At 43.4% G+C, this 65,334-nt stretch overlaps 1 protein-coding gene across 5 annotated transcripts; it reads right to left on the bottom strand.

The window, feature by feature from the left end:
- Nucleotides 1-12,914: 12,914 nt before the first annotated feature.
- On the bottom strand, nt 12,915-60,417 carry LOC119660936 (protein Gawky). Of its 5 annotated transcripts, none has more exons than XM_038069933.1 (11): nt 60,009-60,417; nt 34,937-34,986; nt 27,895-29,835; nt 27,528-27,836; nt 27,189-27,461; nt 26,875-27,065; nt 26,647-26,800; nt 26,360-26,565; nt 25,790-26,192; nt 25,277-25,730; nt 12,915-15,252 (listed from the first exon to the last, which is right to left on the bottom strand). In XM_038069933.1, exons 2-11 carry the CDS (start codon nt 34,949-34,951, stop codon nt 15,110-15,112), a joined length of 4,089 nt encoding a protein of 1,362 aa, XP_037925861.1. In that variant the 5' UTR covers nt 34,952-34,986; nt 60,009-60,417; the 3' UTR covers nt 12,915-15,109. The 5 variants fall into 5 exon arrangements, with proteins under 5 accessions (XP_037925861.1, XP_037925859.1, XP_037925860.1 ...); XM_038069932.1 differs by lacking the exon at nt 60,009-60,417 and adding an exon at nt 35,099-36,200 and having other exon boundaries at nt 12,917-15,252; XM_038069935.1 differs by lacking the exon at nt 60,009-60,417 and adding an exon at nt 35,099-36,200 and having other exon boundaries at nt 12,917-15,252; nt 34,655-34,986.
- Between the last annotated feature and the right edge of the window lie 4,917 nt (nt 60,418-65,334).

The raw sequence follows: 65,334 nt of genomic DNA on the forward strand, positions 1-65,334 counted from the left end.
CCTCGAAGCCTGCCCCCAGTAAGATATCAAAATCATACTTGGAAATTTGAACAGCCAAGTGAAAACGGAGTCCGTATATAGGCGATACGTTGGCTCCCATAGCTTACATAAAACTACGAATGATAACGGACTGCGGATTATTCAGGTAACAATGTTGCACGAAGTGGTTGTTGGAAGTACCTGGTTTGCGCGAAAAGGGGTCTACAAACTTATGTCGGCCTCTCCCGACGGCACCACTTTCAACCAAACTGACCACCTCCTAACAGAACCCCGTCACATCTCAACCTTGAAGAATACTAGAACAATGCTAATGGGAGTTCTTTCTTAATGGAAAAACTGCAAACGGAGAAGGATGAAGTTGAAAATTACGCAACTACGAAAGGAGGCTCGGACTGGACTGACAACACAATGACCGTATGGGCATATTGGAACGATGGGCTGAGTTTGTTGTGAACTGCTTAAACCTCTACTACATGAATTATGATTTGTAAAGAAAAAACATACAAAGTAAATATCCTTCATATTTTTTTTGGTTTATTATGATAAGTAACATATTTTAATAAAACAAAACAAAAACACATCCACCCAATGCCAAAAAAATTCGCGAGCCTCTTATAAACCGATTTTTAAGATTTGTGTGAAACAAAACCTTATTAAAATCGATTCGATGTCTTTCTGTCACACCCGATTTACACGGAAACGACTGAACCAATTGTCACGAAATTTAGTGAGAAGGTGCATTCTGTAAACCTCTTTACAAATGGCAAGTGGCGTCATCTTGTGTTGAGCTTGAAGGTAGGCTCCCCATACCTGCGAAAGGGGGGACTAAAATTTTTAGTGACAGAATATGTTCTAGTGGGGAATCAAATGACTCGATTAGTAATTTTCGAAACTGATCTTGTTTCTAATATTGGTTGAATCACAGAGGAGTGAGGACTTAAAATATGTGCCCCAAAAAGTGAAACAGATCTCATTCTCAGAGCATATCTACCCGAAAAATCTGTAAAAATTACAAGGGTGCACCTATACGAAATTTAGCCCTCAAAAGCATCAAGTTAATGATAGCATACTACTGCATTTTAGAAATTTACCGGAAAACCTCCTTAATCTCATCCTAGAAGTAAAAGATTTTCCATTGGTATAAGGCATAACTTTGGGAAGTTTGAATGAAATCCAAGAATTATTAAGAAAGTTTTTGGCATTGAAACTTTGGCATTCCACGAAAATCTGTTGCACTCTAAGAGGTGTCTGACGTCATCATCATATAAAGTGAAGTTATATGAACGTCGGAGTCCATGGGGCCATTTTAGTTTTCCTTTTTTAGCTTTCTTTTAGTTATTTGTATATCAGTATCAATTACTCGAAACAACTAATTATATACGACGAGAAAGCTATGCATAGGGAGATTCTCTCATAACATGAACACAAAACCTTTTACCCAAAGCGCCCAACTTGCGGTATCCCGACTTATTCTAGTTTCTTTCAACTTTTTTCCACTTCAGGTAAAGCTAACCAACGAAACTATTGTTTAAAGGATATTTGATATTTCCTATATTAAATACCGTGGATTCGAGTAAGTCGGTTGCTTTCGAGTGAATGTTGAGGAAAGTTAAGTGCAAAAGAGAAGACGAGAATTGTAGTTTGGAAGGAAGACCTGCGCAAGAGGTAGGAAACAGATTAAAGAAAAATGCGTCGACTGTGTGATCTTTTCTTAAGCTTTATGTATAGACAGGAAATTTAGACAAGAACAAGTCGGGAAACCATAAGCACCAAATCTCGTAACAATCGATATAGCCGTTTCCGAGAAAAGTGTGTGTGACTGACAGACAGACATCGAACCGATTTGAATAAGGTTTTGCTTGGAAAACAAAGGATGTTTTGTTTGGAAAAGGATGCGGCAGAATAAATCGTGATTGTAGGAAAATTAGTCGGATCAACCTCCGAAATTGATTTAAAACAGCTCCACAAATTAAAAGGGAGCTGGAGGAATCGACCTCATGCAAGATGGACCTGCAAACGATGCAGCGTCGCCTGAATGAGCTTGGACTTCTTTCCCGAAAGTCTGTCCAAAAGTCTCGTGTGACAAAAGTCATTAAGAACAGGAGACTCGACTCGGCAAAAGAGAGACCAAACTGGATCATGGACGACTGGAAAACAGTCATTTTTTCTGATGGGTCCAAATTTAATTTGATTGGACCAAATGGTACAGCCCTAGTTCGCCGGAGAAAAGGAAAGCAGTATAGCGATGAATGCATGTTAATAATAATAATAATCGTTGGCGCAACAATCCATGTTGGATCAGGGCCTTGAAGTGTGTTAGAGCACTTCATTCAAGACCGTAACGGTACCCTAGGAGGCAATGTAGTCAGCATTGCGCTCGCCCGAGATTATTACCCTGATTTGACTCAGGTACTCATTCACAGCTGAGTCGACTGGTATCCGACGTCAAATCACGATACAAATTCCACTGCCACCAGTGAGATTTGAACCGCAACCTTCCGTACGACAGCCTTGCACTCAAGTCACATAACAAACCAAAAAGATGAAATTTTAAAAATAAGGATGCATCTGTTTTTGGGAATGCGAGGAGAGGTAACGTTAATTCGTGCCAAACAAGGCATAATTTTTGTGAATTCTTTTCGACAACACGGTCAAAATCTATTTATTAAAATCAATGGCACATTAAGGTATGACATTCGAAGCATATTGTATAAAATTTTCAGGAAGAAATATTGAATATTGCAATGGTAACAATTATTCAGAAACGTCTCCACAAGAAGTAGGATTGGGATGCCCCTCATAACTCGCTTGGTCGCTACTGATTTCCATGCCTTGCATAAAGATTAGTAAAGCAAAGAACATTCATTGAAGATACAGGCTGCCATATAAGCTGCAATCTCAATGATAACAAGAGGTTCTACTTAAGTGCTTTGTTGAAATTTTCCAAATATGCTGGTTCGAACTCTCATTGTTGTTCTACGTAAAACCTCCGACAAATATCCCAGGAGTGTATCTTTGCTCAGATCTTCATAGATAGGGTTGATGGCATCCAAAACATCCTTGGGAAGAGCACTATACATGTGTTTGGACGAATCGAATCCATTAGCAGCTGCAACTTTTTGCCATACGAACCATGAGTCCGCGCTGAGGCTTGTATGAGGCGTGGTTGCTTAAGCAGCTGTATCTTCCTTGCTTTTGCTCCGGTTCATCTCACATTTTCTCACAATATTCTTGAAAGGCTGTTACGACGACATAATTTTCCTTGCCGCTTTCGAGGCCTGGATATTCCAATTTGAAATTTGAGTCTTCAAGCTTCGACGACAGAAGGGAAATTTAGCACTCTCCTTTGCCGCGCTACAGGGCTGGGGAATTGGATTCTGAAAAAGAAGAAGAAGAGTGGAGGAGGATCGAGTGTTGGGAAGTGTTGTTGGCGCATGATCGAAATTTTCAAAGTGCAGTGTGGCACAAATTGATATTTCTCGCGAAAAAGGAAACTACAAGATCTGGTGCGGCGAAGTCGTCGAACGGTCGGCGTCCCGCGGAGCTGGGAAAATATGAAGTTTATGAATGCCTCGGGCAACGTTTACTCGTGTCCCGTCCCAGACTGCAAATCAATTGTTACATGGGTCACTACATTCAGACAAACCGCAAGTGCGACAAAAGGAAGAACTGGAGTCCCTCGGCCCGTTAGATCACCTGAGAACATTGAAGCAGTGAGAGCGTCAATGTTGCAATCGCCACGGCGTTCTGCGCGCAAACACGCATCTGCCATTGGACTATCCGATCGTTCTGTGAGAAGAATTCTTCGTGATGATCTTCATTTTCATCCCTATAAGATGGCGATAGTGCAGGAACTTTCAGAACGTGACTTCAATTCTCGGATGAACGCGTGTGAGCTTCTTCTTGATGTTCCCGAGGGTGCTATTGTTTTTTTTAGCGATGAAGCCCATTTTCATTTGTGTGGGTCGGTTAACAAACAATACATGCATTACTGGGCTGACACCAACCCTCGAGAATGGCATCAAAAGCCTTTGCATTCACCCAAAGTCACAGTGTGGTGTGCAATTTCTTCAGCTGGAATTATTGGTCCCTGGTTTTTTGAGGAAAATGAGGTTACAGTGACAGTGAATTCGGACCGGTATGTAAACATGCTACAGAATTTTTTTATCCCACGGCTAGAAAATTTGGATTTGGGGGACACTTGGTTCCAACAAGACGGTGCAACAGCACACACTTCAAGAGCATCGATGGCTGTTTTGAGGGAACATTTTCCTTATCTCAATTAGAGGCGATTTGAAATGGCCGGCACGCTCTCCCGATCTGTCCCCTTGTGATTTTTTTCTATGGGGTTTTTTTTTTAAATCCCGTGTTTATGTGAACCGTCCAAGAACCCTACAAGATTTGAAGACCAACATCCAAGAAGAAATTGCCAACATAACACCTGCTATGCTAACAAGAGTCATGACAAACGCCAGAAATCGGTTTACGCAATGTATGGAGAATGGGGGACGCCACCTAACAGATTTGATCTTCAAAACAATGTAAATAAAAACTTTTGATCTTCAAAACAATGTAAATAAAAACTTTAGACATGTTTTTATTGAGTGTTGATACCACTCGGTTATGATTCCAAAAATTCTGGATATTGGTACTTTTACGGAACACGATTGTATAGGGAGGATATAAAACCGGTTGGCAAAAGTGCAGTTTGGCAAGTTATCTATTTTACCGAGGAAAATTTGGCAGCAAAATTTCAAAATTCCATAAACCCAAAACAATAGAATTTTAACAAAAAAATTCATACCGAAATTGCCACAATTGTTCTAATTTGTATCTTATTGCATTCCCATGTTTTCACTTAGTTATAATGTAATAATAGACGAGCGAGATTGTTTTCGAACTTGATAGTTTTAACATGTTTGTTCCACCAACCGAATTTATAATGAATCTCACTTACAAATGGGACGCTAAGGTTTAACTATACAACAGTAGTTCATAATTATTTGAACAAACTATTCAATTAACTTTTACGGACATCTACAAAGCATTTAATAATAAAATAATACAGCCTTTAATATATCCAAAGAAAGATAAAGCAAGTGTGCCCCAATATGATAACAACTTAGTTTTTAGTCTAATTGCAATTTGAAAGATTTTATTTTGGATTTATATTTTCTTCTAAAGTAATTTAAGATTATACAATTAGTTATGAATAAATTGAGTTGGTTTTGCTCTAACCTCCCCAGGATCATCAGGAGCATCAGTCCTTCCGATTTTAGGGTCGCCTCCATTATATTGGAAGCTGCAAAGGTTTAAGTTGGGGTGGGTTGCCGCAGGAACACCATATTTTCTGGCCCCCCATGGAGAGAAAAGAAAGAGTGGTCCCCTCTTCGCGTAGATGTTAGGACCGGCTCATAGCTGATCCTTCCCCATCCATCCCGCGCGGATTAAATTTTTGTGATTTAATCCTTTCCCTTATTAGGTTTGGCAGTTTAGCTCCTTTGGGATTGAAATCTTCGGTTGTATGAACCTGCCTCGGGACTTCATGTCTCTATTAGAGGAGTTTACCCCAGGTAGCTTTGGTGATTCCTGAGTTCAGACACGTGATAAAATCTCTGTATCCAAACAAGGAGGTAATATTTGGGAACCAAGAACCTCGGCCCTCATCTCGCCGAACTTCTAGCATTCGAATTAGCTCCAGCACGTGCCGTTTGATTCCCCATATTATCACGCTCAGTTGGTGTTCACGACTGGCAAAGCTCTTAGGGGAGTTTGGTTGCCTGACGTTGTTGGTGCCAAGGTGATGTAACGCTGGACTCTCATCATAACTGAGTTAATGCCCAAAGTGGGGCACAACTGTTGCGTACTTAACAAGGTTCTCCATTCAGCAAATCAAATTAAAAAATTATTTGAAAAGATCATAAATCAATAACTATTGGAAATGTCATTTTAATCTTTGCACACAAACAGAGGCATTTAAAGTTTTTTTTTAATTACTGTTCGAGAACAATATCTTCAAGATGACCTCCATTCTGGTCAATGCATTGAGAAAGTTGAAATCGAAAGTTTTATTCCACTTTGTCTAGTGTGGTCAAAGGGTAGTATAGGTCCCAGGCCGAAACGTGGATTGGTACCCACGATGGAGCATAAAACCTGGGAAATGCCTGCTGAACTAACACCAACAGCTCTACTACCAAACCCTATCTCCACCTCCACGTGGTGACCGCTGGGAGCTCTTTCTTAACAAAAAGCTGCAGACGGAGAAGGATGAAGGCGAGTCTCCCGCGCCTTGAAACGGAACAAATTGTACCAACTGGTCCTCCAGGTTGGGGGTTGGGTAGAGCTGACAACCCTACACGGAAAACAACTCGTTACGAAGCCACAACAGGAAATATCCAGGCAAATCAGCAACAGATCAGATTTTCTCTCTGCGGCAAGCGATGGAAAAGCTGTTGGAATATGGACAACAGTTGCACCATATGTTCATCGACTTTAAAGCCGCCTATGATAGCTTAGCCAGGGTAAAACTGTACACGGCCATGAGAGAATTCGGTATCCCGACGAAATTAATAAGACTGACTAGGCTGACCCTGACCAATGTGCGAGGCCAGATAAAAGCAACAGGATCACTCTCAAGACCATTCGACATCAACAACGGTCTACGACAAGGGAATGCCCAATCATGCGTCATCTTTAACCTAACCCTCGAGAAAGTGATCCGTGATGCTGAGGTAAATGCAAGAGGTACGATCCTCTTCAAGTCCACCCAACTAGTGGCCTATGCTGACGATATCGACATCATGGGAAGAACCACCCGAGACGTACAAACTGCCATCAATGAAGGCAAGACAAAATATATGGTGGCAACGTCAGCACCGAAGACGAATCAGCCAACAACATCAAACCGCACCGGTCAAACACGAAGAAGAATAAGGATAGGAGAATACAACTTTTAGACCGTTGACAATTTCTCCTATCTAGGGTCGAAAATCACAACCGATAACAACTACGATGATGAAATCCGCGCACGGTTGTTGTCAGCCAACAGAGCCTATTTCAGCTTACAAAGACTGTTCTGCTCGAAACGTCTCGCCATAGGGTCAAAGCTCTTACTGTACAAGACTATGATCTTGCCAGTCCTCATGTATTCCTCGGAGACTTGGGTTCTCAGCAAGAAAAATTGCGAACTCTTGGCCGCGTTCGAGAGAAGAATCCTCCGAAGAATTTTTGGCTCCCTACATGAGGATGGACGATTCCGTAGCCTACACAATGAAGAAATCTATGAGCGATACCATGACCGTCCGGTTGTGGATAAAATCCGGCTCAATAGGTTACGGTGGGCGGGTCACTTAATCCGTATGGATGAGGATGATCCCACCCGGAAAGTCTATAAGGGCTATATCTATGGTAGAAAAAGAAGACGAGGCAGACCCTGCCTAAGATGGAGCGATGGCGTGGGTCAGGACGCCAGACAGCTTTCAGGGATATCGAATTGGTGGACCTCGGCGCAAAACCGGGATGTCTGGAGTTCCTTATTAAGGCAGGCCTAGACCGGATACCGGTTATTGCGCCGTTGATGATGATGATGATTTGTCTAGTGTGCCCAGCAGCACGAATATTAGTCTTCAGCATACCCAAGGTCTTTGGAGGAGTAGTATACACAAAGGATTTGGGATATCCTCATAAAAAAATGACAGCGTGCTAAGTCTGGCGAGCGTGTTGGCCAATCAAGATCATCCCTCAAAGAGATAAGACGTTCAGGAAGATGTTCGCGCAAGGCGAGCCATTGATATTCGTGCCGTGTGAGCTGTGGCGCCATCTTGTTGGAACCACACATCCCTCAGATTCATCCCCTTAAGTTTGGGAAGCAAAAAACCCTCAATCATTCAGATATAATGGTCAGAAATAACTATAATTTCCATGTCGTTCTCTTAAAAAAACCAAGGTCAAAAAATAACAGCTCTCGATAATTCACCTCAAACAATCTTAAGTTCTTCATCTAGGGTTGTTCGTTAAGTTCTCGGTTGTTCGTGCCACGCCAATATTGGATATTTTGTATATTACCGCATCCTGACGGACGAAACTGCGCCTCATCGCTGATGAACACACACCAGGGGGCAAGTTTTCGACAAAGGCTTCGCAAGCCCTTGCTCGTGAATCGAAATCGCATGTAGCAAGTTTCAGCACCACTGCCAGTTTGTATGGATGAAATTTTAGGTCTTCATGAAGAATTCATCTTATTATGCGATTAAAAATCCTAAGAGCAACTGAATTTTGCGTGCAGATTGCTCGCATTCCGTACTTTCTCGACATTGTCTGGAGTCCTGGTGGTTTTTGAGGGTCCGGGACTTTTTTTACACTCACTGCTCGAACAATCGATTTCCGTGTGTAACTAAAAAGACCCTTACAAAAAATCAATCCTACCGGGGTATCCGCAGAATGGAACTTCAATTAAATAAAGCCATAAGGTTCAACGTATATATATAGTTAGAAAGCCCACGAGCCCTCGTCCCGCCCAACCAGACCGGAAGCGGCCAACCTTAGAATTCGCTGAAGGCAAAATCCGAAGGTCCGCATCAGGTCCGATGTTGGGTTTCAACCGACCATACCATACGAATATGTACTGCTGCGACCATAGGTATCCCAAACACGCGAACGGTGGCTTTAATCTGCAGAGACTGCAGATTTTAAATGGAAGACAGTATGAATTAAGACTGAAGCCCAGTTGGCCAGGTTATTACCGGAATTCTTCAGACTTGTAACACAGGTTACATCTCCATGTATAATCCATCCGTAATATCCAACGTTACAGCGCTTTATGTAAATTTTCCGGGACTGGCTTAAATTAATATTTAACCCAAGGTTTTGATGGAGAATCTTGCAGACGGAGTTACGACGATTGGTGTATTCGATACTGCTCAACATCCTGCATGCAGATGATATGTGCTGAATGATCTCCTCTTAAAGTTGCATCACCTGCAACTGGCGATCGAGGAGTCATGATGGATGTAACGTTTGTATTTTTTGTTAAGAGGGAGGCTTCGGTCTTATAGAATAGAACAGCGTTAGCCAATCCTTTTGTCGGTGGCTTCGATGTGAATGCCTGGTAACAACAAATTTGTCATATGACCTCCGTGAATGGGTTTCTCCTCCCACATGTCGATCTTGTGTTAGACTGAAGTAACATCCCCTTCCCATTCTCTGTTTTTCAAGTTCAAAGGAGAAAACTTATGCCATGACGGCAGTCCGATGTAGTTTTTTCAAAGAAAAACCCACGGAAATAATGCCGAGGTATTTATAGAATTCGTCTGAATCCATACCTCAATTTGGATATTATTGTGGCAGTTCCCTGATTGTCGGGAGTGTTTTTCCCCAACAATTGTTTTCATGTGGTATTTCTCCAAACCCAACTGCATGCCCATATCCCTGCTGAACTGGATGGTGATTTCCAGCAAGGAGGGAAGCTGGTTTTCGTCTTTGACATACAGTTTGATGTCATCAATATACATTTAATGATTTAATGTTGATTTCGACAATATGCCGTGTTAAACTTGAAACCCGTATTTGGTTTCATATAGAAGGATTGCGCCGAAAGCCAAACAAAACCACAGCGGGTTTGGAGAGCTGCCTTCGAAAATGTCACGGCTGATTGATATCCCTCCTGATGTTTGTAAGGTACCTGTTCTCAGGAGAAGAATCACATTCGAGTTGATTTTGTACAAGCGTAATTCTTGTAGTTAATACGAATGTGATATGAAGTCAAAGGCTGATTTTTAATCGACAGGCAGTCGAGATATTTCGTTCCTGATGGACAGCCTGCTTTGCAATTACCTGTCGATTATAAGCTGTTCTTTACAGCTTCGAGAGTCTTTTGCCTTTTGCATCCCTTTGCTGCTCAGCTATAAATTTATAAACATCAAGATGTTTTGAGATAGGATAGGAAGACAAGTAATTGGTCGACATTTCGATAGGCAAGGTATCCCCAACCAATATAGATATCAGGTATCTTGACAATTATCCCGAAAAACAAAATAAAGAGCATTTTGAGGACTATCAACGTAACACACCGAAAGATAGCATTTGTGCAAAAGATGGAAGAAAACATCAAACTACCGTTTTTATTTCATTCGACAGCTGCCGGAAACCGGCGAACACGCAACAAACTATCCCTAGCAACACTTTCCATAATGACTAAGAAATGCGATGATCTATCGACTCGTGACTATGCCCTTCTCAATACATTAATAACGACAAATGCAAAGTGAGAACCAAAAAAGCGCGGAAGTAAAACTTATTCCCTTCTGATGCATAAACTGCGACGAATCTTCAAAAAATTTTGCATTCTTATCACTTGATCTAGCAGGCCATTCTAAGTAAAAACAAACCTCTCACATGAGAAAGATTCAAAACAAATTCCGGAAAAAAAGCGAAATATACAAGGTATCTTGCTCTGAATGTGGAACAAACTAAAACATTTTGGAACACAAGATTCACAGAACACCTAAGGCAAACTGAAACAACGAGAAAAAATAATACTAAGGCTACTAAACCCATGGTGGCCAAACATATGTTTAGGGGAAGGAAACCATATAGATATTAACAACGTGGAAGTGCTTAAGCAGGTACAGAAGTGCTCTCTATTCCTCATCCGCCGTATTTTAGCAATTTGGACCTAGCAGGCTATTATTCTTTCCCCAGATTGAGGATGCATATGTGAAACACGAGTTTCAAGTTGAATGCAGCAAGGATCATGTCATGAAAAAATGAAATAAGATTTGACGAAAGAAGCCGCCGCAACGTTTTCTCGCCTCGGTCGAATTATCAAACTTGCCTGGTTTTTAGTCACTTTTCTCCTACACATATTGACAAATTCAATTCAATGGTCCGTATTCTCTCCGCGCTACTCTTGGCTCTATTTTCTTTTTCGTCTATCCACTTTGAGCATATTGTTCGTACTGGTTTCTTATACTTCTCATTAGGACCCGATGTTACTACGGAACTATTAGGTTGTTGCAAATGAAATGTCGGATTTTTCAATGAAGTGAAGTTAGTTATGATTTTAATGTTTAAAATTGCCGCAAGGTGACTCTGGTGGTATGGGATAATTGAGTATAAATAGTCGTTCGTTCGATCAAGGAGTCATTTCAATTTCAATCGTCATTGAAGTTCCAAGTAAAACTCAAAGAAAAAAGCATGGAAGGGAGTCTAAAAACGTCTACTTTTTCTATATGAATTTAAACTTGGTCACAACGCAGCGGAGGCAACCAGAAACATTTGCAGAGCATTTGGAGCTGACGCAGCAAACGAACGAACGACACAGCGGTGGTTCGAAAAATTCCGATCAGGCGACATGACCCTCCAAAGTGAACCTCGTGGACACCCAGGACCATCGATCGACAACGACGAGTTGCGTTTGATAGTGGAATCTGATCCCCGATCATCGATTCGTGACATTGCAGAGAAAATAGGCGTACACTATTCGACACTATCTCGGCACTTTCAACAGCTTGGAAAGGTGAAGAAGCTTGATAAGTGGGTTCCGCATGAACTCAACGAGCAAAACATGGCGCTGCGAATGGAAATATCCAGTTCTCTACTCAACCGCAACAGGAACAATCCCTTTTTGCGCAGAATAGTGACATGCGATGAAAAGTGGATATTGTACGACAACCGTCGCAGATCAGCGCAATGGCTAGATGCCGATCAGCCTCCACAACACATGCCAAAACCGAGCCTTCACCCGAAGAAGGTAATGGTAACTGTTTGGTGGTCTGCATCTGGAATTATTCATTATTCGTTTTTGGAGCGTGGTGAAACAATTAATGCAGAGAAATATTGTGCTAAACTTGATGAAATGCACGAGAAATTACGTGTTCAGCGGCCTAGATTGGTCAACAGAGATGGAGTGATACTGCTCCATGATAACGCCCGACCTCATGTTTCCAGAATGACGGTCCAAAAATTAAATGAATTACGATATGAGACTCTTCCTCATCCACCATATTCACCCGACCTCTCGCCAACCGACTACCACTTTTTTAAGCATTTAGATCACTTTTTGGCGGGGAAACAATTCACCAATGAAGTAGCTGTCAAAAATGCCTTTGAAGAATTTCTTAGCTCTAGAAACCCAGACTTTTACGAAACTGGAATAAATGCCCTTGTATCTCGTTGGGAGAAGTGCATTGAAGCTGCTGGTTCTTATTTTGACTAATAAAATTAATTTTCATAAAAGTTATAGTTTTTTGAAATTTTACTCAAATATCCGACATTTCATTTGCAACAACCTAATAAATGCCAGGAGTAACCATAGTAGAAGGACTGTTTTCACCAGTAGAAAAGGAGCTGCACTGTCAATATCTGCCAAAGCAAAGTGGAACAGGATGAATTTGAGCTAGAAATACAAAAGAATACGGTGAGAGAAAACTACTCCGCGCTTCGTTTTTCATACAGATATGATATTACACTATTTCGCGGTCAATTGGTTCTTGGAGACCATCTCACTAGAGATTCGATCCGCAGCCATGATAATCCCGGAATTCAGTGTCGTGTGACTTTTCGCTACTACAAATACTCAAGGGACCGGTAGGAACACCGTTTAGACTCAAAAAAGACAAGTTGAACTGAAGGAAGCATTAAAGACCACTGCAAAAGGTGGCCGACCCGTGTAACTTTCCAAAGGATTCGGATAAATGTGTATTTTGTCTGAGAAAGATTCAATTAGGGGCAAGCAAGTAGAATTGGAAGAATAAGGAATTTAAAGAGACTTCAAAATAAGTCGTTATTTCTTAGGCACAGTAGTATAAGCTCAAACGTTGAGTTTTCAAACTAAGCTCAAGGCCAAATCAATTCTAATTACTGAATTGATCTCCTTCCAGTTCCGTGGATGACATAACTAGCGACAAAAAAATATGCGTGTATGTGTAATATATATTTTTTCACTTACTTACGACCTAAAAACAAAAATAAAAAATAATTGACCTTACATACAAAAAATACAAGGGTACATACGATTATTATGTTTTATCTCTCACAGTTAAGTTTTCAAGTTTTTATATTTGTTTCTTTGAGTGGTTGATTTTTTTTCATTTTTCAGGTTTGTTGGATTTTCATGATAGTTGTTTCAACACTTTCGCGTTTTCATTTTGGGTCGGCATTCCCTTAGAGCAATAATTAAAAAAAAAAAATAAAGGAAGTCGTCCATAGTTAGCTTTTCAACTTCATCCCCCTTACAATTAGATGTTGACTTCACATGTATTTCGTTTTCCTCTACGAATTCAGCTTCTTATGCTTCCAGAAAGAAACAAAAGAAAAACACTCCCTAAAATCTAATATCTACAATTTTTTTTGCGATTTACTGTTTTAATTTAACCAATTGTCCTACTTCCTTCTTTTTATTTTTTTTTTTGTTTGTTCGTATCTCCGTTTCGCTGACGTTCATATGATGTGCATCTAAATTATAAAGAGAAGGAAAGCTCAGAGAAAGAAAACTGATAGGACTGGCGAGTTGGAAATCACGATTAAGCATGAGACACGATCACCATTCACATTATACAACCAAACATCATGACGACGCTGCAATTACAGTAGTGGCTGCGGCAACGAGTTGCTCTTTATTGGCTTGCAGTTTTAATGTTAATTTATTATGTTTAGAGTTTTATCTAGCGCTAATGATTTTCTTTTTTTTTTCTTCTAAAATTCACTAAAGAATTTTTGTTGTGTGTGTGTTGATGATTTTTGGTTTATCTATTATTCATTTGCTTTACTAGTTTTTGATTTTCAATACCGAGCGAAAATACACACACCACGTATAAGACGATTTAGCCTAGCTTGTTTTTAATTTCATGAGAATTTTGTTATATTATGTACGTGTATTGATTATTAGGTTCTTGTTTCGTTCGTATTTAGGTTTCGTTTTTGTGTATGTTTTGCAGTTTTTTTTTGATAAAAGAAGGAGTTTTTAGTTTTCCTGTTTTTTTATATTTTTTCTTTTTTTGGTTCAATTTTTACTAGAGATGTGTGTGTGTGCATACATATGCATGTCATAAACCTATAATATAAATATACAGTTAGTTCATTTATTTCAATATGTATATATATACATATATATATATATAGATTTTCGTATTCATTCTTTTGTTTAGATTGCATCTTTCAGATAATAAGTCGTTTGTTTTTCATCTTATAAGTGTTGTTTTGGTTTTTTTTTTTACTTTTTTTTTTATTGTATACTCTTTCGATCACCCCGAACTTAAAACTTTATTTTCAACTTACAATCTATACATAATATAAACTTTGAATACACAGTAGCAAGGTTTCCCGAATATGGATTTTGTTGTTGCAGTTACAATTATTATTTATTCGCTTAAAGATCACACACTACTACGACGACGTGTTGTAGTTGTAAAATTTCTAATAGCCTAAAGATGACTATCATCAATAATATATATTCTTATATATATTACATGCATAATTATTTTTCTTCTTTCACTTTATATCTGATTTGTAAACATTGAATCTTTGTATTCCTAGAAAAAAACCTTGTTGCATTCGCCTTATCTAATTAGTTAACTTAAATAAAAATATATATTTAATTTCTCTCATGCATAGATACTTATATATCTATAGGTGTGTACTCTTAGATAGTCACATATACACATCCGGATGCATATATAAATACATATGCATGAATCGTACCTTTTGCAGCGTTTTGTGAAATTACAAGTTACATCTCTTGTGTTGTAAGTTTTCATGTTTAAAGTCTTAGGATTTTCTAATCATGTCCTGAACTTTCCGCAACATCTACTTTAATATATACACCAAGTTTGCACATATAAATAGATATATGTACAGCTAATGCTCACGGATATAAGAAATTCACTTAAGACCTACTACCTTATTTCTGTTAAATTTCAATCATGATTTGTTGTGTTTCGCTTCTTTGTCATTTAGTTTTTTAGCAATTACACTTAAAATTGGTAATATATAATTTCAGTATTGTGTTTTATCGTAATACCACGCTATTATTATCTAATTACTCATTCTTCATTTGTAGCTTTGTTTTTTTTATCTTCTCATATAAACTAAATAAAATTTTTTCTTCCATCTATTAATTTAATTCAAGTAGGTTTTCTGGTAAGAATGACTTTAAATTCGATGGAGTACCCCGCTCGGTTGCGCCATCAAGTGGTGAGGTCCATAAGTTGGCTGTTGTATTTGGGCTAGGCCATACCGACCCACCACCCCACGTATCTGAAATAAACCGAAGGGATCACATAAGTTCATTTTATTTGTAGGGGTACACTATTGCGGCTCTATTTCAGCCTAATCCGCATGGTGCGAGTTGCTAATCTACCTTTTTCAGTCCTTAGTTTTCTTCTTTACTACCATTTTTCTTTTCCTATTTAATTCTCCATTATTTAATGCTGTTGAAGCTGAACAACCACAAAAACCAAAACAAATAACATTGACACAATCCGGGACATGAGATCCCTGAACCAACTCGACCATTTTTAAAGCTTCAGCTATAGAAAAACTAACTGTTACCAATTGGGAGGGGTCAAGCAGTGTACTGCAGGATAGACTGATGCGGAACATAGCTCCCTGAGGCCAACCTATCTATCTCTAAGGATGAGTTGTCTCTCCTCTGGGACGGTGTGTGCCTTTTCAGGGGCCAAGCCTCTCGTCTACCAAGACCGTTAGTGAGTGGTGATAGCCACACCCTGTACGAGGTGACCCTACTATTAACAAAACGCTACGGATCTAAACTGGGGAGTCGAAAAACACCTCCCCCAATCCAGGGTGTCATGCGAACCGTGCCCATTGGATAGTTTGCAGTCGGGGGTAACTGACTGTATTCGAACGGAGCCTCACTGATACCTGGTCGCCTCAGTGAGTAAGTTAGATCTTACCGTGCTACGGGGGGCTATGGCACGGCGGACCTCTTAACCCCCATACTCGTGGGAATCAAATGAGTACAAAACTGGAAAAAAAAAAACAAAAACCAAAAAAGCGGGGCCCCGTACCGCACCAAAACTGGTTAATCAGGCGGAGGCACGTCTCCGAATTACTGAAAGCCAGGTGACTACACCCAAGAAGGAAGAAGTTGGGACGTCAAGCAGTGGATCCAAGGTGAGCATTGGTATACTGCATGGACTACAGCCAACGAACATCACTGCTTAAAGAGCAGGGACCAGCAAAAGCACGTCTGAGATAAATATAACAGACGTCAGGAAGGAGACAGGTCTCCGTGGCGCCGGGGTTAAATGGTACCTGCGCTATTTGAAGGAAGGCCTGAAACCAGAAGAGGCCCTTAAGAAAGCTCAGGACAGACCTAAGCCATCTCTACCGGAGCCGAGAAAGCGGGGAGCAGCAGAGATCAGCCCGCATGAAGGGAATGCTCCCAAAAAACCCAGACCTGAACCCACGGGAAGAGAAAACCCGGGCAGGTCAGGAGTGAAGGCAGGACCCAGGAAGCCCGGCATTAGCTATGCTAGTGCGGTCAAGGGCATTCGACTGGCCATACTGCCAAAAATGTTTCCCGAGCAAATACTCACTCGGGAGGAACAGGAAATCATTGAAGAACTTGTCGTCAAGCAGATGATCAAGGGTTGGACGTCGAAACTGGTGTTCACCGGGATACGCTTTCGACCAGGCCTTATACTGGTGGACTGCGCGACGGAAGGTACCGCAGAATGGGTCAGAACCATAATTCCTAGATTGCCAGGCTCGGAAGGGGTGGAACTGTCAACATGTGCTGGAGATGATATACCAGGAGCCCACATGGTGACAGTTTTTCTTCCAAAGGCCGCGGCAATAGTAACAGAAGACCTCATGAGACTCCGAATTGCTCAGAACGAAGATCTCCATACTCGACTATGGAGAGTCTTCAGAAGCAAGGTGGAGGGAAAGGGTAAACTCCTCACGATCGGGGTAGATGACCGATCCCTAGAGGCAATTAAACGTCGGAGTTGTCATATCAACTACCGATTTGGCAACATACCCGTGCATGTGCACAAGGAAAAGCCAAGGAAAGAGACCTCGGAGGAGGCATCGGGTGGAAAACTTACCGAGGTCCCTGAAGAAGTCGCGGAAGCCATAGAGGCGGAAAGAACGGGATCAACCGGGGAAATAGACCTGCTGCCCAGTGAAGAGCAGAAGCTGGACGACCTAGACCTAGGACTGCTAGGGCTCGGGGTGGACAGCGACGCGCAGGAAAGCGCCATGTCGGAGGAGGAGGGTGACACTCCGACAGTGGAGAAGAGCTCCAAACAATAACGGAGTCAATGGCCAGCACTAGGATAGCCCAGATAAACCTCCACCATGCGAGAGCTGCATCTGCAGTGATTGCAAGGGCAAATTCCAAGGAGAACATTGGAATAGTGCTGGCTCAGGAGCCCTGGGTGTACCGGGGGCAGATTCGCGGTCTGCAAGGAGGAGACATGCAGGTAATTTGGGACTCCTCTTGTGAAAAACCAAGAGCTTGCATAATTCTCAAACCTAGTTTAAAATACATATGTCTTTCAGAGTTCTTAACCGGGGACCTTGTGGCTATCCAAGTCTCATTGGAAGCCGGGAGGAGCACTCGAAAGGTAGTGGTAGCATCGGGATACTTCCCAGGAGACGAGAGCCGGGCTCCACCGGAACAAGTCGCAAAGCTGACGGAGTATTGCGAGGAGAGGGCGTTACCACTTCTTCTCGGCTGCGATGCCAACGCCCACCACGAAGTGTGGGGAAGCAGTGACACTAATCGTAGAGGTGAGTACCTTCTCGAATTTATTCTTAGTAATAAGTTAGAAATATACAACGTAGGGAACACTAAAACATTTGTGACCAGCACCAGACAAGAGGTACTAGATATAACTCTAGGAAATACCCTAATTAACGGGATGGTCAGGAATTGGAGGGTGTCGGATGAACCCTCAATGTCTGATCACAGGATAATCAGATTCGACATTGAGGGTAACTCCGAAATAAAAAGAATAATAAGGAATCCCAAGAGAACGGATTGGGAATCCTACGCAACGCACCTGAGCAACAACATTGCCCACCTTCAAGGGAGCGGTGACATCAGGAGCGAATTAGAATTAGAAACGGTGGTGGAAGACCTCAACACAATCGTCATTGACGCATATGAGGCCAGCTGTCCGGCCAAGACAGTCAAGTCATCAAGGGATGTACCATGGTGGAACAGAAACTTAGCCAGAATGAGAACGGAGGTACGAAAACTCTTTAACCGGGCAAAACGAACCGGGGACTGGCGGAGGTATAAAAATGCACTGACTGCGTATAGCAACGCCATCAGGGAAGCGAAACGGAACAGCTTTAGGGAGTTCTGTGAAGGGATTGAACAGATCACAGAAGCAACTAGGCTGTACAAGGAGAAGTCGTTAACGTTCTTCACAGGACCATCGACATATTTGCGACTACATGCAAGTTCTTTCGCATGCGTGTATGTGTTTGAAGTGGGGAAGAGGCAAATTCAAACAGACCCTCGTGATTCATTGTACTCCATTCCCCCGGGAAATATCCAGGATTCCTCAGGATTTCTATTAGTGGATGTGATGATATCCCCTGCACTTGAATACATCAACTCCAAAAAGGTGATGCCTAATGCGTCCATAGGCGGAGCACGCACATAGAAAATATTAAATAAATTCTGTCAGGAAAAGCTTGGTATGCTTAGCAGCATTAAACCTCTGCGTCCTGTCATTATGGGAAGCTTGTTCCCCGTTTGTGATAGTAGCATTAGCTAATGCTACTGGCACCCCAATTGCTGGTTCGCTCCGGTCCGGGTATAACGGAAATTGAACCCTCTTCTTGCTAAAACATTCGAGATTTTATTTCCCTCTACCCCACAATGACCGGATACCCAGAGTTCAATCGGTTTCCACATTCCTGAACGATTTTTGACGTAATCAAAGCACTGCCCATTTCAACTTGATTATCGCTACAGATAACGATGGACCTGCCCTTAAACCACTCGTCCATTATCCAGGTTGGCGGCCTTAGGATCGCATACACTTTTGCTTGAAAGACCGTTGCTTACTATCCCAAGGGAAAAGCTCAGTCCTCGCTTTTCTTCTAGACATAGACTTCTGCTCCATCATCGGTGTAGAAGACGCCAGTATATCTTGACACGCATTCTTCTGGTTCGTCGAAGTTTCTTCTTCATTTCAAGATAACTTCATACCTTCTACCAAACAGATGTATGGGGATCCGAGAATCAAAAGGTATGCGGAAACTAGATTCAGTTCTCCCAATAATTCCCCAATGCTCTGTGCCCGAACATCCAATGTTTCCCCATATATCTAATGAAATTAGTCTACGAGCTGCGCTCATCGCAATGCTCTGAATAAACAAATCTGCGATGAGATCCACCACGAATCCTTTCGCAAGAGCTCAAAGCTTGAAAAGCACCTTACCCCTAAGAAGTCGAGATTCATCGCGAGACTAAGAAACCAACTTGGATAGTGCCGGGATTGACATAACTACTGATGCTATAAAAAAAGAGCGTGTAAGGCAACCAGAATTCTGTGATTTTATCAAGAAGAAGTGAAATATCCACAAAAATATCAGGGTCCTGATACCGGGTATTAAGTTGTCCTATATTAGGGCGGTGGAGGAGAAAAACATCCTAGCATCATGTGGCAAAGTCATGGGGGAGACACAGGTGACCTCTCCTCCACAAGGTAGATGAGAACGCGGAAAAATGAAGTAAGGATGATATACATAAACCCCGTTTATGCCCAACAAGCGGCCAAGAAAAAAAGCAAAGCCTCTTCGCCGAAAGTAGAAGCTCGTAAGCCTGAACAACGAACGAAGGTGGGCGACAAGAAGCGGCAGAAGAGGAAAAAGATCCAGAAATAATCATTACTTCCAAGAAAGGAGATCTATCTTACACCGATATCCTTTGGAAAGTCAAATGTTTGACACTGATGCTAAACAAATCTAGCGAGAAGACAGCGGATAGTTTTCGCGACCAAGTGGAAAAGATACTAGGCGACCAAGCTGAAGTGAAATCTCGAAAGCAACAAATAATAATCGAGGACAAAGACCTCGACGAGATTTACGAGACGGTTGAATCACGGATGCTTCAAATGCCTCGATTTCGGTCACTTTTAAGCAGCATGTACTAGTAAGCACCATAGATCCAGAAGGTGCAGGAAGGACGTGGCGGGAATTTGTGAATCTTACCCAAATTACGCTAGTGCTATGTGGGTGAAAGACTGATCTGGAAACGCGGCGATGTGGGCATGCGGAGAAAGAGACATTCCTGGCGGCTTCAGAAGGAGATCACGACCCGAAGAGAATGACTCTGAAAAAAGTGGGCTAGTTGTGTCATCAGGTAACTGAGGCATGCGGCTCTACAATGCCGCGACAGAAGTTCCACTACAGTAGGAAACTAAACTACTGTTGAGAACGTCATGTCTACGAGCGAGCAGGCTTTGCTAAAGGACAAGAGGGAAGTCAGAACATCGGCATCCGAAGAAAGAATACCCCGATCTTCAAAGTAGCCTTAAAAAGACTATACGGGAAAGTACATGGAATTGCTACAAGCAGATGTGCCTTGAGACAAATATGGACCCCTGAGGCGCTGCTTACAAAGTTGTAATCATCAAGATTCGTGGACAAAAATCACCACAAGTCAAATACCCGAGGCTCTTACTCAAAATAATCGCAATCCTTTTCCCCCCAACAGGAAGAAAATCAACGCTCCAACAGGACATCTTCACAATCCCCGGGGTGACCGAGAAGGAGCTACGAGAGATTTGTAGACGAATTGGTAATAATATCCCTTCGTACAAAAAAACCTGAAATTGGCCGCTGGTAAGTGCTGCGCGATTGTGACGCTGGATATCAGGAATGCTTCTAACCCGGCCAACTGGGGTTGCATCAAGGGCACCCTATCTAAACTGGGTTAATTAGCTCGAATAATTGAGAGTTACCTCTCGGAGAGACTTCTTTGATACGAGACGGACAACGCGTCAAGGAATACCGCTCTGTCCTCGGGAAACAGGACAAACCTCTTCAAAAATGAAACAAAAAATGTGCGATTAAGTTGCTAATTGACCTTCCATCGTCAAAGGGGCCCTTAATCGTCTAGAGAACTTCTTGTTGACAAGAAGTTCCCTGAACTTTGTCCAATCCGTTTTCCTAGGATTTCACCTTTGTATTACAGACTGTTCGTCTACAATAGTCAGACTAAATTCTAAGTAACGGTGATCTGAGTTTGGAACTTTATCTAACAGATTATTAGGTCAATTAATTCACTCCTGCTTGGCCCCAAGTCCTTTGGTAATGCGGTATATACAATTGAAATCATTGCGTTCTGCGGCATCTTCCGCTTCCCTGGTCAGCGTAATAGCAAATTCCCTTTTGTCACGCCACACACTACGTTGAACTTCCCAAGAGTTCGCTCGGTATCGGAGTTCGAGTATGTCACGACCGCCATCATACGCAGAGAGCCTTCAAACGGTTCCGGTCTTCCACTTCAATAATTCCCAAGTCAACCAGATCTAATGACCCCTCCCTTCGGGAGGTGACCGACGACCTGCGTAGCACCGGAGAAAAGAGCATGTTTGAGATGGCGGCCCAATACTCATCGATATTCTCAAGCGGGTTACTCAGTGTATCTTCGCGACAGTAGGTAGCATGCAGATACCCCTCCTCACTTAAAACGGGTGCTCTTCTTTGAAATATTAACGATCATCCCCTCTTTCCACTCTCTAGGACAGCGGATTTACAGGAAATGCAGGTGCAGCAATAAATTACTCTGCGGGGAAACCGTCGAAGTTCAGCGGCTTTACCCGGTTGAATGCATTTATGGCTGAAATGGTTTCTATTCTGCCTGGAGGAACCGTCCTTATCCGCATGTTATGGTGACTGTCCAATTCATACGCCAAAGGCAGAAATTCACCCTATGTGATACAGTTAAATCCGTGATGAAGTGGTCCTTCTATCTCTTCAGCTACTCGTCATCGTAGATGAGAAGTCGACTGTTAGAGACCTTCACAAGGCCATCGAAAATTAGGAGGCCTCCCCTAAACTGCGGGTAACTGCTCGTAGAAAGCATCCTTCTCCACTATATCGGAAGTCTCCGATGATGCATAGCAATATACACTTGTGGTGCTCCTTAACCTAGAACCGAACCTTTATAAATTGAGTACACATAAAGGCATCTTAGGAGTGTTGTAACGAAACAGGTTTTATGTTAAGAAAGGATGTTAGATTTGTAATCCATGCTAAGTAAAAATTTCGGAGCGAATTTATCTCAGATTTTGAGAACTTTCATTCATCATTTGTCCTTACTTCTATTCTGCAACAATATGGGCAAGTAGACCTCTTTTAGTTTTTATCAAAACGGTTTCAGGTCTTCTTATTTAGGAATCATGTCACCAATAAGAAAATAATTTGGCAGCGGTTCAACCTCTAAGTTTGAATATGCCGCGTCATGGAAGCAGCATGAAGTTGATAAGGACGTTGGTGATTTGCTTAGTGAAATCAAGAAAGAGTAATATAATTATATTCCGGCAAAAATCCCAAAACACAAGATTGGTAGTACATACGATGTAACTTCTTTTCCATTTCAAATGAATATAATCAGAAGTTAGCGCCGAAGGTGGACATCCAGAGTAGGCAGTTGGACGAGCTAAAGAACATCGTTTTTGAGCACATGCTGCTTGAGCAGAGGGATGCAACATGTAATTTTAAGGTTGCAGTGGACAAAGTCTGTTCGAAAATGTTTCCTCAAGAACCTCAGCCCTAGCTCTTCCTCATTAAGTCTGTTAAAGATTTGGAATATGTGGAGGAAAGTATCATCATCATCAACGGCGCAACAACCGGTATCCTGTCTAGGCCTGCCTTAATAAGGAACTCCAGACATCCCGGTTTTGCGCCGAGGTCCACCAATTCGATATTCCTAAGTAGAGGAAAGTATACTCCAAATTATTAAGGCGGAATTGGTAAGCGATAGACGTATTTTATGTTTAACTTCCTCACTTTAACACAATTTGCATCTCACAGAGATTGTATACATTAGACAAATTGTAAGAAACAGGACATCGGAAAATGCTTACCGTTGGTTTTTTCCGACGATTTTTTGATGGCAGCTAGTTGGGACGACCAGCGAAATAAAGCTGTAATTAAAAATTCTAGGTTTTTCAGCAAGCATGTCTTCGGTACAATTCATTAAAATATCGTGGTAGCCATGCTAAATTATCGAATGCGTTGCGTTTCAGCATAGGATATGTGTTTACCATGGCGCCGACCATATATTTTCCCAAATTTTTTCATTTGAATTAGTTTATATTAAAATGAATTATTTTACAAATGCTATTAATTCCAAGCATTTCAAATATTTACAGTTCGAAGCAGCCGTGAGGAAGTTTCCGGACTGCGAAAAATAAAATATATAAAAAGAAGTTGTAAGCGAAATCAATTCAATAATAAACAACAACTCGCAATTTTCAGTTGTAAAACTTCGTCACTCAATCCGGATATACGAATTTAAGATTAAACTAATTTTTTTTGCCTTCCCCCCCCCACGCCGCAACCAGCAAATCTAAAAGAAAAACGCGAAGAAAAAAAATCGATTGACTGAAAGCTTAAGTTCACACAAAAAATATAAACATATAAACCAGACAGTTCTGCATTTTTGGTCGCGATTGTTAACAAGCGCGAAAAGCAGCCAAATGCTTACCAAAGAAGCATTCCAATAGCACTCCCAAAATAGCATAAAAGGAACGCTTCCCGGCAATAACACGCAATGATAAAAAGTATATCGAGTAGGAGCGCAAAAGAAGTCCCCGTGCTGCGTTTTGGTACTTCTAGTTGCTCTTCTTTTCCTATTAGGATTCTACCAAGATCCAATGTGGGCAATTATGTATTCTACGGGGGCCGAACATATCCGATGATTTGAGGAATTAACCTTAAGGGCGTTCAGCAAAACCTGAAATTTACCCAAAATGACTTATATCGGTCTTGACGGAGGTTTTCCAAGTAAGATTCAAAAACCTGGCCACCCCACCAAAATTCCTTGATCCGAATAACCCCGCTCATGGGCAGCAACTCTCTTCTCAAGGCAAGTATTCGCTGGCCACTTTAAAGCTTTCTTTTTTTCTCCCACTTTTTTCAGAGGCCAATTTCGCTGTTATACCAGGCATCAATTTTGCGAATGTTCCGATGAGGAGGTTTGATGAGTCCCAAACAGCTCGAAATACTGGAGGGGCACTGGATACTAGAAATTCATGAGAATGCACGGTCGATTAGCATATGATATAGATCAGATTGGGCCAGGATATATTTTCACCCGTTTTCAACACGGGGATTATCTACCTTGTCCCCTAAAAAGGCATGATTCAGAACCCCAAGAGACAAAATTGATTACCTGCCAGCCCTTCAAAATGTGTCCATTATTATTGCGCACCTCGAGTTCGATTGAAAGTTTGCAAACTGCAACTCATTATCAACTAAGTAGTTGTAGGACAGACAGGAAAAAAATGTTTAATTGCTACATCGATTACGCCCAGACGTTTGATAGAGGCATTTTTCAAGGGGATTCATTCTGATTTTGTATGGCAACGAACCACTTGGATCATGCCAGAGCGTATGGTTATGCAATCGAACATGACGTGGGAGCATATTTCATGTTATGGAAATGATAAAAATAAACGTGGCTAAAAGTATTCTTACCTCAGCATTGAATTCAATCATATATGGAATCGTCGAAACTAATATAAGTGATATCAATAATAACCACTTGCCCCTTAAAAACCAATCCATACAATTACATGAATTCAAGAGGCAGCTGCCGAAAACAATACCTTGCTAAACTTCGCCGACGTGAAATGTTCATTGTATATTAGAGTCTCAAGCGAGTAGTAGTGGAGAGCGCAAAGCAAAACGCAAGTTTGCAACGGTGGAAATAAATCGGTTAATAGATAAGGGGTAGCTTGCTACCTGCTCCCCTAACCCCTTCATCAGTATAAAGCTAGGTAGCAACGTCAACAAAGGGTTGCTTCCTCCAAACTACAATTTTTGGTTTTGAACGTAAATAGATATTTCGGCAGCGACTTACCACCCCCTTCATCAATATTTAAAAACAGTCCAAACAGTTTAAATTTTTTCTTTGTTTTTCTAGAGCACGGATAGACACCATATCCAGCAGTTATCACTCACTACGGTGTTTTTCTCATATAAATCCGAATAAGTTTTTTCCAATACATCACAAAGGCAATGTCTATTAACAATAAGAAAATAATACAAACTCACTTACCTGACGGTCTTGATTGTATAGTTTGATTTTGTGGACGCCATGATGATTGACCTCCAGCGCCTCCAGATACATTAACTGCTGATGGGACACCTAATCCACCACCGCTAACATTTCCACCAACGCCGCCAGAAGATGAACCGCCACTTCCCCCACTACCGCTACTTCCACCACCACCGCCGGCATTATTATTGCCAACCGAACCACCTGACTGAGATTGTCCGCCGCCACCGACAGCTGGTAAATGTTGTAAAATATTTTGAACTTCACTTTCGTTAGGCGATTCAGCGCAGATCGTTGTATTGCCCAAAACGCAATTGTTGAGAGCCATTTGTGCTTTATTAGCTTCCTCGCGGGTCGAGTATTTACATAAAGCAATTCCTTGATTCAGATATAAGTGGAAATTTTGTAGGGGCCCGTGTTGCATGCACAGGGTACGTAGAGTTGAACCGTCGATCTGAATTAAACAGTCAATTTTTATATAGCAAATGAGTTGATAATGGACAAAATTACTACCTGAGTCGTTAGATTCTTCAACAGGAGCCACGTTGAATGCCAGTTTGAGTTAGCCGTGGACCAGTTCGCGTTGCCCGATGCACCCGAACCGCCAGGAACTCCGCCAGTTGCCGAATTTGGTACCCGACCGCCTACACTACTACCAATCCAACCATTAGAACTAACCGACGGATTTGATACACCACCGACACCAGCAGACGAACCAACAACCGAACCGTTGCCACTAACACCACAACCTTGACTGACGCCACTTAATCCAACGCCACCGCCTCCTTGGCCAACTAAACCTACATTTGATTTATTCGAGCCCAGGCCAGGTGGTGGTCCGCGGGAAGTCTTATTCATTGGTGTACCCCAAAGTTCAGACGTTGTGGCACTGGATTGTGGAATATTATCGGACCAACTGCAAATTGAACAAAACAAAACACAACCAGCTTAGACGAGACAGGAATATAAAAAGGCAGGATTTTCTGATATCCTCTAACCAAAAATCATAAAATCGAAACCCGATTCATACGATTTGCGCAAAACTTAGAAATGATATCGAATGATATAGAACAAAACACTTACCCTGAGAAATTTGGTTGATTTCCAGACGGATTAAAGCTCCATGTTGTCGATGATAAACTTAATGGCGGTAAATCAGTCGGTGAAGTTTTACTACTATTTGCAAAGAGATCAACGTCTTTTGCCGTTGGATTTATTGATAGTGGACTTCTAGCTACGCTACCCGGTGTTATACTAGGATCATCTTCAATAGTTTTTATTTGGTTACCCTGCAATGAGGACACCACAGAAACAAATGAATGACTCGGATATGATGAGAAATGAAAGCGAAAGAAGAATGGAAACCTTACCTTCCAAGGTTTGCCAGGCTCAAATTCCGGAACTAGATCAGTAAATGCAGTTGCAGGTGATGGCTGTGCAGCTGGCCAGTCTTTATTCTCATTTTCATTATTTGCATCGGACGGCCAACCGTCAGTGAGATTACGTGCGGAAGACCATGTACTACTGTAAACGACAGTCATAACAAAAGAAAATAAATCATTTATATTCCACTAAAGAATAGCTTCAAAGATACTTACACATCGCCTTGTAGGCCTAGTGTGCCTATATTATTATTGGCATTTGTTGCTGTCGATAATGTCGATTTAACCGTTGGACCAGGTGCTCGGGAAAAATCAGTACTATCGGAAGTAGCTTCCTTCTCTAATACTGGAAGCTTCCATTGGTTCAGTCTCGATTGTGGATTTGGTGCACCTTGAAATGCTCCAGTCTGCAAGAATGACAGTTCAAAAGAAACCAAATTATTAAAGACTCGAAGAACTAGTACATTCCAAATTCCTTTCCGCACTTGCAGTAAGGACTGTGAAAATACTTTAAAGAAAAATGAACTCACCTTATTTAGAGATATCTCAGAAAAGTTTGATTGAAGAGCACTTATGGCATCGTGTTGTCCTCTCAAATATTCACTATTTGCACTACCAACATGAGATGTGGCCGCGGCAGCAGCCGCAGCCTGTTGCTGTTGCTGCTTAACATACATCGTTTGTTGTGCATTAATTTGATTTTGTAAATTGGCTATCTGTTGCTTATACTTAGCGATAGACAAAGGTATTTGCATACTATTCATAGGATTACGTTGCATACTGGTTTGTGCCCCTTGTAAATGCTGAAAAGAGCAAATGAACTTTATTAGAAACACACTTACCACCGCGAAGTATCTAAAACTACTCACTTTAATGTTGCTAAGCAACTGATTAAGTAAAATAAGTGTAGCTGGTGCTAATGGTTGATTTAGAATTTGTCCGCTTAGATATCCACCCTGTACAGCCATTTGAATTTGTTGAACGAGCATGCGCAAGTGTTGCGTAGAAGGCTGACCTGAATTATGAGAACCAGCCCCAACACCACCAGCGCTAACGCCTCCTTGGCTACCTGCACCCCCGGCTCCTTGACCAACACCGCCTTGGCCACCACCGCCAAATCCGCCCGACAGATTTGGCGCCCCCGAAACATGCGAACCCTGATTTAAATATTTTTGTACCTGTCACGAACAATATTAGCCAATACAAGTCAAATTATGTACAAAAGCAACAACTTACCGGTGGGAATTGCATTGCTGGCTGCGGACCTGTGCCAGGGAATCGCCCTGCAAAAGCATTTGAATGATCAAAAGCTCCTCCCGTCCCTCCGCCACTGCCAACAACAAATGGAGGGTCATCACTGCGTCGCCACGAGTCCAAACTACCTCCAGTAACACTTTGGCGGGAACTCAACAGTTCATGAGCCTCGTCCACATTCAAGTTGGTCGCGCGCAACGTCAACTCAACGTCCTCCTTCTTGTAGCCCATATCCACAAGTAAGCGATACTGTTTGCTATTTCTGATCAACTCGCTACTCATGCCACCTAATTTAGATTGAGGCGGCTTGTTGATGCCGCCGCCAACCCCGTGAGGCCCTCCCCATTCGTTTGATAAATCGGAGTCAGGCCAAATCTGCGATTTGTTTTGGTTCTTCCACGCATTCGAAGCAGAAGCGTCATTCCATCCAACGCCGCCCACGTTGACTCCAACTCCCCCTCCGCCGATGTTACCCATGGCCGCCGCAGCAGCGGCAGCAGCTGCTGCAGACTTCTCTTCCCAATTCGATCCAGTTCCACCACCACCACCGACACCGTGTTGATCGTCACCCCAAGATCCGTTGTTCCGACTGGCTTGCCCAGCATGGCTCCACATACTTGTTTCAGGCTTAATTTGGCTATTGGGACCACTATTCCCATGTCGCCCACCCCCGACAGCCTGAGGAATCGGAGTGGACGTATTCGTTCCAACTAGCGGCGCTCCTCCTTGGGTCCCTAAAGAGCCGCGAATCATGTGGTTACGCGAGATATCAATGTCCTTCCAGTGGGAGACACCAGCTGCCACGCGTTGCTGCTGACCCCACAACGAGGTTCCATCGTCGTAGTTGGGAATGTTACGACGTTGGGCAGGCGGCGAGGGTTCTTCCCATCCCGTAGGTTTCCCACCTGACATTGCGATATCTTTAGGACCGCCGCCTCCCATGGGTTGGCTCATGGCCCATTGCGAGTTGTTGGCTCCAACCACGGCTCCAGGACCGGCACCTCCTCCTGCCGCTGCTGCTGTGACCGCAGCGACTGCTGCGACTGGTGCTACCATTTTATTCATTGAGATCTGGCCGTGGGTGAGAGTGTGATGCTGGCCCCACATTTCAGATGTACCATTCAACCTTCCAGAAATTCCACGCGGATCGCCGCGCATATCACGTATTGCTTCACTTCGAGGATCAATGAGACGGAGATCACTGGCAGGACGAAGATCGCGAGGATCCGCATTTCGAATGTCGATTTGTGCACCACCGCGAATGTCGCGTGGATCACCCCAAGCGTTGGCTCCAGCCCCGGCTGCTCCTGTTGCACCGGTTCCAATCGAGCCACCCCAGTCAGATTCCTTCTTTTGTTGCTGAGCCGTTGCAACCGCCACGGCACCCGGAGCCGTTGGGGGCCAAAGGCTGCCAGCTGGTTGGGACCACTGCGGAGCTGCTGGATTCGTTGGGGTCCCGGTCCAAACATTGCTCGTATCCGATCCATCATCATCTTCGCCCCACGTACCGCCCAAATTCGTAGATGGAGTGTGACCCCATGGGGTTTTCTGTACAGGTTGCGGTGGTGGCTGGCCACCGTTTCGGAGATTCGCCTCCCATAGGTCAGTACCATTGTTTATGGCCGGTTTCCACATTGGCGGGCCACCCGAATCGCCAACACGATCACCTTTCGGCGGTTCCGGTGAGCCGGGCACGTCCCAGTTTGTATCCTGATTAACATGCTGACAACCCCATCCATCTTGTGAGAAAAGTGCTTCGCGCATTGTATTTAGCTGCTCGAGTTGATTTTTTGCGGCCGCTGCTGATGTACCCCCGCCTACAAGACCAGATGCGGCTGCGGCTGCCGCAGCTGCTACTACAGCAGCAGTTGCTGATCCACCATTTCCGTTTGGATTGTTACTGTTGCCGTTACTATTTCCAGGCTATTGATATGGATGAAAAGAGAAAAGAAAGCAAAAAGAAAATTAGCAACATGAATATTTGGTATTCGAACTAAGGTAAAGACGCGAAATAAAGAGATCCAAAGTAGAAGTCATTGGATTACAAAGATTGACTGGACAATATGTAGTCAGGCTACGTTTATAGAAAAGGGGAAGAACGAGGAAGAAATTTAGCAAAGCGAAGGGAATGGACAACCCCCATGAAGTTAAGGAAGAGGAGAGAAGGTGACGGAAGGAGAGAGAAGGTGAAGGGGAGAGAAAATGAAGGGAAGGGAGAGAAGATGAAGGGAGGGGAGAGAAGATGAAGGGAGGGGAGAGAAGATGAAGGGAGGGGAGAGAAGATGAAGGGAGGGGAGAGAAGATGAAGGGAGGGGAGAGAAGATGAAGGGAGGGGAGAGAAGATGAAGGGAGGGGAGAGAAGATGAAGGGAGGGGAGAGAAGATGAAGGGAGGGGAGAGAAGATGAAGGGAGGGGAGAGAAGATGAAGGGAGGGGAGAGAAGATGAAGGGAGGGGAGAGAAGATGAAGGGAGGGGAGAGAAGATGAAGGGAGGGGAGAGAAGATGAAGGGAGGGGAGAGAAGATGAAGGGAGGGGAGAGAAGATGAAGGGAGGGAAGAGAGCGAAGAGGAGCAAGAGAAGGGAGTGGAGGAGCAAGAGAAGGGAGTGGAGGAGCAAGAGAAGGGAGTGGAGGAGCAAGAGAAGGGAGTGGAGGAGCAAGAGAAGGGAGTGGAGGAGCAAGAGAAGGGAGTGGAGGAGCAAGAGAAGGGAGTGGAGGAGCAAGAGAAGGGAGTGGAGGAGCAAGAGAAGGGAGTGGAGGAGCAAGGAAAGGGAGTGGAGGAGGAAGGGTGGAGAGAGGGGGAGAAAAGAAGGAAAAAGAGAGGAGAGGAAAGAAGGACGGGGATTGGGAAGGAAAGAAGGACGGGGATTGGGAAGGAAAGAAGGACGGGTATTGGGAAGAAAAGAAGGAAGAAGGGGGGAGGGAGAGGAAAGGAGGAAGCCAGGGAAGAGGAGGAAGCCAGGGAAGAGGAGGAAGCCAGGGAAGGGGCGGAAAGGAGGAAGCCAGGGAAGAGGAAGCCAGGGAAGAGGAGGAAGCCAGGGAAGAGGAGGAAGCCAGGGAAGAGGAGGAAGCCAGGGAAGAGGAGGAAGCCAGGGTGCGGGAGGAAAGGAGGAAGCCAGGGAGCGGGAGGAAAGGAGGAAGCCAGGGAGCGGGAGGAAAGGAGGAAGCCAGGGAGCGGGAGGAAAGGAGGAAGCCAGGGAGGGGGGGGGGGGGGGGGAGAAAGAGGAAGCCAGGGAAGGGGAGAAGGAAAGAAGGGAGGGATGGAAGGAGATAGAGACGGGAGGGGAGAAGAGAGGAAAGATAGGATTGAAAGCGAGAAAAGTAATGAAAACGACAAAAAGTAAAAGGAAAGTGGATTCAAAAAAAAAAGAAAGAGTGGATAGATCAGGGGAAAATCCGATTGCAAGACAGAAGGGAGAACCGACTGCGAAAGAAGAAAGAGAATGAATTGTGGGAGGTGAAGTATTCACGGAAGGCTAGAAAGATCGAATTGCGGAGGGAGCATGTATTATTGCAGAAGATGTGGGAAAAACGACCCGGAGAGAAACCGGATTGCGAAGGAAAAATGGACTGAGAGAAAGGAACAGATTAGGGATGGGCGATGGGGATAATGAACGGGCAAAGAGTGAGGGGAAGGGGAAGATTAGGAGAGGAAACGAAATGATTACGGAAACGAGGAAGGGAATGATTTAAGAGCAAGAGGAGACACTATCATGGAAGAGCAAGAGGAGACACTATCATGGAAGAGCGGGAAGAGATTGTGGTGGGGAGGAAAGAGGAAAAATAAGGATTAGGGAAGAAGAAAGATGACAGAAGATGGAGGACTAGTGCAGAGGAAGAACTGCGGAAGAGATCGGATTGAGGAAGTCGAAGGATTAGGGAAAAGGGAGGAATAGTGAAGAGGAAAGATTAGGGAAGAGGAGGGTTTCGAGAAGAGGAAATATTAGAACAGATGAAGGCTTAGGGGAGAGCCGCAAACGATTAGACAGGAAGGAAAAAGATTGGGGAAGAAATAGGGAAGGACGAATTAATGCCGACCCACTAAGTTTGGTACTTAGCGCAAACTCCAAAGCGCCACGACCATTTGGCCGAACCAAACATTGTCATCCACACATTTACAGGTGCGTAAATGAGCAGGCAAGCAAATTTCCTTCAATTTGTGCCAAAAAACCGACACTCGATCGGATTGCTGCAAGCGCTTGCATTCCTACACAAAACAAGCCAAACTTTTTATCAACATATTCGTATTTGTGACGGTTTGGTAAATATGTGCATCCGGCATAAGAAGCAGAAACGTGCAGCGCGCGTACGCGTGTAAAGATTAAGGGAGGGGGTAATGATAATGAACTAAGGAAAAGGAGAGGAGCGGACTTAAGCCGAGGGAAAGAATGGTCTAAGGAAGTGGGCTAAGAAAGAATGAAGGAAGATGAGCAAGACGGATGAAGGCAGAGGAGCAATATGGACGAGGAAAGAGAAGCAAGACGGGGAGCAAGACGGATGAAGGAAGAGGAGCAAGACGGACAAAGGAAGAGGAGCAAGACGGACAAAGGAAGAGGAGCAAGACGGACAAAGGAAGAGGAGCAAGACGGACAAAGGAAGAGGAACAAGACGGACGAAGGAAGAGGAACAAGACGGACGAAGGAAGAGGAGCAAGACGGACGAAGGAAGAGGAGCAAGACGGACGAAGGAAGAGGAGCAAGACGGACGAAGGAAGAGGAGCAAGACGGACGAAGGAAGAGGAGCAAGACGGACGAAGGAAGAGGAGCAAGACGGACGAAGGAAGAGGAGCAAGACGGACGAAGGAAGAGGAGCAAGACGGACGAAGGAAGAGGAGCAAGACGGACGAAGGAAGAGGAGCAAGACGGACGAAGGAAGAGGAGCAAGACGGACGAAGGAAGATGGGAAGGGGCTAAGGAAAAAAAGGGAGAAACCAATTGGAAAAAATTAAAGACGGTTGGTATGGAGTGGAACGAATTATGGAAGGATGGGAGCGAATCAAGAAAGAATGTAAAAGATAAAATAGAAGGAAAGGATCGGATCACAGGAGGTAGGACAAAATGAAAGAGGAATTGATGAAACGAAACGAAAAATGATCAAATAAAAAAGACAAGGACGAAATAGAAGAAATTAGGGAAAGAGACAAAAACGAAGAAAATAAAACGGAAAAGAGGACAAAATGAAAATGAGTAAGATGTAATAATGACCGGAAAGATATTAAAAAAAGAAAGGGGAAATGAAAAATGAAAGTAACTGGTAAGATGAGAAAAACAAAAAGGACTCGAGAAAAGAGAAGGGAAACGGAAACAATCAGCAAAAAGAACGATGAGAGAGACAAGAAGCATGAAAAGAAGAAGAATAAAAGGAAGAAAGGAGTAACAATGAAAGGATGAATGATATTGGACGAACGAATTGATGAAACAAAGGCGAAAAGGATCAGAAGGCCAATGGGAAAAAGAGGATTGGGGAAGAACTAAAAGGAGGATAGAAGCAATGATGAGAAAAGTGAAGGAATGTATAAGGACAAGAGATAAAATATGCCTGAAGTGAATGGTGAGGAAACTTAACGATAAATGTGAAGAATGGACTACAGGAAAAGTTTGGATAAAGGAATCAGGTATGTACAACGATATGATAACTTATGGGAGAAGAAGAAAAGCTGCAGGACTGAGAGGCATCTTACGAGTAGAAATTCGTAGAAAGCGAAGAGAACCCAGTGAAAAAGCAATAAGGATCCGATGAGGAGTGAAATGGTTTGACCGAGTAGTAGTAAACTCGTTCAATAGATTAAAATAAGAAAGAAAAAAAGTCAGACCGAGGTTTCGCGGTGGAGAAGTAGTAAAAAGGCCGGAACAGTACCCGGACCTGATGAAGGCCATAAAAGAACAAACAAGACTCCGGGAATGGGCGTCGAGAAATCGTGCGCACCTGAAGAAGTGATTAAAATTTAACTCTGAAAGATTCTTATTATAAACGTTTGAGTCTAATAGAAGTAGCACACTCAGAGCAAAACCAGAAAACTCTCGAGTGTTTTAAAATCTTGGATTGAATAAACAAGTTTCTGCTAAGGCAATATTCATTCTATCCAAGCAATAGGGAAACATCATTTCTAAGTAATTCTCCTTGTCCTAATCATTTTTGTGTGAAAATAAACCTACAAAAATGATCTTCAAATTATCATTATTCCATTATTTCACTTCTTGGAAGAAATTGGAAAATCTACGAATTTGTCAGTGGAAAATCATCATCATCCAAATAGGATACACACCCGCAAACTCGGGTCTTAATGGACATTTCGAATAAACAAGTACTTTCTCCTAGAGGACGGAGCTGAATCGAGTCTGTGAAGATAATGAAATTTCATCAAAAAACCAATTTCCTAGTCGGGAGCCACTTCGCCTCTTTTGAGCCAAGTACAGTCTCGCAAAAAGTTCATAAGCAAACGACCTTCTGTTTGTGCGATTAACATGAAAATTGAGCAAAGCTCAAGTACACTGCTGCATAACGATAATATTCATTACCAAAATCTCCTAATCCAAGCATATCACACTCCTTATTCAAACTTTTAGGAAGCAATTATACTGAAATTCGACACATCGTCGTTGGTCCGATGTGACAAATGTTTTTATCCATGACTACAACCTCGGAAAATAGCAACGCGTGCCATCGCTACCTACGTCCAACACGAGAATTTTCCTGACAGCTAGACTCCTACATTTAATCAATAAGCAAACAATAAATGCTTACAATTTCATCCATCAGAAGAGAACTGTGTCATAGAACCCGCGCACAAAACAGGCGAATGATGTATGGCGATAGCACAAGTAATCGAGCAACGACAACTGCTACGATGTAAGTATGATACCGATTTCAGAACGCACCGGCAAAGGATGACAACGCTCGCGAATGACGGATGCCCACGACGGGTGCAAAATGACACTTTGTTATTTGACACTTATCCTGGATGCCCTTTGCAACCCCCAGCGGGAACGGAGGCGACGGCAAGTTTCAAGCTTAAACTACACTTACCACACACGACGGCATGATCTATAAGCAAACTCGTACACGCAACTGTTTATCTGGAAAAAAAATGCCACAACATCACAGGGGAAATAATGGGAGAAAATTAGAAGTAATAAATTATGACTTGATACGCACGCCGAGAATCAGATCACATACACAACCACTTACTTTCTAGGTACTTAAGAAAGATCGAGGGCCTGTCCCGACCGGTCGGACGGCTGAGAAATATATAATGTAAAGCACACTCAAGGAATCACTGGCACGAATGCAAAGCAACTTGACGCAATTTTTCTACCCGCAAGCTAAGAAAGGACATGACCAAGTCGATGATGCCAAGGCTGGGAACGTCGTGAAAAAGTCGGCACGGCGACGGCGACGGAACAGTCCACAATTGCGATGACATTGGTGACAGCACAACAATTTTACGGATAGCTGTTGACCCAGCTAGATTTCACTAGTGCCACTAGGTCGGCGTGGTCCTGGGAATGTCTTGCTCTATGGTCGTGGTCGGTTTCAGGGTATAATCAAACCGCGAACGCAACGACCACTTGAATGTTTTTCGCCAAGCACAGTTTTGCACACAAGCTACGAGACACAGCCGACGAGAATGATCGCACCGATCGTGCGACGGAAACGACATCGATTCGTGACGCGTTTTCCTCACGATTGCCCCCCCGCCCCAAGTAATTTTCCCTTCTGAGCTTTTCCCAACTGATCCTTGGCGGACACTCACTTCCGACAATAAGCTGCCAGACGCTGCACTAAGTTATGTGAAAACAGAAAATACTGAGAATAAACCTCATGGGGCGGCGCAATTTGCTGGTTCTGCACTGGTTATTTTTGCCTTCAACACGAAAACGTACACAAAGGCGAGCGCCGCGGCGACAAAGCATGCGAGGACCGCGGCTGCAAAAAGAATCTTTTCTCCGCGTCACACTTCACAATGGAGGAAACTTTCCTAGATTTCAAAAGAACATCGCGCAACGAAAAGCTGTAGACGGAGAAAATCTCAAGCTCGGCGGCAACCACGAATAGTGCAACTTTTCACTCACGGCTTGCACTCGGGTTCGGCTCTGCTAGACATCTCCAACATTTTTTTTTATTTATTTACTTATCTACTTGGCTATTTCGTTTTCGGAGCACACGGACGACGACTCTTTCGTGAGAGCCACGACGGTAGAATGAATTTAGACTTGGATATTTGCTGGTTTCTCCTAAAATTTGTATTTTGTAGGGTCGCGGCCTGCCTTCATTGCTTTCGCTACGAATTCAACGACGACTAGGTCACTCATTAAAACAGCACAGGTTCGCCGAGTTATTTGGTGGTGTCGCAGCGCGAGAGAGAAATTTCAGACCATTTCTTGACATTTGCTCTGTTTGCCATAAATGTACGCAGCAGCGTGCATATGCGCGTTGAGCGAGCGCCCGCTGCACGAGATGGCGCTGTTTCGTGACGACACTAACCGTCGCTACACGACCCAGTCTCGGTTGCTACCACCTCCGATGTTGTCAAGGGCACAGACAGAACCTTGCTCCGAGTGAAGAACAAGAAGACAACGAGAATAAGGGGAATAAAGGTGTGGGGAACGTGACGCGAGAGCAGCGCAGACACGAAATTATAAAATGTAGACCACAGTGTATCTAATACATTCTCAAGTCCATACCATTTAGTGTGGAGACTGGCTATTAGAGCTGTGACTATCTCGCGTTCGCAAGCGTCGCAAAGCCCACGACGAGCGCGGCGAATGTCGTTCCCTTTGGCTTGTGAGCGTTTAATTGTCAAAACGTCATTTCAGAGGTAGTGCTGCGACATCAATATCGATGTTTTCGAATTATCGATGTTTTTTACATCGATTTTTTGATTCAGATGTTTATCACGTATCGATATTTTTGGTTCGATTTTTTAACTCGATATTCCTGGCAATATTCAATTATAATAAGTTGAGTTTGTGTGCGCTTGCGGCTTGCCCTCACATGTCCATGTACAACACGACATCGTCCGTCCGTCAACGACAAAGTAAGAACAACGATCGGACTTCGGCAGCCAACTACGGCACGCGCTTGCTGTTGCTTTTCTATGATACGGTTGCTACTTGAGTGACAGGGATAGTTATAGCGAGTTGAAGTTGTGCTTCTTTTTTGCCTTCATTGTGTTTCATGTGTATCGTGTCGTCTTCTCTTTATTATTAATTCGTCGTCGGATGTCGGGTTAAGTCTAAGTTCAAGTTCGTCTGTCGTAGGGAATTCATTTTAATTATATCGGTCGTGTTGTAGTTTCGATGCGAAAAATTTTGGGAAAAATCGACTGTTGTGTCGAGCAATTAAAATGTATTCTTAATAATAATAATCATTGGCGCAACAATCCATGTTGGATCAGGGCCTTGAAGTGTGTTAGAGCACTTCATTCAAGACCGTAACGGTACACTAGGAGGCAATGTGGTCAGCATTGCGCTTACTGGTGATTTTATTGAAACAATAGGAAGTCACTTGTAGAGTTGTAACTGTGAAATTCGGTAGAAAATCAGTGCTAAAATTGACACTTTTTCATTTTTCTTCGAGTTGATTGTGTTTTTGGTATTTGTCCTTTTATCCCACACGTTTTTTAGCAAGATAGAGTACTCTCTACCACCATTACTCTTCTTGCATTTTATTTTTGGTTGATCATCAATCTGTTATTGATAATCTGCCATTTTTTCTGCTCTTCATCATAATTGTATTACTTATGTCCGAAGTAGTTTTTACTATGCCTTTTTCATTGGTATAGTTTTCCTTTCTGTGTCAATTGTCTTGTGGGGTTGTCTGTCCATCTCCAAGTCGGAGTCCGGGTATTTGTATATATTTTTTACCAGGACATAGGTGCATGATGTTTTTTACCCATTACGGTTGATGAGAGCATCTTGTTGAGTTGTTAGTTGGGACATGTTCCCCCTGGGGTACTCCAATATAATACCGAGAGTACAATTTCTCCTTTTAACTTTCCTCATGGCAATGACCTTCATCATTGTAGCATGATAGATCCTGGTCACACTAGCCATATGCCTGTTTTCTTACTAATTTTGCTTAAACGGCAATCTTACGTTTTTCTTCTTGTTGAGAAATTAGCTGAGAACCATGTTATAAGTTTCTGTATGTTATGGGTTGGATCCTCGGTGCTGGTTCTTCTCTGAAGTTCTAACATTGGTTTCCACTCATGATGTGGAGACTATAATCATGAAGTGATCAGGCGCAGAGAGGCTGATGTCCTACTGGGGTGTCTACTCCTCCGCCCTAATCTATCTAGAGTCGTGGGCCTTACAGATCATGTAAGACAGCCCTTCTGAAAGCAGTTGGGCACCTGAACTCTTAAGATTTTCCAAAATCTTATTCAGATGACGTCTGTGGATCCTCTTGGAATCTGCTTGAACCTTTTAAGTGTTCAAGGGACTTCTTTGAGTTTCCTCCCTATGTTGTTTGTTGGGTTTTGGTAACTCCATTTAATCCCTTAACATCGGGCTCCCTCCAGTGAGATGTAGCTGTTCCTCAACACTGGACTCTCTTACTATGTCCAGATGAGAGGGACGTTTGCACACATGCATAGTAGTCTCAGTCACCTACTGTGCAATTACACTCTACAATATGAATATCTGGAAGTAATATGGTAAACCAGATACGCATTAAAGATTGCTACACCAGCCTTACGGCAGTTAAGTATAGCAACAAATGATAGAATGAGCCTTTTAGCCAGAACGCAACTGAAACGTGCTTGTAGACGACAAGGACCTGTACTGTGAGTGGGTGGACCTTGTAAGAGAGTAACAGCAGTTGAAGTTCGTGGACATCTCAAAACGAGAACACTCCATAAGAGAATGGTCATTGGCAGATAGTCACGGGTCAAGCCAGCTTGCAATGTAGAATGCAAGTTGTCGACCACACAAACCAGAGTTGAACTATCAAATCGCGTTTTAGACTCTGTTGTGCTGTAATGTCGCCCAAAAATTAACTATCCCGGTTCGAATTTTTCGGCCGAAATAAAATCAAATTAGCCCTGCATATTGACTTTTCGACAAACGGCGCCAGTTGCAAAATCTCACGGTAAGTGGAAAATTTCGTAAAGCCTTGTATGAGAAACCAGTAAGGACGTAATTTATACCCAGTTTTTACCCAATTTGTTCAATTTCCAATTATATTCTATTGTTCGGATAGCTTCTTTGAAAGTAACTTTAAATTAATGTGGAATATTCTGTACTCTGGGTGATGATTTTGATTCTTAATTTTCTTGCAGGCATTCCTATAGATTCATTCTTAGCTTCATTATGGCTCTTGCGCCTAAAAGCGAAGTGTGGAAGTTTTATGTAAGAATAAACGACAAAATAGCAAAATGCAATGTTTGTGGAAATAATATAAAAACAAGCGGAAATACCACCAATTTAAGATGCCATATAAAAACAAAACACAAAAACATTTTCGAAGAACACTTTAATCGCTCAAATCAAAATAACACACGAGTAGCTTCAAGTTTAGAAACACCAAGTGAAGCGGCAATTGGAATCGGAAATAAATCCACGAGTTCGACTTCCACATCCCTAACCGCTTCTTCCTCAAGAGCAAGCACGTTAAGCCCAAGTCCTTCGATTGCCAGTACCAGCTCGGGGTCCACGTGTATTTCTGTTAGTAATTATAAGCAGTATGGTTCCCTAAACCAAAGCTTCGCCAACATCAGTTCGTTTCGAGAAGGAGGAAATAAAAACTCCAAAATAACTGATGGGATTCTGTTTATGATTTGTCGCGATAGCGAACCAATATCGGTCGTCGAAAATGAGGGCTTCCAATATCTTATGAAATTAGTTGCTCCCTTATATAAAATTCCATCGAGAAGGACTTTCGACGAATTACTCGATAAGAAATACGAATTTGTTTCCAATATGTTAAAAGAAAAATTGTCAGGTATACAATACATTTGCTTGACAACCGATGTGTGGACAGAAACACATTAAACAAGAAGTTTTCTAGGAGTAACAGCCCATTATGTTTCAAATGATACTGACGACCTAAAACTTCAGGGTGTCACACTAGGGGTTTATGAATTAGAAGAAAGGCACACAGGAGAAAATTTAGCACAAAAACTGAAGGAAATATGCACCAAGTGGAACATCAAAGATGATGTCGTTATTGCTGTCGTTACTGATGGAGGGAGTAATATGATTAAGGCTGTAGAATTGGCTTTCGACAAGAAAAGACACACCTATTGCTTTGCCCACCTACTAAATCTTCTGGCTCAAAAGTCCATTGAATCTCTCCCTCAGCTAAAAAGTTTACTGGAACAAGTGAAGACTATAGTCAGCTGGTTTAGAAGCAGTGTAATTGGAAGCGATGAGCTTAGAAAGAGGACTGTCAATTCTACTGAAAAGACTTTAATTCAATCGGTTTCCACAAGAAGGAATTCCACGTATTATATGGTGGAACGATTTTTGGCGCTTCGGGAAATCGTAAGCAGTATTATAAACTTTAATACAACAGCTCCACCAATGATAACAGCGAAGGATGTAGAATTCCTTCAGGATTTTGTATTACTTTTTAAGCCAATCGAAGTTGCTACTAAAGAAGCATGTGGTGAGAAATTCGTTACGTCGAGTATGATCATTCCGATCGTACGCCTTTTAAGAAAAAAAATATCTGAAGCTTCAATCACAACGGACCTAGCAAAATCCCTGAAGAATAACATCTTTGCGGAATGGAATAAACGATTTCTTAACATTGAACACAACCAGCTTTTTGCAACAGCAACAATATTAGATCCTCGCTTCAAAAATTTGCATTTCGACGATAAAGCGGCATTAGGCAGTGTTATACGGAAGCTATCAAATGAATTGAGAAAAGACTTAATCGAGTCAGAATCCGATAGCGATGCACCTTCTCATTCTTCTAGGTCCAAAGGTAAATTCCTTTTTATATTGACATCAGACCAGTAGCTTCTGAAATTAAATATTATCCCAGAAAATGAATACAGCTTATGGGACGATCATCATAAAATGGTTCAGGAAGCTTGGAAATCTCGAAAAAAATCCAGAATAGTCGAGGAACTAGATACACCGAATTCGATACCACCCGAATTTTCAGTTTATTTGAAACAGCCTGTAGTACGACTTAAAGACTCTCCGTTCGAGGTATGGACTGAAATCGTTCACAAGGTAAGATAGCTAAAAAAAAAATTTATATGTGTATACAGCATATTTACAATCTAACAAATAATAGCTGTGAAATGCATTTTATTCGGTTCATCTTCTTTCTGCAGGACTCATCGTTACTGAAAATGGTCAAAAAATATTTATGCGTTATGGCAACATCTGTTCCGTGTGAACGCGTTTTTTCAGCGAGTGGAAATATTGCAAACTGCAAGAGAAGCTGCCTCTTGGGAGAAAATTTCCTTAAAAGTGTAGATAAAACATTTTGGGGTCATAATTGATTTCGATAGTGCCCGGGTTTCGTTTCAATACTTTTATAATAAAAAAATGAAATAAAGGTCTTCTTTCTATTCGAGATACATTGTTATTTGTTTCCTTATTTAGATCTTGCTTTCTTTGCATTGATAAATTGAAAGAAATATCGATGTTTGCTAAAATCGATGTTTTCATTCGATGTTTTTATCGGCATCGAAACATTCTAATTCAAACATCGATATTTAATTATATCGATATTTTTTGTCGATGTCGCAGCACTATTCAGAGGAGGTAACTACTATATGTAATGTATGCAATGGCATTTAATGAAACATTCTCTTTCCGCCCCAACTATAAGATCTACAAATAAGTTCTGTCGGTTTTCACAATAGATGGCGTAACTTGTTTTTTACTCAATTGATCCACATTTCCAAACATTCATCGGAAAGCTACTGTCAATAGGCACAAACGTCAGTATAAATTATTTAATTGAAGTGTAAACAACAATACTTTTTTCATCAACGAAAATGGCCAATTTTATACCAAATAACACATTATTTGCGGGGAGTTCTACTTCATTATTTCAATATGAAGAAAAAAGCAACCAAAAGTCATTGCATTTTGGTGGAAGTTTATGGTGACCATGCTCTATCTGAACGAACATGTCAGAGGTGGTTTGGACGATTTAAAAGTGGCAATTTTGGCTTGGAAGACGAAGAACGCGCCGGACGGCCAACAATTCTTGAAGATGAAGAATTAGAGGCATCGATCGACCAAGATCCATCGCAAACGGATGAAGAATTAGAGGCATTGCTCGACCAAGATCCATCGCAAACGAAACAAGAACTTGGGGAAAAACACTTGGAGTCACTCAGCAAGCCATTTCCAACCGTCTAAAAGCAACGGGAATGATCCGAAAGGTCGGAAATTGGGTTCCGTATGAACTGAACCCATGAGACGTCGAACGCCGTTTTTTCACGTGCGAACATCTGCTCCAACGACAAGAAAGGAAGGGTTTTATGCATCGAATAGTTACTGGCAATGAAAAGTGGATCCATTACGATAATCCCAAGCGTCGGACAACGTGAGGATACCTCGGCCATGCCTCATCATCGACGGCCAAAGCGAATATTCATGGTGAGAAGATCATGCTGTGTATATGGTGGGACCAGCTGGGTGTGGTATACGAAACGGTCACGGGCAAACTCTACCGACGTCAAATGATGCGTTTGAGCCGCGAACTCAAGAAAAAACGGCCGCAATACCAGCAAAGCCATAATAAAGTTATTTTGCAATATGACAATGCTCGTCCACATGTTGCACAGCCCGTTAAAACATATCTATTATAGAAACGTTGAAATGGGAAGTCCTACCCCATCCGCTGTACTCTCCAGACATTGCTCCTTCTGATTACCATTTGTTCCGGTCGATGCAGCATGGCTTGGCTGACCAGCACTTCTCCAATTACGACCAACTCAAAAAATGGCTCGATGAATGGATAGCGGCCAAGCAGGCCAATTTTTGGCGCGATGGTATCTATGAATTGTCTTAAAGATGGAAGAAAGTTGTGGCTAGCGATGGGCAATACTTTCAACAATGAATGTATAACCAATTTTTCACAATAAAGCTTCAAATTTAAAGAAAAAACCGACAGAACTTATTTGTAGGCCTTATAGTTTGGCATTTCATATCAATGTTTTGAAATCACAACGCGAAGACGATCAGAAATTGACATAACGAACACAAACCACAAGCGGCAGGCAACTTAGATATACTGTGGTGTAGGCTCTCCGCTTGGCGCTTGTCATCCAAAACAACGTTTTGAACCAGTTTGTGCGATACTAAGGCTTAGCACTGTCCAAGCGTATGTGGAATTTCGCTACTGCTGCGCTATCCGGAGTTCCATTAGAAAAAAGAATGTTATCGAGTGTTACCTTTTCTTCGATAAGGTTGAAAGGCAGTGCAAATGACCAACCAGAAGCATACGGAAAATAATAGAAAAACGGATGCAGCTATTTAATTATCTCGTCCACGGAATAATTTAAGATGGATGTGGGCTTCCGAGAAGACCCTTTTAGCCGACTGTAGATTCTTCAATGATTCGATTAGGCATGCTCTCCGCAAATTATTTAGTGGTTCAATTAGGGATGCTAGCTGTAAATTGTTCGCTTCTTCTTCTTTTTCTTCAGCCTTTGTCCCGTTCACAAGCGGGGTCGGCTCGTCGTGATCGGTTTTGCCATTTGGCTCTATCGAATGCCTGATCTAGGTGCAATATCGAGGCTTTCAAATCCCCATCCAGCGTATCAAGCCACCGTTGCTTAGGTCTGCCTTTTGGTCGTTTACCATCGATTTCGATGTTCAGACCAATCTTGGCAAGTGAATTCTCGTTTGCACGAACGATAACGATCGCGGATATCCTCATTTCGGATGTGATCAAAACGTGTGACGCCACTAGTCCAACGTAGCATCGTCGTCTCCATTACCGCAAGACGCCATTCATTGTCTTTTATGGTCGGCCAACACTCAGAACCATAGAGAGCGACTGGACGGACGACATTGCGGTAAATTTTAGATTTGAGACGTTCGTTGATACGTCGATCACAAAGGACACCAGTTGTGGAACGCCACTTCATCCAGATTGCGTTAATGCGTGAAGCAATTTCATAACGCAGTTCTTCATTGGCTGATAGCGTTGACCTGAGGTATTTAAATCGCTCAGTTCTGGGCAGATCACTGCCGCTGACAGTGATTGTGTCTGTTTCATGGGGGTCGGTCGTCAAAAATTCAGTTTTGTTTAAATTCAATCTGGGACCGTGTTGCATGAGGCGATCATTCCATTTTTGAACAAGTTCGTTTACGATCAGGAAGTAGGAGAAATGCTTGAGGAAGTCCAATTAACATACAGTCAAAGACAAAACTATTGCCAACATGTATTTATGATTCAAAGTTTTGTTTATAAAACAACAAACACAAAGCCGAGCCAAGTTCGTACCCTATTACTTTAGTCGAGAAACGATACTTTCGTTGAAGAGTTATTAATCTTGTTAATGCTTAATTGTAACTAGTAAAATATATTGAGTTGGGGAACAAGAAATGTATTTGTGATCGAAATTTGAGGCTTTATTTAACATACTTAGAATTATCCGATTTAGGTCAAATATGCACCCTTTTTGTTCGCAAACTTGTTGCCATTTAGAAGCGCAACTTCATTATCTCTCAACTCGTGTGACACACAAACATCCAGCTTTTTTTGGAATTCAATCTTCTGCAAATGGTTCCAAACGATTTTATGGTCGATACTCAGTTCCTGGCCAATCGAACGAATGCTCACATACCGGTCTATTTGGATGATTTCGACAATTTTATCGGTTTCTACGACGATTGGCCTACCAGTACGGGGTGTATCTTTGACATCCACTACATCAGAACGAAATCGATCAAACCAACGCTGTGCTGTGCGAATCGTTACAGTATCGGGGCCCATGAACTTCACAAATTTGTTCGGCCGCCTTCGTTGCATTTTTACCTCTCAGGTAGTAAAAACATAAAATATGACGAATTTCTTGCTTGGTGGACTCCATCTTTGACGCGCTATAACTTGAGACTGAAACGTGCGATCACAACATTGTCAAAGAGACACTTGTAGCACAGATTGTCGTCTTCAAATTGCCGTATAGTATGACCCGATGCGATAACTACACAAACAAGATATGTTTGAGTATCGCCATCTATTAACAAAATGCGCCATTTCTTTTTCACCAACCAAATATTTGGAATTTTGTGTAGAAACCCTTGAAAATAAATGCATGCAAAGAAAACTAAACTATGGACATTAAAAGTTTAGTTGATCAATAATATAAAATAGGGAAATATTTTCATTAAATTGACAATAGAAACAAAAAAAATTGCACTGGTGCACGTTTTTGGAAATCGAAGGAGCATTCGACAACACATCGCACACAAAGATACAAGATGCCCTGATTCACAAGGGAATGGGAAACACCCTGGCATTCTGGATGGGCAAAACGCTAGAAAGCAGGCAAATAGAAATACATACAGGTACAAATTTTACTGTCATGAACACTACTCAAGGCTGGCCACAGGGCGGGGTACTTTCGCCGCTGATGTGGAGTATGGTAGTGGATGAACTCCTGGATGTGCTAATAAATACTGGAATACAAATCCAGGGTTACGCGGACGACATTGTTTTAGTCTGTAGGGGCAAATATGAAGATACATACCCTATGTGATAGAATCCAAACTGGACTAAGGGTTACTAGTGCCTGGTGCGGGAAGGTGGGACTGCGGATCAACCCAGCCAAAACCACCATAGTACTATTCACTAGGAGGCGTAAGCTGGATCACCTGAAAGCCATAACATTACATGATATGGAGGTGAAACGAGAAACAGAGGTCAAATATTTGGGACTTACGCTACGCCAAAAATTACTCTGGAAGACACATGTCGGAAAGCCACGAGGGCTCTGATGACTTGTAGATCCATAGCAGGAAAAAATGGAGTTGCAGCCCGAAGATACTACTTTGGATATATACTGCAATAATAAGGCCAATGATTACCTATGGAGCGGTAATCTGGGCAGAAAGAACCGAACTCAGCACACGAGCCAGGAAATTACATAAGCTCCAAAGGCTGGCTTGCGTGTGTATCAGTGGGGTAATGAGGACATGCCCAACGACATCCCTGGAGGTCCTTTTGGGATTAACCCCTCACCATCTGCACATACAGATGCATACAAGGAGGGCAATATGCAGGATGGCCGGGAGTATCAGTGAGGCAGGGAGCTAAATCGAAAAAAGGTTGATATTCTTTCTAGGCGGTATCCCGAATCATTGATACCAAGGGATAACATGACAACGAGGTTTCACTTCGTTTGAAACACGTTGGGGTAACAAGGCAAACTGGGAGAGCGTGGCTGCGACATACGGCTAAAACCAGCAACTGATTAGTTGGTACACTGACGGATCCCTCACAGCAGACAGAGCGGGTGCCGGTGCCGGCCAGTCCGATGCTCGCTTTCTTCAATTTGAGCGATATCAGTGGATCATCTTGGGCCTAAGCTAAGTGAGATGGTGGAACCTTGGAGAGCTCCTCTCCCTATTTTGCGACATTCTTTAGATTGTCTTACCCGCTCTTAAGGACTCTTATGTAAATGGTTTTCCTGTACCTACTAATGAACAAGTCGGGGAACCGGATGCTGGACGCAATATATGCATATATTACGTGAGAGTATCCACTTTCCGGTGATATTGATATTCATAGTCTTGAATTTGCAAAGAAACGACAATTTTAACCTATTATAACTTTGTTAGTAATAGTTTAGTTTTTTGGTTGGATAGTTCTTGAGAATGAGTCCTTTAAAAAGATGATCATTTTCGACCCCCGGACGTTCCATCTTCCTAACAAATGTCAAAACTAAGACGGGCTTCGGAAAGTACTAATCGAGACCCTTCATCTGAATGTTGAAGGCTTTTGTAGCAACGACAAAGGCACTTACCGTTTTAATTAAATTTGAACATGATTATGCCTTGCCTTGTTTGGAGGCTATGATACACATCATAGATAGGCTTGAAAAATATATTGATAAGTCTGTACCTTGTAGTTTGATTACTGGCTATTAGATATATTGTGATAGGGATCTATAAACTTTCGCATCATTTTGTAGGTGTAGATAAGATAGTATCGGTACTAGGACGGTAATCTTACGCACTCCTTTAAAGGACGATGGTGATTGTCTGATCTGATAAGTATTTCCGTAGCGTCATTAGCTTCTTAGTACGGATTTCAAAAAAATACTGCGCGTTAGATTACCACGCGAATTTGGGAGCCTCCCGTAGCAGGCGCAATAAGCAAGTCTCTCCTGCCTATCATACCAGTTACCTAGACATAAGATAAACCGAGAGTGTAAATACACTAAATATGAAACAATAGTCCTTTAGATAAGTATATACAGCAATATTGTAACAGAAATAAAGGATCTAGGCTAATTCTCAAAGTATTTTTTTATGATTTGCAATAAAAGTAAAGATTTAATTTGGGGCTCAATCTGGATGCAGTGGAAGTGAATCCAGCAACGACAATAAGGATAAACATACTCCAGCGGTTCAAATGAGTAACGACGTAAGCTTGTTTCGCGGCTTACGTCAAACAAAAGCTGAAACAAATCGGAATACCGAAAGCTCGGCGCTTCAGATATAAAGGTCTTATGTTCATCTTATGGGAGCAACTCTCAATGCACGTTTTTCCATTCACATTCACACATTAATAATAACAAAGTAATAACTCCGCCATGCTATTAACATAGTATGCTGGTCCCAAGCCCAGGTAAAGGAGGAGGGTTTGAGGCAACGTACTCTGTACTATCCTTAGTAAAACAAAAATAAAATCCTGAGATCAGCGAAAGACATAAATAGAGTATAGTTGGAGTTATTCCACTATGTTAAATCCTACCTGATCTCTCTTGGTGACAGGCCCCGCCACAGGTCGACCAAGAAAATACATACAATGTCTTTACAAACATGATGATCGGATTGAGTCACAAGCCTCGGAGAAATGCTAGGGCGTCCACCTCAGTCGACGCGGCAGGACGGGCCCCGGTCCTGTCGAGAAATGGGTAAGGGTTCTTGACGCATGGACGGCGTCAGGACGTAAGCAAGTTAATCCGCACACAAAGAACAAAACAAATATGTGTCTGCACGCTAAATGTTGGTACCCTAACTGGAAAGACGGAGGAACTCACAAGAGCCCTTCGGAAAAGGTACATTGATATCTCTGCTCTGCAAGAAACCCGATGGTCTGGTGCCAAAAGCTGCGATATTGAACGCGAACGCGGTAAAAATGGCTACAAACTTCTCTATTTTGGTAACCCACACACTCAATATGGTGTTGGCATTGCCATCTCAGAGGATTTCCGTGATGCCATTAAAGAAGTCGAACGATTTGATGATCGGCTGATGAAGCTCACCATTATATCAGCTGATCGCACTATTCACTTCTTCACCGCGTATGCAACACAGACAGGTCGACCTGATGCCGAGAAAAATCCATTCTGGCAACTTCTCGATGAAGAGACTTGTCACGTGCCTGCTGGCGATTACATAATCATTGCCGGCGACCTTAATGGTCATGTGGGTGAAAAGGCAGACGGTAACAGGTGCCATGGGGGAAAGGGGTTCGGAGCGCGCAATGAAGGTCGCGAGCGTATAATCGATTTTGCGGACACCCATGACCTTGTACTTATGAATACATGGTTCATCAAACGATTGTCTCATCTTCCCGCATTTTATAGTGGGAACAATAAAACGCAAATCGACTATATTCTCATAAGACGCCGACATTTTACCACTGTCACCGATTGCAAAGTCGTTCCCTATGAGACCATCGCACCTCAACATCGGCCGTTGATTGCCGTCCTGCGAATTAAGCCACCGATAAAACAGCGTGAGGAACGCACTGGCCCGCCACGCATTAAATGGTGGCAATTTGGTGAGAAGAAAGAAAAAACGGTCTCACTCATACGATTGCCAACCATTACGAATGTGGAAGAATCATGGAACCAAATGAAAGACACGATTCACAAAGCGGCCTCTGCAACCCTCGGGGTCACCAAGCCGGCTAAGCGGTACATCAACCGAGATCCTTGGCTTTGGAATGATGATGTTGAAATGAAGGTCCGTGAAAAGAAACGCCTCTACCACAAATTTCTCGACGATAAAACGCCTGCTAATTGGCAAATTTATAAGAATGCCAACCGGGAAGCAAAGAAAGCGGTCGCTGTCACCCGAGCGAACCATTTCAAAAATCTTTACGATAAACTGGACACTCGGGATGGCGAGAAACATCTGTATCGACTTGGTAAAAGCCATGATGAACGTACACAGGACATCGAACACTTCTGTTGTGTTAATGACAAGATAGACAGAATAGATGGCGAGAATACTTCGAGCAGATTTCAACTGAAGAATTTGCTCATCCTCCACTTCCACAATCATTGCCGACATTTGGAGCAGTTCCACCAGTCAGCGCAACTGAAGTCGAGGAGGCAATAAAACAAATGAAATCGGGGAAAGCAACAGGACCTGACGACATCACATCTGAGCTCTGGAAAGCGAAGAGCTGGGACCCAACACTGTGGCTCAGTGAATTCTTTAACGGGGTTATTCAGGAAGGAAGAACACCATCTGACTGGCAAGAAAGTACCACTGTTCCAATATGGAAAAAGAAAGGTAGCCCAGCAGAATGTTCAAATTACCGTCCGATCCGGTTACTTTCCCATACCATGAACACTTTTGAACGCATTCTTGACAACCGTATTCGCAAAATCGTTGAAATAACTGTGAATGAAGCCGGATTTGTCAAGAACTGCGGAACTACTGACACAACACACGCTGCGCGGTTACTCATGGAGAAACACCGTGAGAAGCATCGCCCTCTTTACATTGCCTTTCTGGATCTAGAAAAAGCGTTTGACCGTGTACCACACGAACTCATCTGGTATGTTTTACGACAACACTTCGTGCCAGAAGAACTCGTGCGCTGGGTTCAATTGCTCTACCACGATCCGAAAAGTAAAGTTCGAAGTATGGCGGGTGTATCTGTTGGTGTTCATCAAGGAAGTGCCCTCTCACCACTCCTCTTTGTCCTTGTTGTGGACACCGTCACACGGGATATCCAACGTCCAGCGCCCTACACACTGCTTTATGCAGATGATGTCTTCCTAGCATCTGATAGCAAAAATGGAATGATCGCCTCATGCAACACGGTCTCAGATTGAATTTAAACAAAACTGAATTTTTGACGACCGATCCCCATGAAACAGGCACAATCACTGTCAGCGGCAATGATCTGCCCAGAACTGAGCGATTTAAATACCTCGGATCAACGCTATCAGCCAATGGAGAACTGCGTTATGAAATTGCTTCACGCATTAACGCAATCTGGATGAAGTGGCGTTCCACAACTGGTGTCCTTTGTGATCGACGTATCAACGAACGTCTCAAATCTAAAATTTACCGCAATGTCGTCCGTCCAGTCGCTCTCTATGGTTCTGAGTGTTGGTCGACCATAAAAGACAATGAACGGCGTCTTGCGGTAATGGAGACGACGATGCTACGTTGGACTAGTGGCGTCACACGTTTAGATCACATCCGAAATGAGGATATCCGCGATCGTTATGGGGTTGCACCGATCGTGGAAAAGTTGCGAGAGAGACGTCTTCGATGGTATGGTCACGCAATTCGTGCAAACGAGAATTCACTTGCCAAGATTGGTCTGAACATCGAAGTCGATGGTAAACGACCAAAAGGCAAAAGGTATTTCGGGAACCACTTGTTAGCACTGATGAAGGGAACAAGTGGTTCCCGAAATATGGGAATTTGCAAGAACAAATATTGACACCAACGAAAAAGAATAAAGTTTTTATTATTTCAGATAATTAATCGTTGGAAACACCGCATAATTTCACTCAGATGGTAATATACTATTCTAAAGTTTATTTAAGCAAATATCGGAATGGGACATATTTTGAGGCCTACATATCAGATTTTTGGGTTGGGTAGCTTCCGAAAATAAGTCCTGGTCAGGGTCAGCTTAGTCAGTCTTATTAATTTCGTCGGGATACCGAATTCTCTCATGGCCGTGTACAATTTTACCCTGGCTATGCTATCATAGGCGGCTTTAAAGTCGATGAACAGATGGTGCAACTGTTGTCCATATTCCAACAGTTTTTCCATCGCTTGCCGCAGAGAGAAAATCTGATCTGTTGCTGATTTGCCTGAAGTGAAGCCTCTGTGGTATGGGCCAATGATGTTCTGGGCGTATGGGGCTATCCGACCTAGCAAGATAGTGGAAAATATCTTATAAATGGTACTCAGCAACGTGATACCTCTATAATATCTCCCTTTTTATGAATGAGACAGATAATACTTCGTTGCCAATCGTCAGGCATTGATTCGCTGTTCCATACCTTGAGCACAAGTTGATGAACCACTTGGTGTTACTGGTCGCCTCCATATTTAGCCAATTCGGCTGTAATTCCATCGGCTCCTGGCGACTTATGATTTTTTAGCCGATGAATTGCACGGACCGTTTCTCCTAAACTTGGTGATGGCAGTATTTGTCCGTCATCTTCAGTTGGCGGGACCTCCAACTCGCCGATGTTCTGGTTGTTCAGTAGCTCATCAAAGTATTCAACCCATCGCTCTAATATGGCCATTCTGTCGGAAATCAGATTTCCCTCTTTGTCTCGGCAGGATGAGCATCGAGGTGTATAAGGCTTCATCCTGCTGACTTGTTGGTAAAACTTCCGCGCCTGGTGCGGTTGCTCCCTGTACTTTTCTAGTTCATAGGCTTGTTGGTTCTCCCAGGATTCCTTTTTCCGTCTGTGAAGTCGCTTCTCCGCTCGACGGAGTTCGTGAAGATACTACACTCAACGCTTGACAACAACAAATATTTAATATGACCTCCGTAAGGTTTTCTTTCCATATGTCGATCTTTTGTTGGACTGAAGTTACATTCAACAAGGGATCCCATTCTCCGCTTCTCAAGCTGCTTCACCGCTACCATATCAATTATAAGTTGTTCTTTACGGTCTCGGGAGCCTTTTTTACTCCTCAGCTATTAATTTATGAACATCAAGATGTTTGGGGATATTCGCTCAGGGAACTTGACTACAATGGACTATCAAATGATACAGATAGTCTAGGGAACAGGATAAGGGAAACTCTTCAATATTAATTAGTCGCTAGACATGTAATTTAATTAACAAGCAGCCAAGTAATAGGTCCCAATTGAGGCTCAAGCATAGCCTACACGGCAGCATGCAAATCTAAGACTGTAGCCGGAACACTGTTGGCTGACCAACCCCTAGTCGGCTTGAGTAGGGTGGTTAATCGCTGTGGGACCGGGTAAAATCCTAAACAGACTCAAAGCCAACAATCATGCTTGATCACGAGCTCACATGTCAAGGAAGAAGGCCGCCCGAGATGAAAACACCAAGGGATCCGACCAAACCATACAAGAATTTGTACATGCTAGAAAGACGAGTAATTGGTCGACATCTTAAAGAGCAAGAGACACCTTCTTCTGTTGAAATGAGGAAAGTTATCGCCTTTATGAAAAATTATGAAACTAACTTCGGATCGACAATCATCTGATTAAAATGATTTGCCAATACCCTGTCAGTGCTCTTGAACCGTTCTAGCCAGAAGTAGTGAGCCCCATCAACTCCTAGCGCCTCCCAATTACTTGCCTTTCCAAGGGCTGTTTGAATATCAATTTCCCTTATATCAGGCATGGTCAACTGGAAGTTGGAGAGGGGAGAGTTGTTTGAAATTTTTTGTTGGGGGCGAAGCATCCTGGATTGAAGTTAAGAACGCTTCGGTCTTGTAGAATAGTACACCGTTAGTAAACCATTAGTTGAAGGTTCAGATGTCAATGCATGGCAACAATAAATTTTTGATATGACCTCAGTGAATGTGTGTCTTTTTCCACATGTCGATTTTCTGTTGGATTGTAGTAACATTCGACATGGGATTCCATTCTCTGCTTTCCAAGTTCAAAGGAGACAATTTGTTATCTGCCATGACAGTCAGTAGCCTTATGGAATCGACTAGAAGATTGTTTCTCGAAGAGAAACTCAGGAAGAGAATGCACTTAATTGTGTCCTTCCTCCCTGATGACGTGGGATGGTAACCTTCAATTTTTCGGCAGCTCTATTGTGCATGTTGTTGTTTGCAAGAGCTACCCTTACCCGTTTATTGACAGATTCTAAATCCATATTACTCCACTGTGTCACACCGAAAGTGTATGGAAAGACGGGAATGGTGAAGGTGTTGAGTGCCATGATTTTATTTTTCCTGTGTTCTCAGGACAAAATCCAGACACCATTGAAATTCCCCCAGCAACTTAGATTTAATTATTGCCATAGCAAGTGTTGTGTTGCTTGCAATATGCCGAGGTATTTGTAGACGTCGTAAGAATCCATGTCCTCAATTTGAATGTTGTTATGAATACACCCTGCATTGTCCGTGTATTTTTCCCGAACAATTGTTCTTATGCGAAATTTCTCCGAGACCAATTGTATGCCGATATCCCTGCCTTTGGCGTACAATTTGATATCGTCAATATACATTAAATGGCAATGTACATTTCGACAAGACTTAACCTCCGTACTTGCTTTAATTTAAAGGATGAGATAACGAATTCAAAGCCAAACAACCACAGAGGGGCTTAGTGAGCCGCTTTGGGAAACGCCACGCCTGATTGGTAACTCTCCTGATATTTGTGAGGATATTGTTAATTTCGCACAAGCGTAACACTTGCAGTAACCACGATGTGGAGTCAAAGACCTATTTATAATCAATGTAGCCTGTCGGGATATTTCGTTTTTGGTATCCTTTACAGCCTCGAAAGCCTTTTGTTCTTTCTTTTTGCTCCTCAGCTATCAATTTATGAACATCAAGATGTGTTGAGATATTCGCGCAGAGAACTGAAGCGAACCTTGTATCATAGATGGTAGAAAGACAAGTAATTGGTCGAGATTTTCAATTCAATTCCCCATCCCTGTTCCTTGAGGATTGGGGACAGTTACCACTTTGGTGAAAAGCTGTCGAACTACTTTCGGATCGGCAATCATCTGATTAAAATGATTTGCCAATATCCTGTGAGTGCTCTTAAACCCCTTCAGCCAGCAGTTGTGAATCCTGTCAACTCCTTCCATCTTCCAATTGCCTGCCTTTCCTAGGGCCGATTCTATGCCGAATTCAGTTATATGGTTATTTTGGGGATGGCCTGACATGAACGCATAACCAGCGACGCTACTTCTAAATTGCAATGGCTGGGTACGCTCCAAACACTTCTCCAGAAGTGTTCCGCCTGGTCCAGATTGGGCCTGAGTTGCTAAGAGTTTTATAAAATCATTTGGTTCTGGAAGAATAAGGTGTTGTCTGTCCTTTGCTGAAAGCTCTTTTAATACCTATGGATGTAATTGGAGCATACCGAAAATTAGTTTCATCACTTCGAGCATTTCTCCGATTGGCATATAAATGGAGAGATGATAGTTTCCAGTGATATTCCACAATATATCTGTACATCCTTGGTATGGATTTCCAAGATGTGTGGACAATTTTTTAAATTTTTGACGGGCGCGCAGATATTTCTGCTATCCGTTCCAGTAACCAAAATTCTGTGAACGATGTTATCAGATCGAAAAGTAAACTTTGGGTTTGGGATCTTCGACCTAGTGGTAAGGAGAATCCCAGCATATTCTGGGAATACGACTTGGAATGTGGTGAAGGTCTCATTATAAATTGGGTCGACATTCAAAGTTACGAGGTTTCTGCTAACTACTAGGTTCATGAAGCGCTTTACAGATCGAATATTTCGGTTGCTTCCTCCATCAGTTCGGTAAGTTGACAACCCCGCATCGAGCTCAAGTGGAACTGTGTAGAAAATTTGTTGTCTAGTTAGTAGGGTAACTTGATTATTATTCAATATAACCTGGTACTGATTGACGACGTAAAAAAATAAATGAAATGCAAAGAAGTCTTAACAAGACAGTAGAACAAAAACTAAAAATAAATAAGGCAATAATTTCCGTATTTCTCTTTATAAAACTGTTCCAAACACTTGTTAAATTGAATAGATTCTGTTGGAAAACGATCCCTAGTCTGAACCAGACGCTATATAAGGAACCCCGAACAATATTGTTCCCGGATTAGGTGACCCGCCAACCGTAGTCTATTATGCCGGATTTTACTATAGGCGAACATGGAAAGTAAGACAAAATCCGCAGGAAGCAGAAACAACTGCGCTTCCCGAGGAGAACACCACGAGTACCAAACGGATCGCTGACAGTCCATTGCACAATGAACTTGGCAAAAAACGAAAGGAGGAAGAGACATCTGAAGGAGACTTCACTCAGGTACTCTCCAGGGCTGAAAAGAATAAGGCGAAGAGGATCAAAAGGCAACAACACGTCGCGCCATCAGAAAAACCTCTGCCTAAAACTAAGGCGGACACGAAGGACGGAGTGCCAAAAGAAAAGGTGGGGAAACGAAGGCGGACTAGACCGCCAGCTCGACTTATTAAGCCGACGGAAGGCAAGACTTTTGCGGAAGTCCTCAGCGAAATCCGTTACAAAATCAAACCCGAAGACAACGGAGCGGAGGTTTCTTCCATACGTAAAACGAAGGGTGGTGGAGTTTTAGTCGAACTAGGCCCGAAGACTATAACTAAAGTCAGGTTCTGTGAAGCAGTCAAGGGGCTTCTAGGAGAAAAAGCTTTGGTTTCTAGCCTGGAACACACGTGTGCTTTAGAAATCCGAGACCTTGACTGTCTCACGGAAAAGAACGAGGTAGAAGAGGCCATCAAACGCGAATGCCCGGAGGTAACCAATGTGCGGATTGGTATCACCTCCGCAAACTCCCGAGGCCAAAAACTCGTGGTGGAAGTTGCCGAGCAATACGCGAAGAAGTTTCTAAAAAGCGGGAAAATAAGAATTGGTTGGGTAGTGTGTAGAATACGAATTCGGGCCGCCCCAACCAAATGTTACAGATGTTTGGATTATGGGCACACATCTGCAAACTGTCGGGGACCTGACAGAAGGGCAACATGCCGTAAATGCGGTCAGACAGGCCATAAAGCGAACAGCTGCAATGAAAAGGAAAGCTGCGTCCTATACAGGGACCGTGGCGCGACTGATGAGAGCATTGCGCACACTGCGGGATCGGGGCGGTGTCCAGTTTTCAGAGCAGAACTGGAAAGAGCCAGGATACGGTCAACATGATTCGCATACTACAAATCAATATGCACCAGAGTGCAACCGCTCACGAGTTGCTAGCGCAGTTCGCTGCAGAGACCAAAGCTGATTTAGTACTCATCAGTGAGCAGTACCGAAACAAGGGCCCAGTTTCATGGCACCCAGACATATCAGATACCGCTGCCATCTGGGTTCGGGACGACACCCTCCTGGGGGTTCTTGCCCAAGGCCGAGGGGACGGCTTTGTCTGGATTCGGTGTTCAGGGATAACGTTTTTTAGTGTCTATCTTACGCCGAATGAGACGATGCCGGTCTTTCGTCGGAGGCTTGAGGCTTTGGAGGACGCTATCTTAAGCACGGATGGGCGGATCCTGGTCGGGGGTGACTTCAATGCTAGGGCACTTGAATGGAGCATGCCTCACACAGATTCCAGAGGGAAACGAATTCTGTAAATGGCGGCGAGAACAGGACTGGTAGTTCTAAACACCAGATCCACCCCAACGTTCCGGCGTCCGGGCTGCGAAGGAAGCATTGCAGACGTAACCTTCGCATCGGAATCACTGGTGTCGCTGGTGGACGGGTGGCGAGTTCTGGAAGACTTTTCGGCAAGTGACCACCAATACATTGCTTTCGAAGTGGTGGACACAAACTCTCGGTGTGCGCCACCCCAGCAATCTTTCTGTGTATGGAAAGTCGCGAAAGTGAACACCGAGAAGTTTGTCGAAACTATGGGAACAGGTGGAGCCACGCTGAAGGGTACTCCTGGGGGCGGTGACGCCGCTGCTGACACTGTCGTAAATTCAGTTATGAACCTGATAACGACAGTCTGCGGAGCCTCCATGCCCAGGAAGACATCGAGGCGCCGCAAACCTTCCATGTATTGGTGGACAGTGGAAATCGCAGAGCTCCGGAAGGAGTGTCACAGGCTCCGCCGCTTAACACAACGTCTAGGCGACCGAGAGGAGGCATATACCATAATGATGGAGTACAAATCAGCCAAAAGGAGACTCCGCAGCGCAATAAACAAGAGTAAAGCTTTGTTGCTGGCAAGATCTGATCGACGAGGTGAATGGGGATCCGTGGGGACTCGGTTACAAACTTGTAACCCGAAAAATCGGGGCTCTGCGGAAACCCTGTTCACTTAAGGCCGAGCAGATGGACCGCATTGTGAGGGCACTCTTCCCTGCACACCCCGTATGGGATGATGACGTGGGCGCGGAGAGCGCAGAGGACTGTTCACTTTTCTCTGTAAAAGAGTTGGAACAGGCAGTCCTCTCTATGAAAAATAAGAAGGCGCCAGGACCCGATGGTATTCCAGCAGAGGTGTACAAACTGGTATTCCAACACCGGCCAGACCTACTGCTCGGCGCATTCAACGCTTGCCTGAAAGAGAGCATTTTCCCTGCTCGTTGGAAAGTTGCGAGGCTTGCGCTGATCCCTAAAGGGAAAGGCGATCCCGAACTGGGAAATTGCTCGAAAAGCTCATCAGAAATAGACTCGCTGAAGCGATACGTGCTGCCGGAGATTTATCTCCCCGGCAGTTTGGTTTTAGGGCAGGGAGATCGACAATTGATGCTGTCATGCAGGTCGTGGACGCCGTTCGACGAGCAGAGGCACATAGCCGCCGAACTCGACGGGTGGTGCTCCTCGTAACGGTTGACGTCAGAAACGCCTTCAATTCCGTAAGATGGAAAGACATTCTAGGCACACTAGACAATACCTTCAACGTGCCGAACTATCTCTTACGGATTTTGAGGGACTATCTGAGGAACCGCTCCCTGCTCTATGAAACACTAGAGGGTCAAAGGTGGATGGAGGTCACGTCGGGGGTAGCACAGGGATCCATCCTAGGACCGGACCTCTGGAACGCTACCTATGACAGTCTGCTTAAACTCGACATGCCAGAAGAGTCGCGCCTGGTTGGCTACGCAGATGATGTCGCAGCGCTTGTTGCTGGACGCACTGTCGAAAAGGCGCAAAGCAGACTCGGCATATTGATGCGACGGGTAAGCGGATGGATGACTACTCATGGTTTCAACCTTGCACTGGAAAAAACCGAAGTAGTCATCCTGACTAAGAAGAGAATTCCGACCCTGCGTCCCACAGCGTTCGACGAGTCGATCATGGAGTCAAAATCAGCGGTAAAGTACCTCGGGTTGACTCTTGACTCAAAGATGAGCTTTTCTGAGCAAATCCAAGCAGCAGCGAACAAGGCTGCGGCTGGAGTTTCGGCGTTAAGTGGGCTAATGGCAAACATTGGGGGTCCTACGTCTCCTGATGAGCTCAACGCAGTCTGCCCTGCTCTACGGTGCAGAGGTATGGGCTGGCGCTCTTAACAGGGAGGTATATCGTAGACGCCTCGCGCTAGTACAGAGACGGGGAGCTTTACGGGTGGCGTCTGCGTACTGCACAGTCTCTGAACCGGCCGTGATGGTGATCGCGGGAGTTATCCCCGTTGCCCTTCTTGCTGGGGAGCGTCAGGCCATATACAAGCGCAAGGGAGGTGGTTGCTCGCGAAGAACGGCAACACACTCTAGACGAGTGGCAGCTCTCTTGGCAAAATGAAACTAGAGGCAGATGGACTGCGAGGCTCATCGGCAACTTAGGTGCGTGGCTGAATCGGAAGCATGGTGAGACTGACTATTTCCTTACCCAATTTTTAGGTGGGCATGGAAGTTTTCAGTCTTACCTGCACAAGATTGGAAAGGCGCGTTCTCCGGATTGTGTGTTTTGCGATGGAGTTGTGGACGATGCCCACCACACTTTTTTTTCTTGTGGAAGGTGGGATGGGGTTCGTCAGCAGCTCTTTTTAAACACGGGAGATCTCTCTCCAGACAACATTGTGGAAGAGATGCTGAGGACTGCTGACAGCTGGAACCGTGTGGCCCATTACGTTCGGGCCCTTCTCGTTGCTAAGAAGATAGACTCGACCGGTGGAGGAGCGGGATGGCAGGGGGTTCCTTGAACTGACAGTTCCCTTCCTCCTCTCCTCTCCCGTTGGTGAAAGGAATTCCCTAATTTGAAGGCTCCGCAAGGCGGGAGAGTTCGGGGGCTGGCTCGAAGTAATGTGACAAACGGTTCCAGGCTAGCTCGACGATGGGGAGGTGTTTAGTTGATAGTCCGACGACGTACCGAACCGGGAGTCCAACGCTATGTGCGTAAATGCATTCACCTACCCTACCCCGAAAAAAAATTATGCCGGATTTTATCAAGCCTAAGCCTCCAAGGAATGCCAGTTCTCAGCAACACAGGACGTTTGACATTTTGGTGAGTTTCGAACGAAAGAAACAGCGTACACGGGTTGCCAACAACCGTGCGCTGATTCCATTTCAGGAGGTCGGTGATTGACATTGGACTGCGCCAATGTAGACTATTAACAAAATATCATAATATTTAAAGTAAATAAAAAGAAGTTAGATTGACGCGTGCTTCGGGGCCCCCCTGTTTCATTCAGATTCTTAAGCAATGGGAAGTCGTTCTCTACTTTATAAGGAACTACAGCTAATGTCAATATTTGTTCTGCTGGTTCTGCAGCCACTTTGAGGCGAGACGATGTTCAGAAGGAGTTCCCGGTCTCTGCTGCCGGAAGAGGACTCCCATAATGTGGTCTACTAGGAGCCGTGTTCACGCTGGGTTAATTTTAGTTACAACATAAAGCCGACCAACTTGTCATATGTCACTGAACCAAAAAAAGGCTCGTCCGTGCAACTTGACAGATGTGCTACGGAGACACGAAATATTCACGGCACGGGGAGGATTCCCATTTCTGGCTTCCAATTTAGCGCCGAGTTACCCGGGGGCAGAAGTAATTGCAATTCATCAGCAATCCCTCGGGGCAACGTATAAAACAAAGTATTCAAGGAAATTTTGAGTAATGGCACTAACCTCTCGATCAAAGATGGCGGCAGTCATCGCGCAATGGAAACATCAAGACACAACTACACAGCTTTTTCACAGCGCTTTCTCTGCTGCCGCTTCCACCGTGGCCCCGGCTTGCAAACCCACACCGTCACTTCTGCTGCTTATCCTTGCACTATTTCAACACAGGTAATCTATAACTGCAACGATCATTACCCCACACACTTTCCACGCAGTCGTATCCACCGCGCGTACGATTTTCCTTGCCGGAAGAAAATATACCACCTTCTCTATGTTTCCCTATGCACTTCGAACGATTTAGCCGACGGTAACGCCAACACGAACTGAAATTCTCCTTTCCGTATGATGGCAATACGACGGTGACAACTACACTACTTCTCACGAGTCAAATCACGTCACCGTCGCTACTGCAGGAGAAGTGGCTCCTAAACGATTGTGGGAGCACGACATGGGACGATATTACTCGAAAGGCAATTTAGAGGGGAAGGAAAGCACTGATACCAGAAATACAACACAGGAATGATTGCGTGCGTGCGCAGTGAGAGAGCTGTCAAATGGAGTTCATTACACGGACTCGTATGAAGCAATATACAACAAGTCGGTTGCGCAATGCGGGAGGCAAGAAGGCAAAATTTGAGTTACAATTGCTAATTAATAATGCCATTTGCATTAGTTCCGTCGCTTCCATTCATAAAAATTGAATTTAAGCCGGAGTTATGTGTTATTTGTTCGCGTTCAAAATCACAGCATTGCACATAATCAAGTTACCGCAATTAACGTATTCATCTACCTATATTTTATGTAATGAAAATCATGCAATTAAATGAGACTAAAAGTGCACATGTCTCCGGCTTAAATTCAATTTTTATGAATAGCAGCGACGGGACCGATGTAAGTGATATTAATTAGTAGCACTTGCAGCTCAACTAGTGCCTTCCGTAGTTCTCAAAACGAATTCATTCAACTTAATTACTTTTAAAAGTTATTGTCGAAAATGAAAAGCACCGCCAAATTGCATACGGGGTAATCTGCCATCGCAACGAAGCTTGCCGACGTGGAGCATACTTGACTACTTTGCCAACCTGAAATATTCATTGTACATTGAAGCTGCGTGCGGATCAGAGGTTGTCCCGTGCGCTCTACGCATGCATCTCAATTGTGTTTCACGCATGACACGTAAGCATTAAATCTGTCTGCAAATGTTTATATATGACAATTCGAGATTTGCCAGATTTTATTTTGCCCTACAAAACTAAACAAATATTTGTGTATAATGCCCAATAGCCAAAATGCATTAGATGCGAGCGCGCATGCGTTCACGGTAAGAAAGATCTAAATTGAAGTTCACTAGACGGACTTGTACCAAGCAATGCAAAATGAGTCCAACTCGCATTATGCCGCGCAGAATAGTTCGGAAAATTGAGCTTTTATGATGCGAGACGGGGGCAATTGTTGACATTACACGTCATTTGTAATTTGGCCCTGCTTTCGAAAAATCATTTGAAAAACTTGAAAGGCCGATATCTCGCTTAATATTTAGAATTCGAGGAAAAGGAGCTTAATTCGTCTTCACCACTTTGGAGGGCGGGTGAAGCCGGGGGTAGGTATATGGGTTGGGGGCTCGGTAGGTGACGAAAATTGATGGAAAGTTGAAAAATCATTTGAAAAACTATTTTTGTAATGTATTCAATTTGTACGAATGGGGGTTCCGAAACTGAGGTACGTACGTGAGTACTTTATGTTATGAAAACGATAAATATAAATGCCACCAGCAGTGCGGATGATAATAATCGTTGGCGCAACATTCCATGTTGGATCAGTGCCTTGAAGTGTGTTAAAGCACTTCATTCAAGACCGTAACGGTACACTAGGGGGCAATGTGGTCAGCATTGCACTCGCCCGAGATTATTACCCTGATTTGACTCAGGTACTCATTCACAGCTGAGTCGACTGGTATCCGACGTCAAATCACGATACAAATTCCACTGCCACTGACTATGATTGTGCCTGTTTCATGGGGATCGGTCGTCAAAAATTCAGTTTTGTTTAAATTCAATCTGAGACCGTGTTGCATGAGGCGATCATTCCATTTTTGGATAAGTTGCTCGAGATCATTTTTGTTATCAAATGCTAGGAAAACATCAGCTGCATAGAGCAGTGTGTAGGGCGCTGGACGTTGAATATCCCGTGTGACGGTGTCCATAACAAGAACAAAGAGGAGTGGTGAGAGGACGCTTCCTTGATGAACACCAACAGAGACACGAAACGGTTTTGACACACCCGCCATACTTCGAACTTTACTTTGAGGAGGTGTTGTCGTAAAGCATACCAGATGAGTTTGTGTGGCATACGGTCAAACGCTTTCTCTAGATCCAGAAAGGCAATGTAAAGAGGGCGATGCTTCTCTCGGTGTTTCTCCTGTTGCGTGTAATTTATTATATTTAACAGTTCTATCGCTAGGCACGCACGCATTCATTGTGCTTTGGACGTAAGCGGAGTTGGTCTATCTAATTAGCAGTAACTCTACATTTCATAGACTCCAATAAGAGCACGTCAAATATTATCGTTGGGAGAGAAATGAAAACTACAATGTATGTATGTGTCGTCAAACTGTATAGCCTCCTAGGCTATGATTTTACCAGGTGTGAGACGCATGTGCAAAGTTATATCCTGGTTTGCTTTCTGGTTTCAGTCTTCGCTCCAATGACTTCTGGTTAATGTCTGAACCTTCGCAGTTAATTGTGGCCGAACTAGACTCCTGTCCCTTTCTTGAAGATGCGGCTATCGTTGTTGAAACTGAATTCGTTGCTGCTATCGTTGAGGTTGCGTAGACCATATTCCCACCGCTTATCGTCAAAACAATCATCAGATTAGGCTTTCACCTTTGCAGGTTCGGTTATATGCTTTAAGCTTTGGGTTTTATGCACCACCCTGTTGGCCATAACCGGGAAGTTTCGACTAAGTTGCTTAAGCGGAGAGCTTTTGGTGGGCTGCCCTGACCGGGAAGCTTTTTTATTAGGTTTTAGGCTTTGAAGGAGTGGTTTCAGGATTTGTTGATTCGATTTACGCGGGAAGCTCAGGTTTTCGTTGAGTTTTGGTTCCTGAAAGTAGGTGATCGTGAGGCCGGTTTAAAGCCCGAAGACAACAGCGGAGTGAGCTGTGAAATGAAGTTGATTACACAGAATTGTATGAGGTAATATACAACAATGCAGTTTCCTATCTTTGTAAGCTTTCAATTGTGAAAACAACATTTTGGGGATATAATTGTTATTATTTAGGAAATACTTTAGGCAATTGTATGTGGTAGGGTAGGTAGGTATCAGTGGCCGCTCCGAGGAGCCCAATTAGCGCATTGGTGCGCCGTTTTGATGCCACAAACTCCTAAGGCCGTGACTGTTGTTATAGGAACAGGAAATCAGAATCCAGCTGGCTCGGATCTTCAGAGCCAGCCCGTAGCATTCACGAAGGAAAGCAGCTAGAAATCTCACTGAGGTCCCCAAAGAATGGTTTACCCAGTGTCCGCAGCCTGACTCGAGCCAGAGCTGGGCAATCGCAGAGAAAGTGCATGAGGGTTTCCCTTCCTTCTCCGCAGCTTCGGCAATGCGAGTTGTAGGGTAAGCCGAGCCTAGCGGCATGGTCCCCTATGGGCCAGTGCCCCGGGCAGACCGCCGTAATCTTGAATGCATTTGCACGCGTCTGGCACAGGAGCTCTCGTGATCGGGCTATGTTATAAGCGGGCCAAATTCTCCTTGATTTGGCACAGCTTGTAAGCCTTCGCCATCTCAGGCCCGCGGCTGCTAGGTAGTGCGAGTAGACTCGGCCCCCGACAGCCGCCAGCGGAACACCGACTGTATTCGCCGAGGGACTGCCAAGAGCAGAGCCTTGCCTGGCCAATCCGTCAGCCCGCTCATTCCCCTCTATGTTCCTATGCCCGGGAACCCAGAGGAGAGTGATCTTGAGCGTGCCGCCCAGATGGTTGAGCGTGTCTCTGCACTGCCCCACCAACCGGGAAGATGTCGTCGTTGAGTACAAGGCTGACTAAGAAACCTACTCCAAGCACATGGTTTACTGGATGACCGCTATAATATATGGTGTAGTGGCTCTTCTCCAGGAAACCGGTCCCTGTCCATCGCATCTCTTGCAACGCTGTTATATCAGCCCTATATTGGGACAGGGTATCGGCTAGCTGCTTATCAGCTTCATCTCTGTACAGGGAGCGCACGTTCCATGAGAAAATGCGCAAATCGTTGTTCCTTTGTCGTTGCCGGGTCCGTCGTTTTAAAATCCGTCCTATCCGAGGCTCCTGTTGTGGCTTCGTAACAAGTTGTTTTCCGTGTAGGGTTGTCAGCCCTACCCAACCCCCAACCTGGAGGACCAGTTGGTACAATTTGTCCCGTTTTTAGGCGCGGGAGACTCGCCTTCATCCTTCTCCGTCTGCAGCTTTTCGTCAAGAAAGAGCTCCCAGCGGTCACCACGTGGAGGTGGAGATAGGGTTTGGTAGTAGAGCTGTTGGGTGTTGGTTCAGTAGGCATTTCCCAGGTTTTATGCTCCATCGTGGGTACCAATCCACGTTTCGCCCCGGGACCTATACTACCCTTTGATCCGCGGAATAATTAACACCAATAACGAACAGAAGCCCCTGTGATCGACGACAATAGTGTGATCCTATTGTAGTTTTATCTGATAATTTTAGAAGATTCTCTGCGAAGTATACTTATAATAAGGGTGGTGTTTGCTAGCAAATTATACTTCAACGCAAGGTTTTGATGCAGAATCTTTTGCAGAGTTAGCACGGCAAGTGTACTCGATACTGCTCAACATCCTGCAAGCAGGTGTTATATTATATGATGCCTCCCCCCACAATAGCCTCATCACTTTCAAACAAACAGGAAAGCTTGCATTGCGAACATTTAATAATTATACACATCTTCTACGATTTCAGCAATTATATTCAAGTTGTACGGCAAGAAACACTTTTTATACAGAAACTGATCCCATTTTTATTACTTTTTCAATAACAATGTAAATCATTTTAGATAAACTTTCATTCATTATATAAACGTTTTCAAATAAAATTCCTACTTTGATTTCCTCTCAAAACCCAAATTTAGCGAAACGTGTACTACCTTCGTTTACTTTTTATTTCGACTGAGATAAACAATGAAATATACACTTTTAAATTTTCAATTATTGAAATGAAATTCTCGCGGTGTATGCATTTTATGAATGAAACTATCGTATCGCTTGCTCCCAAATATAATTTCTTTAAGGGTATGCAGTATGGAAGGCGTCCCAAAGAATTTTCACATTCAAAAATTCTTTCTCTGATTCA

Source organism: Hermetia illucens, chromosome 7 (genome assembly GCF_905115235.1).
Source record: "Hermetia illucens chromosome 7, iHerIll2.2.curated.20191125, whole genome shotgun sequence".
Taxonomy (NCBI): domain Eukaryota; kingdom Metazoa; phylum Arthropoda; class Insecta; order Diptera; family Stratiomyidae; genus Hermetia; species Hermetia illucens.

Bases quoted from the DNA above. Each gene is read 5' to 3' on its own strand.
- LOC119660936 (XM_038069931.1), bottom strand. From the start codon at position 60,035: ATGACTGCCGCCATCTTTGATCGAGAG. The intron at 27,066-27,188 runs GTGAGTTCATTT...TCATTCTTGCAG, and splicing joins CTGAGATATCTCTAAATAAG to ACTGGAGCATTTCAAGGTGC. The intron at 26,801-26,874 runs GTAAGTATCTTT...TGTCGTTTACAG, and splicing joins CTAGGCCTACAAGGCGATGT to TAGTACATGGTCTTCCGCAC.